Here is a 69,584-nt window from a genome sequence, read left to right as displayed (position 1 = left end):
TAGCCTGGGTTAAAATACTGGGGGACCCAAGTCTGGGGACCTAGGGCCCTCAGCAATGAGACTTTTGTGCAATTCTCTGCTGCCTCAGTTTCCTTATCCAGAGATGCTGTTTTCAGGGAGTCCTGATGCTATAGTCGGAACAAGGCTGTTTAAGTCATTATATCTTCAGTGCTAATACAGTACAGGGTACTTAGTACATGTTCAGTAAATATTTATTCAAAGAATGTGTGGTTTTATGCATTGTCCCCCTCTCTACACAATACCTAGCACCAAGCCCAGCTAACACATAGTAGGTGCTTTAAATGTTGCACCAGTGTTTCTGTATACCCCCCACTGCTATTTCTGACACATAGCAATCACTCAATAAACACAAAGTATTTGTTGAACGAATGGTTTTTTCTTTTTTTTAAATATTTTATTTATTTGACAGACAGAGATCACATGTAGGCAGAGAAGCAGGCAGAGAGAGAGAGAGAGAGGAGGAAGAAGGCTTCCTGCTGAGAAGAGAACCCGATGCGGGGCTCGATCCCAGGACCCTGGGATCATGACCTGAGCTGAAGGCAGAGGCTTTAACCCACTGAGCCACCCAGGCGCCCCTGAATGAATGTTTTTGATCATGCCTCTCTCCTCTCCCTACCCATTACATTATACTCCCTCCTTAGTAGGAGCTGGAAAAGGCTGGCCTATTTTCTAGATGCATATTATGTGCCAGGCCGAGCCTGTGCTAAGACAACCTCCCTCCCTCTCCTGTTTTCCTGTGGGGATTGGGTTCTCTCCAGAGTCCCCTGGGTAGTGGTTGCCATCTCACGCTTGTTTCAGCCGGAGGAGAGGCAGGGTCAGTGAGCTGCCAAGCTGAAGTTGGGTGACAGACAGGAGGCTGCTATCAATCTCTGAGCTGCCCCCAGGCTCCAAGTGAACATTGCAGCGCACGCCTTGTGCTGGAGAATGGCTGACTATTGATAAAAAAAAGTCCCTCTACGCTTTCCAAATTAAGACGACATTTAACTGAGTGCTGGCTGGCTTTGCCTGCTCCCTCAGTCTCCCAGGGGAGAGAGCCCGTCTTGGCGAAAACTGTTCCGAGCATGTCCGAAGTCTCAGCTTTGACATCTGGGCTGATGCAAAGACATTCAGCATGCCCCATTCTCTCAGCATACCCCCTATCACTCTCAGCCTATTCCTGGGAAAGGGCTGAGTGTCCCCAGGCTAGGAGAGGGTTGCATGGGGCCCGCAAGAGCGCTGACCTCATGTACATACGTCCCCATGCTGACTGGACATCAATTGCCCCAGAACAGAAACCACTCTACCCGTAAGTTCTCCAGGGTCTGTGGGTAAGGCAGAACCGAGGACCGACAGAGAGGATCACAGGGGTCCTCCATCTTCTGTAGGTCACAGACCCCTTTGACAATGTGGTGAAAGCACCGACTCCTTCCCATAGAAAAGTGGGCATCCTCCCAACTGTGCACACAATTGAGCTGATTCTGGGATCCTGAAGGCCAACCATGGACCCCAGCTCAGGAACTGTTGATATACTAAAAAGAATATTAAGGGCTCCTGGGTGGCTCAGTTGGTTAAGCGGCTGTCTTTGGCTCAGGTCACGATCCTAGGGTCCTGGGATGGACACCTGAGTTGGGCTTCCTGCTCAGCGGGGAGCCAGCTTCTCCTTCTCTTTCTGCCCCCCACCACCCCGCTCATGCTCTCTCTGTCTCTCAAATAAATAAATACAATCTTTAAAAAAAAAAAAAATCCTATGAATCCCAGATTCAGATCCTGGCCCTGCCACACACCTGCCATGTGGCTTGGCGCAAGGCAGATTTTTGTCTCGCCTTTTCCTTGGCGATAAAATGTTCTAGCTCCTTATGACTAAAATTGCCTCTGTTTGTGGAGGTCGAGGCCTTGCCTTAAACCAGTGCAGCATAACTTTTCGTAGGTCAACATGTGCCTTAGAGAATCTGATAAGGATTTCCTATCCTCTGCCTAGAAAAATCTCTGTACACAAGGATTTGCCTAGTAATCATGAGGTCTAAGGACTACAGATTCAGGACTTCTGACCTTGAGTGAAGCAGTGATCCAGGGTATCCAACGATCCAGCTGACAGCCATGCTTCCAGGTTTCTTTTTAATTAATTAATTCACTAGGTACCAGGTTTTTTAGGTTGCCTCTTCCCTCATCTCTTCTCTCTACCCTCCCAACACCAGCCCTGTGTCAAAAATCCACTAGTAATTGAGGAGGGGAGTGGTGGCAGTCAACATTGTCTACTCCAGTTCTGTGGTTTTTAGACTTTGATTTCACATAATGGAAACTTTTTTTTCTTTATAATGACATCTTAGCTAGAGCTCCAATACAGATAAAAAGGGACTCTGAAACACTGATTTATTCATTTATCCGTCCATTCCTGCCTTCAACAAGTAAGTATGCATCAGGTGTTGCTTTGGGTCGGTCTCCTGGCTGGTCAGGCTGGTCTCAGTGCCTGCTGAGTCTCCCCTGGCCTCTCTCATTGGCTTGGGGAGCCCAACAGCTCGAAAATCACAGATCTTGGAAGGAAGTCACTGGCGCCTGAAGTGACATAATCAGAGCCCCAGAGACTCTGCTCTTTAAGCCCTTAACTTTGGGGAGCCTCATTTTTATCATCTGTAACGTGGAATAACAGGATAATGGTGCCACATTGGATTCCAAGTTTACATGGCTTTCGTTATCTTTGGTGAGGAATATGATTGGCCCATTTCTTTGGACAGTGAACATGAGTATTGGCCTCCAAGAGGGATGGAAGGAAGAGCACAGAGAGGAATTTTTGCCTTCAGTGTCAAGGACAGCCCTATGCTACTGAGAGTCCTGAATGGCTAGCTGAATGACTGCTTGGAAATTTCCAGGAAAATTATAAGGCTGAGCCTTGGGAAAATATGGGCTATTTCTTTGCTCCCATTGCTCCCTCTTGCTCTGGAAGTTTTGCTGCTGTCAGTATCGATTTCATAGACCCCATTTGTACACTGTCCTCTAGGGCCTGAATTCATGGGCCCAAACCTGCTACGACAGAGGAAGGTTTACCCACGAATGCTGGGTCCATGAAGAGGACTACTGTACCTGAGGGGCTAATCGCTGGGAAAGGACAGGAGCCTGCAGAGGCCCAGGCTTACATCAGATCAGATCCAAGTCCCTCTAATTCTATGCTTGGAAATGCAGAGCCATTCCGGCCTGAGCAGCTTTAGAAATGTTCAAGTGTTTCATGAGGGGAACACAGACAAGTTCACTACTGGCAAAAGCTCTCCTGTGGGGTTTTTTCCTTTCTTTTCCTTGGTTGGCAGTCTAGAATCAAGTTCAAGGGCATAGGTTTTGGTGTTAGTCAAGCCTAGTTCCAAATCTTGGCTCTGCCTCTATTCTCTCTCTTTCTCTCTCTTTTTAAGTTGTATTTATTTATTTTAGAGACAGAGAGTGAGAGAATGTGCATGTGTGGGGGGAGGGACAGAGAGAGAGGGAAAGAAGCAGACATCCTGCTGAGCAGGAGTAGCCTGACCTGGGCTTGATCTCATGACCCCGAAATCTTGACCTGAGCCAAAATCAAGAGTTAGACGCTTAACCAACTGACCCACTCAGGTGCCCCTCTGTCTCTACCCTTGATCTTGGGCAAGACCCTCTATTTCTCCAAACCTCCTATCCTTGTCTGTGAAATGGGGATAACACCTCACTCTCAGGGTTGTTGGAAAATTAAATTAAATCCTAGTGTAAAGCCTGGGACCTGCTTCACATAAACATTCTATAAATAGTCATGCTTTTCTTAGCCCTAATTTTGCAGCGGAGAAGCAGATTATTTGATAATGTAGCAATAGAGAAGTGGGGTCAAGGGTCCACGTGTTCATCACTGTGTATTGACCTCTGTGTACCCGCATGCCCTACTCGTGTCCAGGTCCAGCGTACCTTCTTGCCAGGGAACAGGCATCAAGGAACCTTCGTTCTGTTACCCTTCCCTCCCCCTCTTGACAGGTGCACACAGGAGAATAAGCCAGCCCTTTTCCTTTATTAGGAGGTCAGAGAGCTTCACCTGGCACCCCAGGATCCAGCCCCCACCCTCAAGTATGGGATGAGGCCAGCTTTTCTTGCTTAGGACACTCCTTGGCATCTGTCCCACAGGGAGGACTGACCCTCTGTGCTCTACATGTGTTTTGCCTGCAAACACTCATTTCAGCCACAAATGTCTCCATCCTCCAAAAAATTCACAGGCAGAGTCAGCCCCGAACAAGGGGCTGCTCTGATCAGCCATCCATTAGTTGTGGGGCCCCTGCCTCCTCTGTGGGGCACCATCGGTCACCCTAAAGTTCTTGGGCCACCTCTGGACCTCGAGTTCAAAGATTCTAGAAAGCAGCTCATGTCCCTGCATCCTCAGGGCCTGGGCTCCCTGCAGTCCCCCAGGGCCCCCGGTTCCTGGATCCACAGGCCCCTGCTGCTGCTGCTGCTGCCAGTCCTGCCCCTGGCCCCCTTAGTTCCCCCCGAACCCCCCTGTCCTTCCGTGCCCGAGGCCCCGCTGGTGGCCAGGTCCAGACTGAGGGTCCTCCCGCAGACAGACAGCCGCCGCAGCACCTCGGAGGCGGCCTCCATGGGCACGCCAGAGCGCTGCTCCAGCAGCATTTCCAACAGCGAGCTCATCTCCGAGAGGAAGGTGCTGGCCAGCCGCGTGCCCGTCAGGCTCAGCTCCGGCCCCGGCGCCTTGCCGAACGTCTGGAAGGTCCTCGGCTCCTCCTCGGCCGGAGTGTCCGGTGAGAACACGTTGTCGCGGTAGTTCGTGGTGAGGGGCAAAGAGAGCCTCGCCATCCAGGCCGGGTCGGGGGCACTCAGGCGGTCCAGGGCCAGGCCTGCGCGGGGAGGAGGGGAGCCAGTGAGGGCCGGCCGGGGGCAGGGCCAGGCAGCCCAGGGCGGGGCTGTGGGCCGGGGCTCCGGACAAAGGAGGGAAGGGAAATGGCGGGGGACGGACTGGGAGCCCGGTGGGGGACGGGAAGGAAGAGGCCCTGACGGGGAAGCTTGTTGGGCAGGAAGGCTGCCGACTGAAGTACCCACAGGAGCTGAGTGGGGAGGAGGAAGGAGGCCTAGAATTAGAAATTCTAAAGAATTTCCCGATCCTGCTGTATTTCAAGCTAGGTGTCTTCAGCCAGGCTTTTCACTCCCTCAGGCTGTGAGTAGCTGCGGATGGAGGGGACACCCCTTTTCTTAGGCAAGGCTGGAGTTCCTGGCTTTGTGCTGCCCTCTGTTTGTATTCATAGTAATAGTGACCATTTATCAATTTCTTCCCCACCAAGCAATTTACGGAATCCTCTTATTTAACCTCCGCATAAACCTTTGAAGGGAAGAGTGCTATTCCTTTCTATGGATGAGGAAACGAAGTTCCAAGAAGTTGAATCACCCATCCACTAGGCAACCAAACCCAGATTTGACCCCATATCTGATGACTTCGAAGCCCCATATGCCTGTACCATCCTACCCACTCTCTGAGTAGCTTCCCCCCATTTCCCCCAGGGCGCTGAGGGTGCGCCCCTGTGGCCTCTGGGTTCCCCAGGCTTGTGAAGGTCTGTCCAGTCACCATGCCCTAAACTCCCCCCCCTTTGCTTCTCAGGCTGCGGGAAACAGGCTTAGAGGCAGGCTGAGAAGGGGTTGTCTGCCTAAGCACTGTCCCAGGAAAGGGAAGGGGAGCAGTGAGAAACTGTCCCCTAGATCCTTAATACCACCATCACACTTTTCCTTTTCCCATCTCTTTAACAAAAACGCTATCTCAAAAAACTAGCCCTAGACTGGATGGTAGAGGCCAAGACAAAGAAAGACGGTGTGTATTATGGTTAAGAAACTGTGCCTTTAAAAAGAAAAAAGCCCAACATACACTTTAGCATGTGTTTAATGTTTGCTTAAGGTGAGCTACTTTAGAATCTGTGCATATAATAAAAGACTAAAAGGAAGTATGTTAAATGTTACCTGGAATTACCCCTGGACAGAAGTGATTTATTCTCTTTTCATTTACCTACATTTTTCTACCTTAACCAAATGTTACTATTGTAATTTGGGAATGTTATTCCAAAATACAGCTAATGGCGGTTTATATTGATAAATGAGTCTCCATCATGCCTCATGCCTTGTCAGGGCGGAGTCTTGAATGAAGGCTGTGAGGCAGGGCAGGCCTCTTCCCACCTGGTCCAGCCTCGCCTGGGACTTAGTGAGCATTTCTTGAATGACTCAGTGAACATAAATATTAACCCTGGGCATTTGGGGAATGTAAACCTTAGTTCCCTGAGCCTCGGGGGTAATAAGGTTGAAACTCTTTTGGTTACAGAATCAGGCCTTTGTACCAGGGTCAGAGAGCTTATGAAGCTTGGAATTAGAAAATCGCTAGAGTGTGTGAGAATGGCTGAAAAGCAATGGGAAGTCCACCTGGAGGCAGGTGGGTGCTGGGCAGGCCTGGGCTTGATTTCTCATCTCTGCCATTTATGACCAGTGTGACCTTGGGAAAATTGCTTAACCTCTCTGAGCCTCCTTCGTCTCTCATAAAGTGGTGAAATACTCATCTTGTCAGGTTGCCATGAGCATTCACTGAGCTCATACAACCATTAAAATGTCCCCATCACATCATAAGATGGATGCACCCATGACCCCTGGGGTCAGCAAGCTCACCAAAAGCCCCTGGCAGGCCTGTCCTGTGAGCAGCACAGGTTTTTCTATCCCTGCTGCCCTCAGCATCCCCCAGCATCCTCCATGCCCTCTTTGCATGGACAGAGAAGCAGGACCATTTGGCAGCTGAGCCCACAGGTTCCAGCCCAGAGCTGGCTGGAACAGATGTAATGTGAGCCATAGAGGTCTTTTTCAATTTTCTAGGATGCAGGTTAAAAAAGTAAAAAGAAAAGGTAAAATCAAATTGTAAAACATTTTTAAACTTAATATCGTTTTATCATGTCATGAATATTTTTTAAATTAATGAGATTTTTTACATTCTTAAGTCTTCAAAGTCTGAAAGTGTGTTTTATATGTTTATCACATCTTTTTAAAAAATAGTAAGTTATACTTTTTTTATACTTTTTATTTTTATTAAGCAAACTCTATGCCCAACATGGGGCTTGAGGATGGATGATTTTTTAAAAATATATTTTTTTCTTTTTTAAGTAATCTCTATGCCCAATGTGCAGCTTGAACTCACAAACCTGAGATCAGGGGTTGCATGCTTTGCCCACTGAGCTGGGCAGGGCCCCCCATCTATCACATCTTGATTGTGACTGCCATTTTCATATGTGGCTAGTGGCTACTGTATTGGATCTAACAGCTGTAGAGTCTAGACAATGCTGTCCTATAGAACTTTCTATATGTGTGCTGTCCAAAGCAATATCTGCTAACCATATGTGGCTACTGAGTGCTTGAAATGTGACTGGTATGACTGAGGAACTGAATTTTTCATTTAACTTCATTTTAATTAGATTTAATTTAGAGCCATGTAGCCAATGTTAGTAACCATTTTCTGCACAACCTTGGGAAAATTATTAAACAAACTCGCCCCTTGGTTTTGCCTTTATGAAATGGTGATAATGAATAATTCCTATCTCATCAGATTTTCTCATGAGGAACATAGAACAGGGACTAGCGCATAGAAAGCTCTCAATAAATGTTAGCTCTGTTTTTTTAACCAAGGAAAAGGAAGCCCCTGCCATGCTTTCAATGTGTTTGCAGCCAGATGGAGCACATAGGATACGTCCAGTTGAGAAATGGATTATTAAACTAAAGAAACAGAACACCGCAGTGTAGGGATGGACAGAGGTATGGTGTGTAACCCAAAGGAGGCTCACCAGTGTCCAGTTAGCACATTCTTTTTAATTTTTTAAATTTTATTTTAATATTTTATTTTACTTTTAAAAAAGATTTTACTTATTTGAGAGAGAAAAGAGAGAGAGAGAGCATGAGGAGGGGGGAGGGGCAGAGGGACAGGGGGATGGGGGGAAAGGCTTGATCCCAGGATCCTGAGATCATGACCTGAGCCAAAGTCAGATGCTTAACTGACTGAGCCACCCAGGTGCCCCAGCTAGCATATTCTTGAATTAAAGTCCATACTATGGACTTAGCTATCAAAATGAATTGTTTCTCTAGAAAATATTATTTTTATTTCAATTAGAAATGTTAACACATTAAAGAATTGACTCAGTTCTCAGGATGGAAGGATATTTAAACCCACCAAAGAAACACAAATGGGTGGTTTAGGAAGTAGGGAGAGGTCTCCTGATGGCAAGCAGACCCAGACTGGTTCCCCATCAGTTCCTGATGAGCTAAGTGACTCTGGGCAGGCTGTGGTACTTCTCTTAGCCTCAGTTTGCTTATCTCTAAATTGGAGCTCATAACATCTACCTCCAAAGACTCTTTGGAAGCTTAACTGAGCTAATGTGTACAAGATCCTTCCTAGTACCTGGCACACACCAAGAGCTCATTTACTATTCTTAGGATTTTTAAAATGGACAACCAAAGTAATATCTGGTCTTTAAACAAATGAAGACTGTCTGAAGCGTTAGGGAAAGTAAAATTTTGCTGATATTCCTGCCCAGAAAGAGAATGCCTGTGTTCTCCTGTGGAGAAGGCTGACACCTAGACATGCTGGCGGGACCGTGAGTACAGAAGCAGGCTCAGGGCAATCCTGAGGAGTCCCTACCTGTATGTGGGTCCAACAGGCTTGATAGCTCTTCTTCTAGCAGCTGTTTCACAGAAAGGTCCTCTTCAGGATCCAAGCACCCTTCCTCCTGGTCTGGTTCTGCCTGGCCACCAGCCCTGGCACCTGTGCCATCTGGGTCTGGGATTGTGCTCCTGTAAAGGAAGCCAGCCAGTTCACAAAGGAGGAAATTCACACACAGATTCATTCATTCCTGCTCGTGAGCCTTCTTCTACTCATGCCAGCATTCATCCATCCACATAAGGAGGTGGATACACAGCCTGGCCTTCAGAGTCAGATCGACCTGGGTTACTTGGTCCCAGGCCTCCTGCCTACTCGGCCTCTGTTGCCTCATCTGTGAAATGGAGGTAATAAATAACACCCACCTCAAGGGGCAGGCAAAACGAGACAATGTATGTAAAGAAACTGGTACCCGGCCCCTTGTAAGCAGTGAGCAAATAGAAGAAACAATGAATGCATTGATATCATTATTCACCATCATCCCTCCCATTCCTTCACATTGCGCAGCCCAGAGTAGGAGTGTAGTAACTCAGCTTGAGATAACGCAGTCATCTGTCCTTCTACCCATCCGTCCACCTCCATCCATCTGAGTATGAGCTCCAGTGAGAGCAGAAATTTTTGTCTGTCTCATTCCCTGGTCACCAGAGCTCAGAACAGGGCCTGGCACATAGTAGGTGCTTCATAAATACTTTGTGGACAAAGTGACTGAATGTTCCCTCCTCCCTATTTGAGGCCCAATTCCAGACCAGAATAGCAGGGCAGAAGAGGATGCAGCTGGGGTGAGACCACAGAAGGCCACTGAGACTCTCCCTGACCCCTGTGGTCTCCATCCCGGCCCCTCCCTCCCATAGGCCCTGCCTGCCCCCTGGAACAGGCCAGTTCCTGGGACTGCCTCAGTATGGGTAGCCAGGTCTGGCCCCACATTCCGGCACGTGGGAGGGCTCCTTAAAGGGCTTTAAGGTCTGGGGTCCTTTCTGCTTTTTTTTTTCTGTGACTGTTTCTGCTGTCATGAAGGGATCAGTAGGGAGACAGCAAGTTTGCAAGTGATGATGAAAACAACAAATGTTTATAAAGCAATCACTCTGACTCAGGCCTTATGCTTTGCAAGGTATAGGCACCTTATCCTTAAACTTTTCATATCTATAAAGGAGTTCTCTTGTTATCATTCCTATGTTGTGAATAAGAAAACTAAGACTTATGAAAATTATGCACCAAGATCCCGCAAAAATTCAAATCCAGGTTGATGTGGCTATGGAGTGTGTGCACTCACTGCTACTCTACACTACTTTCCACCAGATTTGCAAAAAAGAAGCTACAAGTTGTCAGGGCAAGAGCACCGAACCTGGAGTAAGTGAGGTCCCCTGAGCTGGTCTTAGCTTGGCCACTCACTGGCTATGTGACCATGAACAAAGTCACTTTGGGAGGAAAGGACTTTTAGCATCAGTTGTATACCTTCTATGTGCCAGTCACTGGGCTATGGGCTTAAAATACATTTGCTCATCAAATCCTTACCCCATCTTGGCAAGGATGTGTGATGATCTCCATTTTACAGGTAAGAAACTGAGGCCCCAAGGATTTACCTGGCTTCCTCAAGTTGAGCATAGCTGGGTTGTATCAAACTACTTACAGCCCCAGTTTCTACATCTGTAACAAAAAGGAGTTAGATTAGATGTCCTCTTGAGCTCTCTTTAATTCCAGACTGCCCAAAAGAACACACCCACACACTCATGTCCTTACCCGGGGAAACTTCATATTATGTTTAAGAGTCAAGACAAAAAATGCTGAAACTTACACATTTAAAGCCCATAGCCTAGCACCTCTGCAATCAGGGGACAGATAGAGCCTCAGGGATGAAGTCATTTCCTTAGATACTCTGGGTCCTGTAAAAACTATAAATACAGTTGCTCTGGGACCATGCTGCCTGGGATGGGGGGGAAGGATGCTGTCCGCTGCTCTCCCAGGGGCCTGCTGTCTGGGATGTGCTCACCCTTCCTCAGATCACAGAGGCTCCAGGGGTGAAGGCAAGCCGGTGGGGGGCTTGAGAAGCCTATGGGTCCATGTGTTGCTTACCTGCCGCCGCTGGGCTTGGCCAAGTACTTATTTCCCCGGTGGTTTGGTTTGGGCTGGAATTGGCCCTGATGCAGCAAGGACAGCAGCTGGGAGATTTGCTGCAAGACAGGAAAAATCTGTTGACTCCACACAATTCCGACCCAGCACACTTCCTTGCCGGATGTTTCCCTCAATGCCGGCGCTTTCTTTTTATAGTCTTTCCTCCAGCTTCAGATGTTTGTGTGATCAGATGGGGGGTGGTGAATGGTGACGGAGGCAGGGAACTTTGCAGGCAGGATCCTTGCTTTGTCATGACACCGCAGGACCTGGGTGTCTGAGGGAGAGAAGAGGGACCCCCTGGGCCCACCCCTCGTTCTCATTCTGAGTAACGTGCTCCCGCTGGTATCTGTGGGATGGGGCTGAAAAGAGCATTTCCTGACCATAAAATCATTCTTACTTTGATAAGGATTATCTTAAGGAGTTATTTCCCCCACCTTCAGCGGTACTCAAACACTCAGCCAGTTTTGGTGGGGCCAGATGCAAGGCTCTGCTGTGGAGAAAGCAAAAGTCTATCATTCAATCATTCATTCAACAAGAGTGTGAATGAAAACAGAAGGCACTGCAGACTGAAAGTCTGAAGGAGAGGGTGGAGGTTCAGGGAGGCTGTGGAATGGCTCAGGGCTGGCCGAGATGTCAGGGCCAGACCCTGCAGGGCCTTCTGAAGGTGAAGGCAATACACCAAGTCTCGGGAGGCTAAGTTCTAGTTCAAGGTCATTTCTAGTTTGTGTAATGTCAGGCAGGTTTTTAGACATACTCAGATCTCAGTTTCCTCATCTCTAAGTTGGAGCTGAAAATACCCATCCAGCCTTCTTCACAGGGCAGTCAGGATTAATTCACGCAGTGGTATGAGAATTTAAAACGCTAAGAGAAAATGCTGTTTCTCTTAGAAAGACTGCCTCTGGCTCTTGGACCTACCAGGAGCCAGTCTTCCCTGAATCTTCCCTGTCTTCTCTGAGAAGGCCGGCTCAGCCTCTCTGGGCAGCTCCAGCTAGAAAGTGCCAACCTCAGAGAATAGTTGGAAGAGGGCTGGGGCCCAGTTGCCTGCCTCAAGGCAGATCACATCTCCTGACCCAGGCCCCAAAGCCCTCCTAAGGTACCTGCCACTCTTCCAAGCATTAGCTGGTAGTTCAGGGACATTCCCTGAGTGCCACGGCCTGAGCATAGCGCTGTCATTCAGGGTCTCTTCATAGTTAAGAGTGTAGACTCTGGAATCAGTCAGACTCGGATTCAAATCCTAAATCTGCCCCTGCCCCAATTCCCTCTGGATTTTTTTTTTTTTTGAGAAATTGCTTCAGCATTTTGAGCCTCAGTTTCCTCAGCAGTAAAAAGGGAATAATATCAAGGTCCATGTGGGTTGCAGTTATAAGGATCAAAAGAATGAAAGTATATCTTTCATTTATTTATTTTTTAAAACTTTTTTTTTTTAAGTAATCTCTGTGCTCACTGTGGGGCTCGAACCCATGACCCCAAGATCAAGAGCCAGCCAGGAACACATATGATTCATTTATTAATAGATCTTTTGACAAGCACTTAATAATTCTAGTGTGGTATATAATCTCATTTAATTCTTTTTTTTTTAAGATTTATTTATTTATTTATTTGACAGACAGAGATCACAAGTAGGCAGAGAAGCAGGCAGAGAGAGAGGAGGAAGCAGGTTCCCCGCTGAGCAGAGAGCCCAATGTGGGGCTCGATTCCAGGACTCTGGGATCATGACCTGAGCCGAAGGCAGAGGCTTTAACCCACTTTAACCCAGGTGCCCCTCATTTAATTCTTATAATAACCCTAGGGAAAAGATACCATCATACCCATTTTGCAGATGTGGAATATGAGGCTCAGAGGGGCTACACATTCAGTTAGTGGAAGGGCTAGAATTTAAACCCAGATCTGACTCACTGTGGCACTGTGCTGCTGGAAAGACATGAGCATTAGGCAAGCTGCCTCTTAACCTCACATTGATCTCAGCAGGGCACCCTTCTTTCCATCACCTCAGTGGGTTTACCCCCAGTGCCTGCTCTCTGCTGTCTCTGTTCAACAATAACCAGCACAGTGTTTGATTCAAAAAGCTCACTCAGTATGCATTAAAGAATGAATGAATGAATGAATGAATGAACGGCTCTGGGCAGCGTCTGGAGCTACAGAGGGCTCAAGGTAAGACTTCTAAGAGAGCTGTGGGGCTCTCCAGGTGGCTTCCTGGGGAGGATATGGGGGAAGGAAGCTGTGTCCTTGCTCCACAGGAAACCTGAGTCGATTGCCTGGCCAAACACACATGTGTCTTGAGCGGGCAGCCTGGCACAGGGAAAATGTTTTCTTTTTAAATAAATTGTTTTAAATTTTATGTTTTTTTTGTTTTGTTTTGTTTTGTTTTGTTTTGTTTGTTTGTTTTTTTTTTTGACAGAGAAAGGCATAGCAAGAGAAGGAACACAAACAGGGGAAGTGGGGGAGGGAGAAACAGTCTCTCTGCTGAGCAAGGAGCCCGATGTGTGGCTGGATCCCAGGATCCTGGGATCATGACCTGAGCCAAAGGCAGACACTTAACGACTGAGCCACCCAGGTGTCCTTGGCATGGGGAAAATTATCTTAAGTGCAGAGGAACAGATGTGGGTGTGAGATCGGGTACTGTCCCTGAAAAAGATTTCCCATTTTTGTCTAGTAAATCCCAGGTCACTAGCTATTTTGTCCTTTGTTGTGCCATTTAATCCTCAACCCCTGGAAGGCAGACACAGGGTAAGTTTGGCATCATAACTGCCATTTGAAGAAAATGAGGCTCTAATATTGGAGAGACTTGCCCAAGGTTGACCAGCTACTGAGTGCCTATGCTGAAATGTGAACCCAGATCAGATTTCCAAGTTCTGAGATTTTTTTCCATTACCCATGCCGTAGGCTTCACCATCACACTCTAGTCTCAGGCAAGTCAAATGCAGCCCCTGAGCCCAGAGTCAATGATGCCTGTGCTGGCCAGCTTCATAGAAAAGCTGCCCAGATGAGACGAGGGCAGGAGGAGATGAAGAGCTTTGCGGAAGTCATTGTAACCATTTGCTGAGTGCTGACTGTGTGCCAGACATTATTCCAGGCCTTAAGTGCACTCATTTCATCTTCAAGCAAATTTAAGAGATGGGTGCTATCAACATAGATATCTTCAACAGAGAAGCTGAGTGACATTCCTGTAGTTCACATCGAGGAAGAGGTGGAGTCAGGATTTGAACTCAGGCAGCCTTATCCCAAAGCTTGTATTCTCAAATGTGCCTTTTGCTGTGTGTCTACTTGTGCCAGGCACATTGAGTACTTGCTTTATAGGGATTAACTGATCAAATCCTCAGGACCACTCTGCAAGGCAGATACTCTTACCATCATCTCTGTTTTATAGACAGGGAAACGAAGGCTCAGAGACAATAAGTTGCCCAGGATCACACAGCTAGATTTTGTTAACCCTAGAGCTGTGCCCTCACCCACTGCTGCCAATGTACCATAAAGTCCCTGGAGAGCCTAAGGAACGAGTGTGACAAACATAAGGGTAATGGGGGTGTCTGATGTGGTGGTCCCAGGGTGACCACAGAGAGAGCTGCCCACACCCGGGTACCTGAACAGGAGGAGAATCCATCGTGAGCTCCTCGACGGGGTTCCGCTCTGCAAAAGCAGCCACAGAGAGCCGGACCAGACTCCGCAGGATCTGACGGGGACCTGACTCTTTCTCGGGGGTCACTTTGCCGTGGAGATTCGGCTGCCGCCTCAGGGTTGCAGAGGAGGCCGGTGGACTCAGTGGGGCCTCCTCACTGCCTGGGTCTCCTGGCAGCCTCCCTGTGGGGCTGCCCGTAACCTTCGGGGGCCTTGAGCGTGGCTGTCCCATCACAGACTGGGGCTCAGGAAGGTTCAGGTTCTCCCGGGAGGCGTTCCTCTGCCTGGGATGGTTGAAAAGGAGGTTGACAGTGTCTTGCAGCACCTCTCGGCTCTCAGCCTGTGCTCCCTGGTTGCCTTGGTTACGTAGGGTTCTGTACAGCGTTGGTGTGAGGTGAAAGGGGGCCTGCAGGCAGGGGTCCCAGCCCGCTTCCATCCTCCCTTCCTGACCTGCTTCCTTGTGGGGCTGCCCGACTTCGCCAGGCTCGTCTGGCTGGCCCCGGAGCACAGGCACAAGGTGGATATCTGCCTTCTGAATGTGTTTCTGGGGCCTCTTGGGCTGGTGGCGGTAGGTAGATTCAGCCTCCCGACAGTTGTAGGCCCTATTGTCCTTCTTCTCTGTCCTGCAGATGGACATGATCAGAGCCAAGATCAACCCAAAGATGGCCAACAGCACAACCAGGCAAATCACCGTCAGCACCGATGTGCTCAGGGTCCCAGGCTCCCGGGCCCGGTCCCTCAAGTGATCCACGCTGGTGACAAACAAGACCCTCAACAGGGCTTGGGTCTGCAAGGAGGGACTACCACGGTCTTCCACCACTATCTCCAGCTCCCACTCACTCCCAATGAGGCTGCTGGCGTTGGTGATGTTGATGAACAGCTGGCCCAGGTGGGGGCTGAGGACAAAGAGACAGGCTTCATTCCCACGCCTAATGCTATAGAGGAGCTCTCCATTTGCCCCCGAGTCTGCATCTCTTGCTACAATGGCAACCAAAAGGAATGGCCTGGAACTGGGGGTTGCCAGTGGCAGTGTGTCAGCCCCTGCTGGTCCCAAGCCATTAGGAGTTTCGATGGGCACCAGAAGGTGGCCTGTGGAGGCATTGACGAGCACTGAGAGGCTAGCTTTTCCATCACTGAGTATAGGGTGGATCACCTCTGGGGTATTATCGTTGACATCCAAGAGGCTGACCCACACAGAGACGCTGGATGCAAGCTGGGGCTGGCCCTTGTCCTCTGCGATCACGCGGAACTCAAAACTGGTCATCTGTTCATAGTCTAGTGACCTTTGGGCAGTGACATCTCCCGTGTCTGAGTCAATAGCTACTAAGTGAGAAACTGGGGAGTCCTGGATATGGTATGAGATTTGTCCATTTAGGCCCAAGTCTGCATCATGAGCCTTAACGGTAATGAGGTGAAGAGAAGGTAGGTTGTTCTCCCTAGTAGAGACCTCGTACCTGCTCCTCTCAAACACAGGTGCGTTGTCATTGGCATCGCTGATCTGAATGCTGAGTTGTTTCTTGGCTGATAATGGCTGGAGTCCTTGGTCTTGAGCCAGCAGAGTGAGGGTGTATTTAGGCCACTGCTCTCTGTCCAGTGTGGTGTTGGTTAGCAGCATGTATGTATTGCCATTAGTCCTTTTCAGCCTGAAATGGCCCAGTTCTTGGCTCAGCCAACAGTGGACCAGACCATTATTTCCTGAGTCCAAGTCATCTGCCATGACGAGAGCAATGAAACTATCCTTTGGAAGAGCCTCTGACACCAGAGATGGTTCAGATGCCCACGTGATGTGGATGCTTGGGGCATTGTCATTGACGTCCAGGACCTTGATGAGGACTTTGCAGTGGGCTGGGATGGGATTGGGACCTAGGTCCTTTGCCTGGATGTCCACCTCATAGGCAGGATTCTTTTCATAGTCGAGGCGTTGACGCAGAATCACCTGGCCCGTCTTTGCATCGATACTGAAGGTGTCCAAAACCTCTGGAGGCACATGTTTACTGAGGAAGAATTCCACCTCCCCATTGGGACCTTGGTCAGGGTCTGTGGCAGTCAAGTTTATGAGGAGAGTACCAGGAGCAGCATCTTCTTGGATTTCTAGTGCCAGAGAGCTCTCTGCAAACATAGGACTATTGTCATTGGAATCCAGGACATTGACCTTGACCAAGCTGGTGCCTGACTTTGGGGGGCTCCCGCTGTCATAGGCAGTTAGCACCAGATCAAAAAATGAGTGGATTTCCCGGTCTAGCTCTTTCACCACTATAAGTTCTGCATGTTTGGTTTCATCTGGCCCCACGATGACATCCAGAGCAAAGTGCTCACTGGGAGATAGTGTGTATGAGTGCAAGGTGTTGGAGCCAGTATCTGGGTCCAGGGCTCTGTCCAGGGGGATCCGGGTGCGCAGAGAGGCACTCTCAGAGATTTCTAGCTCCTGCTCACCTTTGGGGAACTGTGGCTCATGGTCATTGATGTCCAGCACCTGGATCTCCACATGGATCAGAGCCAAGTCCCCTGTGGCAAGCACGTCAAAGGAAACCAGGCAAGGATCCTGCTGCCGGCAGAGCTGTTCTCGGTCCAGCCGGCTCCCCGTGCTAAGCAGGCCGTCCTCAGGGTCCACCTGGATGGGGAGTGCCTGAGACAGCTGCAGGACCTGGAAGGCAGCCTTTGTCTGCCCGCGACCCTCCTCCCAGCCCAGTTCCTGGGACAGCTTCCCTATCACCGTCCCAGACGGCACCTCTTCTGCCACTTGGTATTTCACAGTGAGAGTGGCCACTTCCTGACCATGCCCTGGAAGGAAAAAGTAGCCACCTGGCCCCAAAAGCCCCAGCAGAAGTGGCAGAAGTCGCATCATGCTTACCGCCAGAATGGGCTAGACTCAGAAACCACTACAGTTCTTCAAAGGCTAGGCAAGTCCTCCACGCTTTCCCGAGGGGCCTGATTAGCCCCTTTCTCCTGTCCCCAGACCTGCTGTCACAGCCTCGTCCCATAATTAGATGATGACGGAAGTAGCTGGATTCCCAGGCAAGGCCATTTTCATCTGAAGAGATATCAGAGGTCCAAGCACTGACGAAGTGAAAATGCCAAGGGACACCCCGCACAGGGGCACCCGCAGGTCCCCTTCAGTAAATGATGGGCAAGAGCCGGTCCAAGAGGGACTTGACCCAGTAAAGCAGGATGTGGGGATCCGACTTTCAAACAGTTGCTGGGCTTGGGAAATGGAGAAGCAGCTTTTTCCTATGGAAACCCCACCTACAGGAAAAGGGAGGGCTGTAAGTTTCAATGCCAATTAGAGAAAGAGGGCTTCCTGTGAAGCCTGAGGGGCCTGCGGTGGAGGAGGATGGGCTGGGGCTCCGGGACAGGGCAACAAGGTGCTATCCATGCAAGGCAGCCCCTGAGGGAAAGGGAGCCACTGTGTAGGCAAGTGGACAGAGAGCCTGAGACGCTGCCTACTCCAGTACCTCTCCCGTGTGTGTCATGCTCTTTTCCGCTTCTCTCTTTGTTTCCTTCATATCCCCATGATTCCTCTCCCGTTCCAGTCTTCTCCCCACATTCATCTATCTCTAAGTCCTGACTCTTCCCTGATCACCCATTTTTGTCTCTCGGGAAGCAGCTATGATTAAGAGTGTAGCCATCGGAGCCAAACCGCTTAGGTTCAGATTCTGACTCTGCAATTTACCAGCTGGGTCATGTGGGACAAGTCACTTACCCTCTCTGGGCGTCCACCACTTCATCCTTAGAGTGTGGACGGGAATAAGCATAGTAGCCCTCACAGCAGGAAATTGTGAGGACAAATGAAATGATGCATGAAGGGCTGGGTCCTGGCCCAGAGGACAGGCAATGATGTTTTGCGAGTAGTAGGTGTTTAGAATGGAATAGCTAGTCTCACCTTGTAGCTCTGGCCCTTGCCCTGGCCCCGGGGCTGTCCCTGCTCACACGAACCCACGAGGGTGCCTATGGCCTTGGCTCCTGAAGCCCTGGGATCTCTCTGACCTGACCGTGTGGCTTCCCTCCTCCTTCCCTTCCTGCTTTCCAGCCTGGAGGCCCATTGTTCTCTGCATCTGGTCCAGCCTGAGTCCCTATCTGGGGGAATCCCCGGCCTCCAGCTCCCCTGCCTTGGGAGGTTTTTTATACTTGTCCTTCTCCCACGCCTTCCTCTCCTTAACCCTCCCTTCCCCTGATTCTTCTCTCCCTCCTGCTGTTTATGACTGAGTCCCACCAACAGTACTCCAACCCCATCCCCACCACTCCTAGGGAGGTGGATGTTTTCAGATGTGCCCTCCCCTCATTTACCTCCCCACAGAGGTAAGGCCCAGGATCACCTGGGTGGCATTTGTGGCGGCTTGTGGCTTCTCATTTCCCTCCTCACTTCCTGCACCCAGCACCCTCCTGGTCTTCTACCCTGCCTCCAGCTGAGTCTAGAGGTTTGTAAAACATTAGAAGTGTTGGGAATTTAAGGACTGCTTCCTTTAGGTGGCTGTTTGCAACTGAGTCTTTGAGGCTGGAGGTGCCAGCAGGGGACACAGGGGACTTCCATCAGGGCCTGTTGGCTTGTAGGCCTGGGGCCACTAGGACAGGGGCCGCTGAGGGAGCTCCCAGGCCTCAGAGCCATCTTTGCCCATCCCTGCCCCCATCTTTTCTTTCCCATGCTCTGTCCTTTACTCCATGTTCCACTCCTCGAGGTTCCCTGTCCTTGTCACTTGTTGAACCACAGCAAGGGCCTGAATCCATGGAGCCATCTCCTATAGTGTGGCCCTACAGACAGAACACCCACAAGCTTGGAGACATTGCACAAGTCACTTAACTTCTCTGCGCCTCGGTTTCCTTCTCTGTAGAGTGTGGCTATCACCCACCTCAGGAGATTGTGGTAAGGATTCAGTGAGATGATACATATAAGGGCCCAGCAGAGGGCCTGGTCCACACAAAGTATCCATTCCATATTACTGTAGCTTGTATTATTTTCCAGGTCTGATGCAAATGGTGAGGATGACCTTGCATTTGTCCCTTCACTGCTTTTTTTTTTTAATTTAAAATTGTATTTATTTATGTGACAGAGAGAACAAGCAAGGGGGGACAGCAGGCAGAGGGAGAGGGAGAAACAGAGCCCCCTGCTGAGCAAATAGTGGGGCTCAAACCCAGGACCCTGGGATCATGACCTGAGTCAAAGGCAGACATTTAATCGACTGAACCATCCAGGTGCCCCTGCCCCTTTGCTGTTTTCTCTGCCTGCATGGCCAAGGAAGCTCAATTTCCAGGGCTTCCTCAGCCCAGGCTGGGGCCAGGTGCTGCCTGTGTTTCAAAGGGAGCAAGCACAGGCCCCAGGCCCCTATTGCTCAGAGATGGGCCCTGGGTTTACTGCCCTTGGATGACAGCCTGCACGGCAGCCTCACTCTCTGGCCCTCACTTGTCCTATCGTGTGCAGTGCACCTAGCAAGACAAGGTGCCCCACAAGTGGCTTGCAGTCTAAGGAGGGAGTGGGGAAAAGGAGGAAAGGGGACCAGTAGCTCTGTGTTTGGGCTTGGTGGTCATGGGCAGCTCCTCACGGAGGGCATTGGGCCAAATCCTGAAGACAGGGAGGAGTTAGCCAGAGGAAGGTGAGTAAGCAAGGGAGAGGCAAAACAGGCAGAGGGAGCAGAGTGGACAAAGGCTGGAGGTGAGTGAGCTGGCTCCTTACAGTATCTCCAGAGGTCTGTGTGGAGAGTGGGGAGGAAGAAGGTAGGCAGGGGAGGTCAGAAGGGGCTGCCAGACCCTCCTGGAAGGCCTGGAGTCCCATGTTTAGGATTTGGACCTTGCCCTACGGACCATGGGGAGCTTTTAAATGGCCCCAAGAAGGAAGATGAGGACAATAGCTCTATGCCAGGCCTTGTCTCAAGTGCTTTACCTATACCCTCCTGTTCCTCCCTCCTACCCAGGCCATCAGGATAAAGGGTTAGCTAACTTGCCCAAGATCACGCAGACTGGACCTCCAGAAAGCCCCTTGGGCTGCACTCTGGAAAATGGATTGGAGGAAAACAGAGGAGGGAGTGGGGAGGGCCATTGAGAGTAATGCAGGGGAGCTTTGGTGCAGAAAACTCTGGTGCTGAGAATGTTTCCAGAATGCCATCTGGTGGCCAAAGGCAGAGAAAAAGGCCCAAAGGCGGAGAGGTGGGTACCTGGAGCTCACACATAGGCACAGATCTAGACCTGTCCTGCATGGAACACAGTGGAAGGAGCTTACATACGATGACAGTCACTTATCATGAGAAACCTAATGTGACCCACTGCCCACTGAAGGATTTATGGAACTCACGATTCTACCAGTGTTAACATTTATATTCTCGAAAGGACATTGTCCTATTTATGCTCTGTGTGTATGTGTTGCCTTAACTGTACCATGTTTGCAAAAAATGTACTCCCAGGTCACAAAATAAGAAAGTTTTTGTGGTTTTTTTTTTTAAGATTTTATTTATTTCTTTGAGAGAGAGAAAGCACACAGGAGTGATGGGAAGGGGCAGAGGGAGAGGGAGAAGCCTACTTCCCACCTAGCAGGGAGCCTGACACGGGGCTCAATCCTAGGACCTTGGGATCATGACCTGAGCCAAAGGCAGATGCTTAACCAACTGAGCCACCCAGGTGCCCCGCAACAAAGTTTGATTCTGCAGACAGTTTTTATGGCTATGGTTTGTTTGTTTTATTCACATTGGGGGCAGAATCCCAAGCCAGCAAATAAGACTTTTTTTAAGGTGATAATCTCTGGGAATGAGGTCCCGCTTAGTAATTTTCTCTCCTCCTTTCTGGCTTCAGGGATCAGCCACATGTCAAGGGGCAAATGGAGCTGTCACTGGAGTTTGCCTGGAGAGCCTTTATCCCTCTGAGTTTTGAAAATATATCTGAAGTTGCACAGGTCCCCTGAAATTGGTTTGGAAAAGCTAAGGGTGCCTCCCTCAAGCCTGAAATATATTTTTAAAAGAGGGCAGGAATCAGGGCTGGTGTTTGGAAGTCTGGCTCGCCCCAACCTTGAGGTCATTCACACTTGGGCTCTTGGCTATGGGACAGTGTTGGGGGATGAAGTGGGAGGTGTGGGGGTGGGTCAGGATTTTTTTCAAAATGCCTGATGTCCTGAGGATCCTTGAGGGGTCAGACCAGCAAGGTGGGACTCTGACCCTTGGGGGACTCCCAGGTCCACTGGGTGAAGGCTGGGATTGTGCCCCACCCTATGAACATGTTGAACGGCTGGCGGCCCACCCTCGGGGCTCCTTGCGAATATGCCGAGCAGCTGTCACAGTCACTGTCACCAAGGCCGCTTGGTGAGGCTCAGACGCTTCCTCCTCCTTAGGATCGTTCCCATTGGGAGGGTGACAGAAACACCCAAGGTCAGCCTCTTTCTTTGAGTGAGACCTTGTTGAACCTGGAGCCAGTGTGGCCAGAAATCTTGACTGGGAGACTCAAGTAGATGGGTCACCTGCTCTTGATGTGACACTTTGTGCTCTTTGTTGGGACAGATGACAGTTGTCTACTCCCACACCATAACACCTCTTTCTGGGCCCAGTGTAGGGAAAAAAAAAAGTACTTTGTAGGTAGAAATCTGCCAAATAATAGAAGCTTTCAAGAAATGAAAAGGCTGGGGTGCCTGGGTGGCTCAGTGGGTTGGGCCTCTGCCTTCAGCTTGGATCGGGGTCTCAGGGTCCTGGGATTGAGCCCCACCAGCGGCGGGCTCTCTGCTCGGTGGGGAGCCCGTTTCCTCCTCTCTCTCTGTCTGCCTCTCTGCCTACTTGTGATCGCTCTCTGCCAAGTGAATGAATAGAATCTTTAAAAAAAAAAAAAAGAAAAGAAATGAAAAGACTTTGTGTCTTGGTTGTCTTGCATTAGAGTGGTAGCTCTCAAAAGGGGACAAATATCAGAATCACTTATCTGAATACCAAGGAAAGAGCGAGAAAATTCATACTCTTCCCCTTTCCACCCTGCCAAAGAGAATTTCATAACTGCCAGCTCCCTTCGAAAAGGCTTCCCTTTTCATTTGGGACAGAGTTGGGGAAGTTGGTTTGAAGTTTTTTTCTGGAAAGAGAGGCTTAATTGATCTACATAATAAAAGGAAAATAGGAGAAGGGGATTGATGAAAGCTGAGGGGACCATGGAGGGGGTTCATGAGAGAACAGGGTGGGGGGCTGTGAAAGGAAGTAGTGTGAACATGAGGACTTGCCAGTGAATCATTGTGGACTCTGGATCTCCTTCATGATTTTCAAGAAAAATGCAAGAGGAGACTCAGAATTTATTTTGTGCCTTAGTAACCATAACCGGCTCCCATAAATTCTGAGTTAATAAAGGTTACCCATATGTTTTGTCTTTCTCTCCAACCTTGGAGGGAAAGTGGGCCACTTCTAGCATGTAGATTTTAATTCTGTATGCAGTCTGACACATGCCCCGTCTCCACCTCAATGTCATTGAGAACCACTGATTTAGAACTTCTTAGAACTACTAGCAACTTTGTAAGGGCCAAAACTCTACAGCCATCAGGATTTCTTACTGAGCACCCTTCTGGTCGCCCCCTCTCCCTCATGCCTGTATCACTGTTCAGCGAAGGTCTGTCCATAGCCGGTTCTCCCCCCGTGTTTCTATAGACTCTTCCTTTAGTTTTCCTTCCTTCTGACTCCCAGGGATGGGCATGTCCCCAGACACTGTCCTTAATCTTCTCTTCTCCATATGGTTATTAGCCCAGAAACTGTTTGTTAGATTTAGCAAATAAAAATACAAGTGCTGGGCGCCTGGGTGGCTCAGTGGGTTAAGCCTCTGCCTTCAGCTCAGGTCATGATCTCAGGGTCCTGGGATCGAGTCCCGCATCCGGCTCTCTGCTCTGCGGAGAGCCTGCTTCCCCCTCTCTCTCTGCCTGCCTCTCTGACTACTTGTGATTTCTCTCTCTGTGTGTCAAATAAATAAATAAAATCTTAAAAAAAAATACAAGTGCCAGTTAAATTTGAATTTTAGGTAAACAATGACAATTTTTTTAGTATATTTTTTACCAGGCCATCCTACTCAGAAGTAATATATACTCTCAACACGAGTTTCTCTTCTGTTTTTCTGTTTTCTTTCCTCCTCTTTCTCCTTCCACTCCTTCTCCTTCTCTTCCTCCTCCTCCTTTTCCTTCTTCTTTAGAATTTTGATTTACACTGTGAATTTGAAAATCTATCAGCGAACACAAAAATCAAACACATTGACTGGAAGCATCATCTGTACATGAATATTCAGAAGCTGACTGTGTTGATTGGCCTTGTTATGTATTCAGCATTTCTGGTTGACTCCAGGATCGAACTGTTCTCACACTGACAGAACCACCCTTGGGGAAACCTGACTCACACTCATTCATTAACTTATTTGGTCATCCAATAATTTATCTGGCGGAATTTAGCATGTTCTTCTTTATTTACAAGGTCATTTTTTTTTTTTCAAGGGAAGTAGCTGAAGTTGACCCACATTTTCCTTTCCTCTCAACCATTGGTTTGGTTCTCTTTCTTCACATAGAATCTAATCAACCTAATTCTTGCCTTGCTTCAGAAAGGTTCTTGCAGGAAGGAAAATGAGTCTTCCCATCATTACATAAATTCTCATGGGGCTTCCCTTTATAAGTTTATGACAGCCAGGAGTTGAGCCTGGAGCTCTGAGAGAAACAACCGTACACTGATTTATGATGGCAGCTGCTGCTAAATCTTACCCCTTTTCCTTCTTACAGAGCCCTGTTACCTTGGGCTTACAAAACTCTTTTCCCTGTTATTCAGGGGAATAATAATAAAATGCCAGGTTGCAAGTATAAACATGATCATTCTGTGCCTATTATTGTAAATCACATTTTACCTTGCATCAGAAGCACAGAAAACATTTTACGCTGTCAGCCACCTCAAGCCTCTTTAGGAATCTGTTTTTATATAACCCTGGGATGACCTGAGGTATTGTTGGAGCTGCCTTGACCAGGGAAGCTAGCTGGTCACACAGGTGATCCGTTTCTCCTTACACACCCAATTAAATCATTTTCCTTAAGCAAAGCATTAACTTGATCTGAGCATAGCAATGGGGTTAAGGATGTGGGCTCAGGGCTGCAGTTGCTTGGGTCCAAAGCATTTGTGTGACAGTAAAAAGTCACTTCACTTCTCTGTCATCAGTTTCCTTAGTTTTATTTTTTAATTTTTTTGAAAAGATTATATTTATTTGACAGAGAGAGACACAGCGAGGGCAGGAACACAAGCAGAGGGAAGGGGAGAAGGGGAAGCAGGCTTCCTGCCAAGCAGGGTGACTGTTGCAGGGCTCAATCCCAGAACCCTGGGATCATGATCTGAGCTAAAGGCAGCCACCCAGGTGCCCCAGTTTCCTTAGTTTTAAAACAGGAATGATAATGATGCTGGTAATTATGTTTTCAGGTTCTGTAAAGTTTGACGTAGTCAATACACAGCATTTAGAGCAAGGCCTGGTATGTGGGTAGCCCTTTAAGGTTTAGTTATTTATAATTGTGCTTTTAAGGTAGTGGTTCCTCATTTGCTTTTTACCCTGAAGCCCCCATTTGAAAGAAACACCAATGTTTCAGATTCCCATGTGATGATTGGAAACCTTTTAGGAGGGGCATCTGGGTGGCTCAGTGGGCTAAGCCTCTGCTTTCGGCTCAGGTCATGGTCTCAGGGTCCTGAGATCAAGCCCCACATTGGGCTCTCTGCTCAGCAGGGAGCCTGCTTCTCCCTCTCTCTCTGCCTGCATCTCTGTCTACTTGTGATCTCTCTCTCTCTCTGTCAAATAAAAAAATCTTAAAAAAAAAAAAAGAAACCATTTAAGATCTACACGGTGAGGGAACTCACAATGACAAGATGCTAGTAGGAATCCAGTGATACCCCTGTCTTAGAGTGGAGCTCACCACCATCCAGACCTATCCCAGAGTTGGGGCAGGGCCTTTCCTTCTACACTGCTACCCATCTGTTGTTAAGGCTTGTTTCAGGGCTGCTCAGGAATGGTAGCCATTGGAGAGGTGACTGTTAACACCAGGCAGGTGGGATGAGCTCAGCAAAGTCTCTGGAGCAACCACTGGATGCCCCAGTGATGGATGGGGACAGGTACAGGCACTGATCGAAGCCTTCTGGTCCCTCCAGTCACCAGCATATTCGGACTCACTCCTGCTTCTCTACTCGATGGTCCAGCCATGCATGAGTTCTGACCTCTGTTCTAGGTCACACATCCCATCCTCTTCTAGCCCGTGGCCCCATCATCTGCTGTGCCTGGGGACAGGCAACGGAGGTGAGTCTCTTTCTTTCTCTCTCTATTCTCATTCTCACCTAATCTAAAGTCATAAAATCTAATGCTGACTTCCTTAAGGTTTTCCCCCTTAATTCTTTTTTTTTTTTTTTTTTTTAAATTTGAGAGAGAGAGAGCATGAGTGGTGGGAGGATCAGAAGAAGAAGGGGAGGGGTGCCTGGGTGGTTCAGTGGGTTAAGCATCTGCCTTAGGCTCAGGTCATGATCTCAGAGTCCTGGGATGGAGCCCCGCATTGGGCTTTCTGCTCAGAGGGGAGCCTGCTTCCCCCCCTCTCTCTCTGCCTACTTGTGATCTCTCTCTGTCTGTCAAATAAATAAATAAAATCTTAAAAAAAAAAAAAAAGGAGAGGGCGAAGCAGACTCCCTGCCGCATGGAGCCCAACAAGGGACTCGATTCCAGGACTCCAGGATCATGACCTGGGCCGAAGGCAGCCGGGCAGATGCTTAACACACTGAACCACCCAGGCACACCTCCCCTTTAATTCTTAAGGCAAGAACGATTTTGTTCTCTGTATTTCTGCTACAACAAACCCAATTCTTTTAGAGTCTACAGGAGAATGTCGAATTTTGGAGGAGCAGGTCCTAATCCTGTATTTCCCCACCGTAACGTATGACATCGGTCAGATCACTTCACCCATTAGTGCCCCAATTTCCTTAACTATAAAATGGGGAAACAAAATTGCCTCTGTTCTGAGATCCTGGGTATTTAAATGCAATAATGCATGGAGTGCCTGGGTGGCTCAGTCAGTTGAGCATCTGACTCTTGGTTTCAGCTCAGGTCATGATCTCAAGGTTGTGAGTTCGAGCCCCATGTTGGGCTCTGCTCTCAGTGGGGAGTCTGCTTGAAGAATCTCTCCATCTGCCCCTCCCCGCACTCACACGTGCGCGTCCGCGCTCTCTCTCTCAAATAAAGAAATAAATCTTAAAAAAAAAAACAACAACCCTAAAGGAAGTAAATAAATGAGATAATGCATGATGATGCTTAGCACAGTGGAAGGCTGGGCACACGGGGAAAGCTCAATCTAAAAAACTCTACGGGCACATAAAATTAAAGACACAAAAGTCTCTTATTTTTATGGAGTCTAAAACCAAAATTGATTGGAAAACTCTCTTTATCCATTCCTGACCTCAACACTGGACTCTAAATATTTAGTCCACATTATTAACACTGCTTTGACATTCTCTTTTCTAGTCCCTCCATCCTGTGACCTCTGGCATGATGTCATGATGTGATGTCATAATTCACCTCCTGCTCCGATTTGTGAGAATTTCCCAAGCTGGTTCTTAGGCTCCCTCACTTCTTGCATCTGGGAGGTTGCTGGCAGGATTCATGGTCTCACAAGTGAGAGGTAGGTTTGCCATATATTTTGCTCTTGGTTTTACATCCTTGGCCTAACATGAATAATGATATTAGTGAATGGCTTCAGAGACTCTTCCTCCATCTTTGTGTCTTTAAGGACTATGTTTCTGGTTTGGGTATGATCTGTGACAGTATAGAAAATTAGGAGTGATTATTTACATCTCAAAAGTTTTCCCTCTGTGGAAGTCAGGTAAGCACCTTCAATGCCCTGATTCACCCACTTGGTTTTCTTCTCTCCTGGGTGCAGGACGAGCTACATAATTTGTGGAACCCAGTGCAAAATGAAAATGGAGAGCTTCCTGTTGGAAAATTAAGAATTTCAAGATGGCTATAGGAGAGCATTAGACCAAGAGCAGTTTTCAGCTCTCTTGGGTATACACCTAGGAGTAGAATTGCTGTGTCTTACTGCAACTCTATGTTTAACCTTTTGAGGAACTGTCAAACTGTGTTCCAGAGCAGCTACACCATTTTATGTTCCCAGAAATGTATGAGTGTTCCAATTTCTCCCAGTCTCATCAATACTTGTTATTATGTGTCTTTTTATTATAGCCATCCTAGTGAGTGTGGTTTCTCCTTGTGGTTTTGATGTGCTTTTCCCTGATGGCTAATGATGTTGAGTGTCTTTTCATGTGCTTCTGGACCATTTGTATATCTTCTTTGGAGAAATGTCTATTCAGAGCCTTTGCCCATGCTGCAACATGGCTAAAACTTTAAAACATTTAAAGTTGGGTTTTTTTGGTCTTTTTTATTGTTGAATTACAGGAGTTCTTTATATATCCTAAATATTAGATAGATGATTTGCAAATATTCCTATTCTGTAGGTTGTCTTTTCACTTTCTTGATAGTGCATTTGAAGCACAAACGTTTTGAATTGTGTTGAGTTCAATTTATCTATTTCTTTTTATTTTGCTTGTGCTTTTGGTTTCTTATCTAAGAAACTGTTGCCTAATCCAAATTCATGAAGATTTACTCCCACATTTTCTTCTAAGAGTTTAACAGTTTTAGCTCTTACATTTAGGTCTTTGATCCATTTTGAGTTAATTTATACATACAATGTAGGGTAGAGGGCATGCAATTTTAACTCCCGCTCTGCCTCAATATGCTCAATATGCCTCAATATGCTCAATAATCATTTACCCTTTGGTAAGTTCCTGAACATCCCTACGTTTCAATTTCCTCACTAATAAAGTGGAAATAACAAATAGTACCTAAAATCTTAAGGTTACGGTGAAGATAAAGAGAAAATGTACATAAAGCACTTAGCAAAGTCCTTGAAGCATCCTAACCGCTCCATAAACGTGGTAGTTATTACTGTTATAATATGAACAATGGGTAAATGCTTTCATAGAGGAGGTACAATAAAGATGGGCAGCATCTCTGAGAAAGAAATTGGGATGCGGGAGGCTTGCTTAGTCTACCTGAAGGAGCAGGTGTGGGATTGTTACCGGAGTGTCTGTTTTGGATAGACCACTGCCTTTCGTTCACCTCTTGGGACTGGCAAAAATTTTAATACCCGGGCCCATTCCAGAACTACGGCAAGGAGCCCCCGGGGCACAAAATCTGCATATATGTCAACTTGTCCAGAAGCACACTTAATTTCCAGGCGGGGGTGCGGAGGTGGTGACGCAGATCGCGCCGGCAGCGCCGCCTTTAGCCTTCAGGGGGCGGACGAGGGCCCGGGGCGGTCATGGCGGCTGCGCAAAGCCCTCCCTTCGCCGGGCCTCCCCAGCCGGATCCGCCGGGCTCAGCTGACAGCTCCAAACACGGAAGAGGCGGTACCGAGCGCTGGTTGAGCCGGGCGTCCGTAGGCCGGCGCGGCGGTGGTGGTGAGGAGACCAGGGCTAGGGCGGAGGGCGGAACTTTCGGGCCCGGAACAGCGGGGTGGCCGGAAGGTACGGTGTGGACCGCGCTCCGGGCGCGTGAGGCCGAGAAGAGCGGCCGGGCCGGGACTGCACAGTGGGCCCGAGCCCCCGAAATCCCGGACGGGGCGTCCCCAGCCGGGGCCGGCTGACATCCCACCCACCCCCGGGCGCTCCGAGGAGGTAGGGGAAGGTCCAGGCCCTGCTGGTTGGGGACACCTGCGGCCGGCTCCCACCTCCCACGTTCGTACAGCGCCCTCTGTGTCCAAGGGCTAGGGCCGGTGGCGAGGCTGGGGCTTGCTCCCTGGTTGTAGGTGAGTCGTACAGACAACGACTCAGCACGCCTGGTGGTGCCTTGGCGGCGTGGTGATTCCGGAGCCAGGGCTGACCCCAGCTCTGCAGTTTGCACGGTGTGGCCTGGGAGAATGAGTAGGATTTTCCCCAGGCCGAAGGGAAACCCGGCGGAGGAGGGCTTCCCTCCATGGTGTAGCGGCCTCCCGTTTGCCAAGGCTAATATTAAACTTGCTGTTCATCTCTCATCTGATGGCGCTGGGGTTTATTCTAGTTCCTGGGTTCCAGATGAAGAAACAGAGTGGTCTGAACCCAGATTTAGTTATCTACTAGCGGTGTAACCTTGGGCCCTTAAGGGACTTAAACGGTCATTTTTCTCATTTGTGTAAAGGAAGCAGTAAGAGGACTTGCTTCATGGAGTTGTGGGAATCTAACAGGAGGTAATGCATTTAAAGGGCTTAGCACAATGCCTGATAAACGCTTAAGAGCCCAATAAGTGTTACTTTTCTTGGTGTTATTGTGAATCCTGCTACTAGTGGGATGTGACAGAGCGGTCACTCAACCTTAAGGTTCTGGTCCCCAGTTTCACCACACTGCATCTCACACCCGTTCAGTTACACTTTTTTCCCCAGTGCCAGACACAGGGCACTACTAGATGGCGAGGACAACACACAGATGGAAAAGATCTGATATTTGCCCTTAAGGAGCTAATGCAGTCTGTTGATACAAGTTCAGAAACTACGATAGTGCCAAGGGTTGATGTGGTAATGTGGGAAAGTTATAGTAAAAAAATGTTGGCTGGATCTTTAGAGACTTGACATGTAATTGGAACATTTTTACATAGAATAGGGGCTTGGATGTGGCTCTTGAGAGCTGAGTGGATAAAATGAAACTGTGGGTCTGCCTTGTGAGTTAAGGGACTGGGACCAGGTGGCAGCTTTAGATGGTGGGGTCTGGTGGGATAGGTTATGAGGAGCTGTTTATGGGAGCCACTGTTTGGAGTAGAGCTTCTCAATCCTAGCTGCACTTAATCACCTGGAAAGGTTAGATAACTACTAATGCTGATTTAATTGCTGTAGAATATGGCCTGGGTATTGAAAGAACACAGTTCTCCAGGTGATTCTAATGTGCAGACAAGATGGAGAACACTAACCTAAAACCAGAATCATTATAAATTCATCTTTCACCTTATTTATAAATGTTCAAACAGAAACGTAATTATGTTATCACCACACACTATGTCTGGTAAAATTGTTTAAGATTAAATAAGATAATGTGAAAGGACCTAATACAACATACAGAAGGTGCTCAGTAAATGTAAATTGATTCTGAATTTCATTCTTATTTGGGAGTCACATCCTGAGAATCTGGTTTAAAAATTACTGCTTCATATAATATTTTTGCACATAACTTCATGGTGTTCTTAGGTTTCTCTGTAACCACCCTCTCCTTCCCTCTTACTCCTAGTTAAGAAGTCTGGCTCTAAAACTTCCAGAATTGAACTTAAAAGTGTGTGTGTGTGTGCATGCATGTGCACGCTTTTGTTGTTTTGTTTTAAATATCTTGCTGTCATGGTTAAATTGACCTAATGTTGAGTGTCCCTAGCAGGAGTAATTCATTAGTAGGTGAGAGGAAAAACTGGAGGGGGATAGAAATGAAGAAAGAGGAGAAGCTGAAGAGGAAAGAAGAAACAAAAACAAAAACAAACCCAAGAAGATGTTTAGATGCTTTTTATGGGACTTAGTGCGCTCATGTCACATATGACCTTGGTATTCCACCTTGACTCCTCCCAGGGCTGAAGGCAGTCAGATAAGGCTTGTCTCCTCGCTGGGGACGTGCAAATACCCCTTTAACCACATGGCTCAGTTAGGCTCTCCTAGAGAAAGTAATATGCAGCTGTAGATTGGCATCGACTATGTTAGGATGTGTTTGACTTAAATGGTAATAACAGAAATTCAGAATTTAAATTTGGAGAGTGTCTTAACACCATCTTTTGTATTTTTTTTTCTGCAGATGGCAGGATTTCTATGGTATATCTAGTATGAGTTCCAGATCTTGGCCTTTTATCCAACTTCAACAGTCTCATCTCCACCTTCTGGAGGATAAATGGGATTTGCATAAATTCCAAATTCTGAACTGAAAAACAGACTGCATTGCTAATATCCTTTTCTTCTGGTTGTTATCAACAGGTACCAACTCACCTCAACTGGAACATGTCACTGTATTCTGTTTGGGGTAGGAATGCTGCTTAAGTAGAACCAAGATCATCTTCTGGCAAAAAAATATTTTTTGAAAACAGAGTCATTTTAAATGAACTTGTTCAGGTTTTGTAGTGTTACTTTTTATAATATCCTAATTTTTTGGTTGTGTACATTTCAATTAAAAAATTTTTTTAGTTGAGAGGGCACATATTTGCAAATCCAGTTATAGTCCAACATTTTAATTGACGGAATGGTAATTTTTTATTGTTGCCTTAATAAAGTAATTTCCTTAGATTCTCATTACACATTTTTCCACATATACATTACCTGAAATTGTGCATCTTTCAATTGATGCACTTAAAAAGCCTCGATTTTACATTGTAATTGTAGTATATTTTCATTCTTAGTTTTGCCTAAAATAATGGTGAATCTTATACTTGTTGTGACAGAGGGTTGTACTTGAAAAATTTAGTGTTCCTTTGCTGGCCTCTAAGTTATCTAACCTCTCCTATAGTATCTGTCTCTGTAACGTTCTTTACAACAGGGTGTTCTCAACTGGGAGCAGTCCCTCTGCTGCACCCCTGGGGGGGGCACGCTGTTGGCATCTAGTAGGTTGAAGCCAGGGATGTTGGTACATCCTGTAGGGCACAGGACAGCTTCCCACCACAAAGAATTACTTGTTCCAAAGTGTTAGTAGTACTGAGGTTGAGAAAACCTGCTGTAGAGATTTCTGTGCATTTAAAAAATCTGTTGATTTTTAGGAAGTGTATCACATATACTTTAATCTTTCTGTGAGCAAGGCACTTTGCTTGTTTTGGGTGGCAAGTCAAAATAATTTGTGATTTGTTCTTTTTTTTTAAGATTTATTTTAGAGAGAGAGAGAGCTTGAGCAGGAGGGGCAGAGGGTGAGGGAGGGAGAAACTCAAGCTGACTCCATGCTGACATTGGACCTGATGCGGGGCTCAGTCCCACAATCCTGGGATCACCTCCTGACCTAAAACGAAGAATCAGAAGCTTAACCAACTGTGCCACCCAGGTGCCCTAATGATTTGTCCTTTTAAAAATTTTTTTTTTAATTCATGCTTTCCCCCCCCAAATCAGTGATACCTATAACTGATGAAGTCGGCAATTAGAAGCACCACAACTGGGGCACCTGGGTGCTTCAGTGGGTTAAGCCTCTGCCTTCGTCTCAGGTCATGATCCCAGGGTCCTGGGGTCAAGCTCCACATCAGGCTCTCTGCTCAGCAGGGAGCCTGCTTCTCCCTCTCTATCTACCTGCCTCTCTGCCTACTTGTGATTTCCCTCTCTGTCAAATAAATAAATAAATCTTTAAAAAAAAAAAAAAGCACCACAACCATCATTTTTGAAAAAGCTGTTACTATTGAGGCATCTGGTGGCTCAGTCGTTAAGCGGCTACCCTCAGCTCTTGTCATGATCCCAGGGTCCTGGGATCCAGCCCCGCATTGGGCTACCTGCTCAGCAGGGAGCGTGCTTCTCCCTCTCCCACTCCCCCTGCTTGTGTTCCCTCTCTCTCTGTGTCTCTCTCTGTCAAATAAATAAATAAAATCTCAGAAAAAAAATATACTGTTTAAAAAAGAAAAGCTGTTATTATTGCAAAGTTACTAGAATATTAGATATCTCTTATCATTTCTAGTTGAGCAGAAAAGTGAGAATATTGATTCTTTGCAGTTGTTGGTGAGGAACTTTACTTTTTTTTTTTTCTTTGGTGCCAAACTCTATGCCTTTTCTGTTCTTAACTAATTGGAATAATTGTCTTCAGCTTCTCAGAAAATTAAATGTCGTCAGAAGATCGAGAAGCTCAGGAGGATGAATTGCTGGCCCTGGCGAGTATTTATGATGGAGATGAATTTAGAAAAGCAGAGTCTGTCCAAGGTGGAGAAACCAGGATCTATTTGGACTTGCCACAAAATTTCAAGATATTTGTGAGCGGTTAGTTAATAATATTCTCTTAAACAGATTTTTCTAAATAAAGGTTATTCTCAATTTCTTAGTGTACCCTAAATTATTTGCCATCTTGTGTTTATAGGCATTAGTAGTAAATGATAGTATTACAGATTGAACGCTTAATTCTCTTTTAGTTGGAAATTGGACAGAGGGTAAATAGTTCTCAAGTTGATTCACCTTTTGACCACTGAATTGGGATATTATCCTACATATTTCGTGTGTTCTAATCTTCTAGCTAGCAGTTTATCAGCTATGAGTCATTGGCTGTTAAATAGGGATAATAAAAGAGAAAATGACATAATGTATGTGAAAATGCGTGGAAAGCTTTAAAGTACGGTGGTGGTTGTTAATATTATTTGGTTTCCAGAATCATTTCAACTACCATAAACCTGTGACATATGCTGTTACTCTGTGACCTTTTGCTTCAGAAAAAAAAAAACAAAAAAACTGCTGCTTTTGATAGAAACGTTCACAGAAGACTTTGGTGCACACTTTCTCAAAAAGTTTCTACTATAAAGGCATTGAGTAAAGAAAGTAAGTGTGATAATTTAAAATGAAACTTTGATTGTGAGAGTGTTGTGTGCTGTATCTTGCCCTCGAGCCTGAGATCATTGTATTGGCACAAATTCTCCCAGCTATGATTCATGGATAGTTGGCACGTGCTGCTCTAAGTAGGTCATGGCTCTTAATAGAAATAAACATCCTTTTCTCTAGAATGTCTGTAATCATCTATTGTAAAACAACAACAAAAGAAAACATTATATATTACTTGCTTTCAGTTAGTGTTAGGAATTTGTACTCAAGTATATGAGATAATAAGTTATGTGCCTTCATTAGAAATTTCATGGTGCTTACTAGATTTCTCAAGAGCTTACAAGATTTTTTTTTTTTAAGGTGGTGGCTACGATAGAAAATGCTTTGGGGGAGGGTCTTTATCCCCTCAACTAAAGCATTAGTCTTGAGCACCGCTCAACAGTGATGGACACTCAAGTGTTGACCAACTGATTCTTTCTAATCTTTGTTTTTGGTTCAGGCAATTCAAATGAGTGTCTCCAGAATGGTGGCTTTGAATACACCATTTGCTTTCTGCCTCCACTTGTGCTGAACTTTGAACTGCCACCAGATTATCCATCCTCCTCCCCACCTTCATTCACACTTAGTGGCAAATGGCTGTCACCAACTCAGGTTAGACCCGAAACTTAATTTCTCCTATCCATTTTTAGAAACTTAAAAAACCATCTTTAATTGAAGACTACCTTGATGATCTTGATTCAGTGCATGAAGAACAAATGGCTTTGATTTTGTAATTTTTTCCCCTTGGCTTCATGAATCCTAATGTTAATGAATTGAAAATGTTGGGTATTTTAGAAAGGAATGGCAATGATTAGAATGACTAATCATTTTGAATTGCAGTAAGAATAATTTTTAATCAAGTATATATATATTTTTTCTGTATCTTGCTATTTACCCATTTAATCTGCATTGTAATAGAGACAATAAGGTCCTCCTCGTTTTCCTTAGATGTTGGTATTACTTTTTTTCCTAGTTTCTTATCTAGTCCTTAAATAAAAGATTTAACTGTAATTAGGAGGACTAAAATTGAGCTGATGTACTTAGAATAAACACATTTCCTAAGTAAACATAGTAAGTGCTTTTATTTTTAGAGATCTGTGTAGTAATGACAAATAATTGTTGACTGGTCTGCCATGGATATAAATGCACACAAATAGAAATGTGTATGATTCCTACATCTCCTCTCTCATGAACCTCGTATTGTGAAATCTTCATTTCCTCCAGCTTACATATCCTTTTCTAGTAACAACCTTGGCTCTTGATTGAGATGTAAATATGACTTGAAGCTAATATAAAGTACTCTGGATAGATAATGGATCAATAGCAGCTACTTTTCTAGAAGTCGTGATGAAGATTGATAGGCTGATGTATATTGAGACAAAAGCTGTCAGAATTACTTGACCTCAAGGAACAGCTTGTCAGTTTCTCCCTTTTGATCCATGAGTTTTCATTCCACCCCACGGACCAGTCTAATCTTTCAGATGAGAATGCTTTTGTAAAATTGAGCTTATGATTTAAAAGCAATTTTAAAAAAGGGTAATACATTTCGAATAAAAAAGGAATATTACCTAACGTCCTGATATCTGTGCCAGAGGCAATATATGCAAGACAGTGGATAATTTGCCCAAGAATATCAAGGCTGTTTGACATTTAGATCACAGAGAGTTGACTGAATAGATACCGATAATCTCATTCCTCCAGAGAGCTCAGGATAACTTCATATCCATGCATATGTGCACATGCGTACACACAGGTAGGAAACAAGGACGGATTCAGTGAGTGTGTGGTTGCAGTTTCAGATTCCAGCCAAGTAGCATCTACTTTTTCTGCTGGCTTTTGGAAGTGTGGGGAGAGGAGAGTTGTTCAGTATTTAATGTGTTACAGCTGAAATTACAACAGGATTCTCTATCAAATAAATTCTTGTGCATCTGATTGATGTTTTAATTGGTCTCATATCCCTTCTTGGTTCAATTCTTGTTGTTTGCTGGGCCCTGATTCCTTGTGATTGTGAATCTCACCTGTTGATAGAGAATTTGACACATGGTCCTGGCTTTCCCTGGATTGGTTGGTACAGAGAAGGGAAGTGAGTTTAGCCTCATAGTATTTTCCATTATGTTTCTCCCACTATATGTACAAAAACACAGTCTCTCTTACTCTTTTCCTCTCTCAGTTCCCCCCACCTCACATTTATGTGCATCCCAGCTGCCTCTTTTGAGAAGGAACTGGAAAAGAAAAGAGGATGAAGGAGAATGTCTTCTTCATTGGATTTGGTGGCTCAAATAGCACTCAGAGCTCCCCTTTTAGTATTTATTACATTTTACACATTTCAGCAGGTTTCTCAGAAGTATGATTGATCTTAGAAGCATATTCATGTAAATGTGAAAAAGCATTTTGCATGGTATTTAACATAATAAGTTTTCAAGTTCAGGAAGTGTTTATGTTTGTGCCTATGGAGGGTTTAGTGAATGGCATCACGTAGAACAAGGAATAGAAAATGTGGTCCTTTTTCACTTGTTATTTAAATTTACACAATTTGTCTGCATCTGGAAGGCTTATTTTTTGTGTTTGGCTAAAAAGAAAAGCTGCTTATAATTCCTGAGCTCTACTTACTAATATTCTACATTTCTAATGGAAAATCCTCTTACATTTCCCTTTCAGATTGAACAAACCACCTTTAAAGAGGAAGAGTCAAAGTAGTTTAAACTTTGGTTGCTTAGCTTAGGAAGTGTGAAACCACGTTGAGGGCTTATAATCATGTCCAGGTTCCATATCAGTCTGTCTCCCTCCATTAATCAGGATCTCGTGTAAGCCCAGATTGCTTAGTTAAAACCGGCTTATAAACCTAACGAGGCTTCTGAGGTTGGATTCTGTTAGTGATTCTTTCCCATGAGTTGACTTTTTGATGGGACTGAAAAAGTTAGAATTAATAACTTGGATGATATTTTTACACTGCTCTCCTTCTAACCATTATGCAGGGTACCTACAGGATAAGGACCCCAGAGGAATAGAAGTAGTGCATTTTAGAGTTCCATCTCGTTCTCTTACATGAGATATGTAGCAATACTAAAACAAATACAGACAAGATCCTCCATTTCAGTGGCTCATACGTAAACCTGTAGTCTTGCCATTTCTCTCGTTTTCAGCTTCTTTTAGCTTCTGACTATGTGTTCTGCTGTGACTCACGTTGTTGAATAGTGTAAGTGCTCCACTAAGATCGTGTTAGGAATTGTAAGGGCTTAACTCAGAAGTTAAAAAGATTTCAAGAGAAATGAGGAGTTGACAGTATCCTCATCTTCCCACACTCACCAGCACCCTCCTGTGCTCTCTCCTAGCTCTCTGCTCTCTGCAAGCACTTAGACAACCTGTGGGAAGAACACCGTGGCAGCGTGGTCCTGTTTGCTTGGATGCAGTTTCTTAAGGAAGAGACACTAGCATACCTGAATATTGTCTCTCCTTTTGAGCTCAAGATGGGTTCTCAGAAAAAGGTGCAGAGAAGGACGGCTCAGGCCTCTCCCAGCACGGAGCTAGAGTTTGGAGGAGCTGCTGGATCAGATGCAGAGCAAGAGGAGGCTGTGGATGAGAGAGCCGTGCAGGATGTGGAATCCTTGTCGAGTCTCATCCAGGAAATCTTGGACTTTGATCAAGCTCAGCAGATAAAATGCTTTAACAGTAAATTGTTCCTGTGCAATATCTGTTTCTGTGAGAAGCTGGGGAGTGAATGCATGTACTTCTTGGAATGTAGGCATGTGTACTGCAAAGCCTGTCTAAAGGACTACTTTGAAATACAGATCAGAGATGGCCAAGTTCAGTGCCTCAACTGCCCAGAACCCAAGTGCCCTTCCGTGGCCACTCCTGGTCAGGTAATCCTCTACTCTGCTGAGAGCTGCCTCCTGATTCTCTTTTCACCAAGGGGGGCATCTTCTCAGGAACTTCCTTGATGGGGCTCCTCTGGGCAGGCTGCGGCCTTGGAGCCAGGTGCAAGTTGTTTCAATGTATCCGTCAAGAATGCCTTGATCTTACTCAACTTACTCAGCTGTTGAAGTGAATGCTAAATGCTTCCTCTGCTGGCCTGGGCTAGTTCTTGGCAATTCTTGGCAGGGATGAGTGTCAGAAAAGTAATTATAAAGCATTTTGGTGATTTACTTTATCTGCTGGGATCCCATCAACCTTGCATAATCACTAGCCTCCCTCTGTGTGAGGCTGAGATCCGAAGGGCACATTCCTTGGCATGGTTAACAGAAACAGGGACAGCATCCTTGCTTTGACTTTTTTTTTTTTTTAAATCAACTTTATTAACCCATAAATGTACCCATTTAAAGTGTATGGTTTACTTAGCTTTGACACGTGTAAACCCATGTAGCCCGCATCTCAGTCAGGGTATAGACTTGGCCACATTCGGTTTGATTTTGAAGTAAGAGTTTGAGTTTGTGTGCGTCTAGTTAGCACCAGCATTTTAAGGATCGCCTCAGAATCAGAACTGGTTGGGAAATCCTCACATGTATGTACTTTCTATTTCCCTTCAGGTCAAAGAGCTAGTGGACACAGAGTTATTTGCCCGTTACGACCGTCTTCTCCTCCAGTCCACCTTGGACCTGATGGCAGATGTGGTGTACTGCCCCCGCCCGTGCTGCCAGCTGCCTGTGATGCAGGAGCCTGGCTGCACCATGGGCATCTGCTCCAGTTGCAATTTTGCCTTCTGTACCTTGTGCAGATTGACTTACCACGGGGTCTCTCCATGTAAGGTGACTGCAGGTGAGTTGTAACTATGTGAACGCGATACTCCTGTCCTCTGCACGCACGCACACACACACACATACCCCACCCCAAGAAAAAGCTTAAACACTTACACACACACACACACACACACACACACACACTGCCCCAAGAAAAAGCTTAAACACTTGAATCGTGCGATTTGGAAGTGTTTGTCTAACAGATACTTTTTTGTTTCAGTTACTATCCTAGGCTCTGGAGATACGGGAGTGACCAAATACCCTCATGGAACTTAAATTTTAATGGCGGAGACAGGCAAACAAAATAACAAGATTAGATGGTCATAAGAGCTATGGAGGAAAAAAAAATGGGGACAGGATATGAAATGTTGTGATGGGGAAGTGGCTTAGGATTTTACTTAGGGAAGTAAAGGGGGAAGACCTCAGTGGTAAAGTGGTTTCAATAAAGACGTGGAGGAACTAAGGAAACAAGCCATGGAGATAGCTTGGGGGAGGGGGTGACATGACAAAGAAGGAATGGCAAGGTAATTTCTATCTAGGAACCTGGGATAATGCTGCTCCTACTTGGCCAGTGCAGACCATCTTAGCTGTCACTCTTGTTTCCATGGCATGTATGCCTGATTAGTCATCAAGTTCTTTATCATTGGGTCAAGAAAAGCCTCAGAATCTTCCTTCACCCTCAGGGCTTCAGAAAGCCACCATTTATTGAAGCAGGCACAGGAGGTGAAATCCGTTCATAACTCTGATCTAAATAAGGATTGAGAAATCAGGCCTCTGACCTCAGTTTTACTGCACTTTGATAGCTTAGTCTTCTTACACTAACGGGGTAATGATAATAGCTATTTCATAGGGTTGTTTTAAGGTTCAAATAAACTATCTAGTGCTTACTCAGAGCTCATATCCTTGTTACACTGATTTGTGACAAGAGAAATAAAGAAATGGAGAGACAGGGCTAGAAAGTTGCAGCGATTTCACAGTAATTTTATGTGTGAACTAATAAAAATTAAGCTTATGTTTCTTGTCTTTTTAGAATTTTTCTAATAATTCATTTGATTGTATTTTGCAGAAGTTTTGGTCTTTGACAGAGTGGTGGGGGAAAAACTGGTCCTTCACCATGGATAGTTTGAGAACAAAGGGCTTATCTGTGGAAAATGCAAAATGGTAACCATTAATGCCATTATTACGATGGTTGCTAATTGTTCCCATTAGCAGAGTGTTATTACCTCCAACAAAGTGACCCTAAGAGGAGAACAACTAGATTATTCCAGTTGCCTAGAGCAGAGTTTTGTAGTGGGTATGGTCAAATGGGGTGGAGAATTCACCAGAGTAAAATAGAAGTTTTTGCTTTAGACTTATATAACCTTACCCTTGAGAAGCTGAAGTACGTCTCACGTGTTTCATAGCATTTATGGAAGAAATCAAAGAAGCTTGGGGGCTTCAGCAAGATTCAGACTTGCTTTCTATATCTATATCTGTATATATATATGTACATATTAGATACTATATAAAGTATATGAAATACTAACAATATTTTGAGAACGCTAGAGCAGTAATCTTTGTCCTTAAGAAGTCTGGAGACACAAACATGCTTTGAATTTTTAGAGCGATAAAAATGACAGGATAAAAAGGTACATGTCTGCTCCATCTAAGTAGAGGTGATGGAACCATGGGAGTGCACCGTGCAAAGAAATCTTCCGCAGAAGATCCACAGCGTAAAAAGGGAGTCAGACATCTAAGTAATACAAGGAGAGTAAACTAATAAAATAACTAGGACAGTGTTGAGAGAGGTCTTCAATTAATGGTGTTGAAAAATTAAGTTGACAGAATGTGAACAAAAGCCTCTGTCCACAAGTAAAGCCCTTGAGAATGGCTGCCCATTCCGTCTGAGTTAAGCGGTGGAACAGTGCCGTGAGATTGAAGAATATCAGGGTAAAGGTTTACAGGAGGAACTTGGCAGTACCTGTGGGTGGCAAATTTTAGTCACTGATTTTTTTTTTTTTTTTATCTACAGAACTGAACAGTCTTTGCTCTTGAGCCAAAGATGCTTTTGTTTATTTGGTAGGGCTTGTTATTGTCATATGATGAATGATGCGGACTTTGTGGAGAATCAGTGTCTCTTTCCACCTTTGTGTCTTTTAGCTAAGTCAGTTTTAAACTGTGTGCTACTAGTTGCACAAACGTGCCAGTATTAATAAGTCAGAACCAACAAAAAAGATGACCTCTTATTTTGATACCTTGCCCAAGTCCAACTTCTCTAGCTGGAGCATTCTTTTATGTTCTTTGTCATTCGTACATGTGTCATTTTTACCTACTTACAACCTAAATATCCCTTCTGGATTCTGTAATGAGTGTTTTAATTGAGTTGTATCCATCTCATAAGTTTTTAATAACTAAATATTATGCCATTAAGTGGCTCTTTCCCATGTGGTTATTCCTTTGGACATTTAATTTGTTTGCCTTTGTTATATGCATCTCCATGCATGTAACTGTACTTTGGATTATTTTCTCATGATTAAAGTTCCAGTAATAGCATTACTGAATAATCAAGGGTTATGACCACTTTTTAATGGTTTTTAGTCAGCTTTGCATAGTTGTAGAAAAGTTAATTTTCCATTTCACTTTCCAGAGAAATTAATGGACTTGCGAAATGAGTACCTGCAAGCAGATGAGGCCAATAAAAGATTTTTGGAACAGAGGTATGGTAAGAGGGTGATTCAGAAGGCACTGGAAGAGATGGAAAGTAAGGAATGGCTAGAAAAGAACTCAAAGAGCTGCCCATGCTGTGGGACTCCCATAGAGGTAAAGCTTTGGGCCCGACTTGGCAGACACACTTAACGAGCTTGTTATGATTGCCTTAAGAAGCCTATTAATTTTATGACTAAGAAAACCCATTTATTAAACCTACTTACTTGTACAATGCAAATTCACTACCAAATATTGTTATTGATCTTAAATGCAGGTAGACTTACCTTTTTAAAATGCTTTCATAGAGTGAAAATTGTTCTCACATTGTATCCATAACAAAATTGAGTGGGTTATGAGGAAGGCCTAGTAGAGCTACAATTAACTCTTAATTCATTTACATGATTTAAAAAAAAAATCAAGCCTGACTTCTTAGAACTGTTCATCCTGGAATTTAACACACCTACTTAAGTATAAATTTAGGAAATGCAGACATTTTCCTATTAATCTGAGCCAAAATAGACATTTTAAATCTATTGATTCTTGACAAAATCGTAATATGTTTGAAAGTCGGAATTTATCTTTGGTTTTGATTTTCCTATTCTAGTCTGTTGTATCTGAACTGGACCTGATGGTGATTCCCCATTTACTCTATTAAGGAAACTGGCATTTAACTACATCAGACGTGTTTCAACCCCATGTTACAGTGGAGTACTTGATACTAAGTGTTCACCTAGATTTGTGTAAAAAGTTTAAAGTCACACATACTAAATCCAAATATTTTAATAGTAGTTTACACGTTCAGCTTATACATGTTTGGTTTGTGTCTACTGTTTATCAGAAAAGATTTGGGGGAAATATCTAGTTGTAATTTGCTAAATATTTATAAATATGTAATAGCTAAATATGCTAAATATTTTCTGTATTTTACTTGTAAAGCAACAGAGAAAGGCATTTAATAGTTACAGTGTGTTCCTGGATAGCTCAAGCCTGCATGGGGATAAAGGAGATGACTTAGAGAAAGTATGTACTCAGTCTTATTGGCTTGTGCTTTTCTCTTTTGCTTTTATAGCCTTGATACTATTCTCTTTCTGTCTTTTCCATCAGAAACTAGATGGATGTAACAAGATGACATGTACTGGCTGTATGCAGTATTTCTGCTGGATTTGCATGGGTTCTCTCTCTAGAGCAAACCCTTATAAACATTTCACCGATCCTGCTTCCCCGTGTTTTAACCGGTATGTATACACCATCCCCTGCTCTCAGCAGCAGTTTTTGGTACTTCATTTGTAGGCCACTTTGCTTAAAGAGTTCTCTTACATATTTTCTCACAATATAGTCTTTTACATTTTCTTGAAAGTGAATTTATGACCAAAAATACGCTGTCCGGAAATTTTCTTTTTTATCCTCCTCAAGTTTTTATAGTGAAAATTTTCAAACATACAGAAGAGGTGAAAGTTGAAAGAGTATGATTAGTAGGATACTGTCTAGCAAAATGAACAAGTGATAATATTTTGCCATATTTGTTTTCTAATACATGATCCTAAGTTGGAGATAGGGTGCTTTCTCTCTAAATACTCTACATTGTCTCCTAAGATAAGAATAATTCTTCTATAGAACAATACTTACATTTAACAACGATGGCATACTGTCATTTAATAAACATGTTTTAAAACTTCTTAGTTATCCCTAAAAAAATCTTTTGAAGCTGTTTTACTGAGCCAGGATATAATCAAGTTCAAACATATTACTTGGTTCTATCTCTTCAGTCTCTTAATATAGAAGAGTTTTGCCTGCCTTTTTTTTGTATGTGTTGAGGGGAATGTTGACATTTGAGAGAGTCCAGACCACTTGTCCTGTGGAGAACATCTTACTTTCTAGAGTTTTGCCTGTCACTGTTGTCTTTTAGTTTCTCTGTCCTATTTCCTGTAAATTGGAAGTCAGATCTGCACTGAGTTTGAATAGATTTTGAGTAACATTTTTGATAAGACTACTTCCTGAGGGATGATGTGTACTTCATATCAAGTCACATTAGGTCCATAATGTCAGGCTGTCCTGCATTATTAGTATGCTGCTCAGTTCTATTGTTGGCTCCATTGTAAATTTAAGTTTTCTTTTCTGTTGTCAATAAGTAATCTCTGGGGTGATTTCTTGGCACAGTGTGAATATCCTGTTTTTCAGAGGCTCTGATTTCAGCATCCGTTGATGACCTTTGTGAAGAGGCATCTCTCTAGTATCTACAGTCATTGGTGTTACTAAATTATAAGAGAAGTTGAAGAAACAAGCTCTGTCCATGAACCATTGTAAATCTAGTGTTGAAAATTGCATACATTTTAGGTAACATAGGGAAGGAAAACAAGTTGGCAGCTATAAAACGTTATACCAGTGGAGCGTTCAAGGACAATGAAGCAGAGAGTAGAGTGATTCACATGTAATAGAATTATGGTGGTTTGGAAGAGTCCCCCTTCTAGATTGCCTGACTTCCCCAATCCTGGCTTAATTCCATTTACTCTGTACGTTGAGTATCAGTTTTTTGATTCCCATTTCCAATTATTGTTAATCCTTGGCGCTAGAGAGTTGGTCTGGATCTGAAAAGGGCTATTCCTGTAAGCTTCAAGACAGCTTGTTCAGAGGGAGGCGTATTTCAGCCTTCCCTAGTGTAGTGATTAAAGGAAGGAAAAAATACACAAAGATGTTTTCAGAAGAGTACAGAAAGTAATTTTGAGAGAAGGAAAGAGATGATAATGAGTTTTTCCCATGTACCTACAAATATGCCTTATTTTATGGTTCCAGGTTGTTCCATGCTGTGGATGTTAATGGAGATATTTGGGAAGATGAGATTGAAGACTAGTTAACTCCTACCCAAGATAAGGAAGTGGAATGGTTTGCCCTAATCTTTTGTCGAGTACACAAAATAACTTTGCAGGATATTTAGGGTACCGTTAATTCACTCTTCCTTTATAGAAGATGTGGAAGAACAAGGTTTCTATTTTCGTGTGGTACTACTGACTAAGGCACATTCTTCTGTTTTTCAGTGTAACATAAAGAAAATTATAAGCCAAAGGTTCAGAAAATGAAAACTAGAGAATATTAAATACTACAGTGTGCCCGAAGCTCTGAATAGTTAAAAAGTAAATATTTATTTTCATCCCCAAGCTTTAGGTGAGGAGAGGAGTAAAGGGTTAAACTTATAGACCTTTTTATCTGAAAGCATCCCTCTGAGGCATTATGTGCAAGTCCCCTCAGTACTATGCCTCAGAACTGGGGTGGGTAGAAAGAAGCCTTATTAAAATTGTACTGAGAGCCTGATCTCATTAACTCCGTGTTACATTCCTTTGAACCTATGTTCTGCCAAGTTAGTTTTCTTCGGAGGAAGCCCTTTACTCTGTAACTGATTGGATGGCTCAGCGTCATTTTGATCTACTGCTTCTCAGAAATTTATAGATAATTTTAAAAATATTTTTTATGCCATGAACACTGTGGGTCACCTGGTATTTATTAGTGGTGTGCAGTCTACTGGTTTTGAGCCAAGTCTAGAATTTAATGATCCTGGCCCAGAAGAATGTCAGTCCCATTCAACTCTTCTGGACCATAGAGCCCAGATTCAAAATGACTTGTCTTTGCTACCTTTTGTTTATCCTTCTCTTCCTTCACTTTGACCCTACCTTCCATCAGTAAGGACGATTTTAATATTAACTCCAGCGTCTCATATTTTTATTTCTGCTGGTGTAAGAGAAAGCCTAATATATTCCCAAGCTGAACAAGCTGTACTTTCCTTAATTACCTCCATTTTGAACTCCATACTATTGTAGTTCCAGTCCTCATTTTCTGGATTCTTTTTAAAGGTCTTCTCTAATGAGCTACGGAAATTTGGCTTCCTATCCTTTTTTGTAACAACACTGTTTGGGGCGATAATTTTAATTCCTAGATCCCTGTTTCTGGGTTCTGATGGCTTTTTGAAAAATTGTCTTTCCTTATGGTTTGGTGAATGGCTTGGTAGCAAAATAAGATTTTTTTGAAAAAGAGGACAGAGGGATCCAGCTGCAGCTGTGAACATGTTCTTTTTCCCCAAATTGTCATTGAAAACTGGGGAGTCACTTTCAACCATTTGTGTGTGTGTATATCCAGAGTCAGCAAGGACTGTTTCTGGATTGTCAGTGAGGCTGCTTAATCTTAAAATAAAAGTAATTTAAAAATTGTCTTATAATTAGAGCAGAGTTCCTGCTATTCTGTCTCCAAGGCAACTGATCACATTTAAAAAAAACTGTATAGCATGTAACACATGTTCTTAAAGTGAGCAGAAAAAATTCATGGAATAGCACCTCCTCTCTTAACCAGACTCGTGACAGAACTTAGGTTTTAGTGCCCATATTTTGTTTGAACCCTATGGTTCATGAGCTTTCATTTTGCACATTTTATATAAGAACTAAAGTTAAATAATAGAAATGGAAATTAAAATAATTATACAGTATACACCTAAGAAGAGTGGCTTCATGATTGAATAGGAATTCAGGGGAGGTTTTTTTAGTAGGAGCCACTCAGAAGCTCCTCGGTTCACGGACTGGTCGGTATTTGCTAGAGGTTATTTTATTTTAGTCTTTTGCACATTGTGTTGATGATATAGTGGAAGTAGGACAGGAAGCTTCATCGTGAAGTTTTGCAAAAGAAATGGGAGGTTCCTCTTTCTTCATGATTTTAAAAAACAGAGCAAGTGGTCAGTCTCAGACTTGTTTGTTCATCTGAATGTTTCATCCTTTTTTCCTTAGATACAAACCCGGCAATTTTAACAAGGACAGTAGGGTTTGTAAGGTCTTAATTTTGAGGTATGAGTTATGGGGTAGTTTTAAGGTGGTGTAGGTTGGGGTAGAATATTTTTTGTCTCTGAGTAAAATGAAAAATTGGGATAACCCCCTGAATGCCCTATGAAATAGCTGGAAGGTTGGCAGATCAAGAAACTATATGATAGAACAAAACAAATTACACCTTGTTTAATTTCATGAAGGCCTGTTTTGTTGTGTTTTGTTTTTTTTTTAAAACAAGTGGGCCAAGATTTGTCCTACATTAACAACAAACCTTCATGTGTGCTTTTGGTGAGAGCGAGAGCCAAGGATCCCTGTCCGGACTGCCAGTTCATCATGCTCAAAGTTATAGTTTGAAGAGGTCCCATCTCTTGATTTAAATAAAAGTTTTGAGTCTAGAACAGATAGATGAAAATAAGCTACTAAATAACTTTTAAAGCCAAAAAAGAAGTTTTGTGACTTTTTAAGCTTGTGATTGAACTGACTTAAGGGCCCGCTTTTGTCAGTTGAATTGCATCTTTTCCCATTCATTTTTTTAAGTTAACATTTTTAGAAGTTTCGGATTGACAGAAAAATTGCAGAGGTAGTACACTGTTCCCATATATTCCATGTTCCTATTACTGGCATCTTCTGTTGGTATAGTACATTTGTCACAGTAATGAACAAATATTGGTACATTGTTCGTAATAAGTCCATACTTGATTCAGATTTCCCTAGCTTTTTCCTGTTGATCTTGAGCTGTTCTCAGGTTCCATCCAGAATGCCGCATATTAGGTTTTGTCATGGTGTCTTCTTAGACTCCTCTTAGCTAGCACATTATACCATCTATTTTTATTATTAGTACAACTTAAATATCCCTTAGATCTTAATGTACCTTGATTGGTCAGACCCTGAAAACCTTTTCTTGGAGACTGATGACCTAATCCTAGCAGGGTCAGCAAATCACTGAATTTTTTTTTCTTTATGTCTTTTGGTGGCTTTAAATCAGTTATTTCTGCAGACACTTCACTTAAGTCTTTGTATGGAGTTTTAGTGCATGTACCTGTTATGGTCATTTTCCTACTCAGCTTCACGAGGAAATCATCAAACTGGATTCCAGGTTTTTTGTTGTTGTTTTTTAAAAGATTGTATTTTTAAGTAATCTCTGCACCCAGCATGGAGTTCAAACTCAGAACCCTGAGATCAAGAGTTGCATGTTCCACTGACTGAGCCAGCCAGGCGCCCCTCACCTGGATAAGTTGATTAGACTTGCGGGTCATCTGGACCCACAGGTCTCTGCCCTGGCGTGAGAGGATAAGCTTGCAATCTCAGCTATGTACTGAATCCAGTGAGTGAGCATCGAGTGGACATCTCTTGCTAAAGGAGATGTATAATGGAGAAAACACTTGGCAGCCCTTGGCTAGACTGATAGCAATCTCAGTGAGGCCTTTTTTTTTCTTTTTTTTTTTTAGTTTATTTACTTAAGTAATCTCTGCACCCGGTGTGGGGCTCAGACTCGTGACCCCTAAGACCAAGAGCCACCCGCTCTTCCAGCTGAGCCAACGAGGCACCACAGCAAGGTCATTTTTTAGTAGCAGAGGTTCTAGTTTACATTAGAAATCCCTTAATATACTTAATTTTTATTTTATTTACTTATTTGTTTAGATGAAGAAAAAAGTAGAGTTAATTAGTTGGGATAATCATTACACCATTCATTCACCAACAATTTGGAAGGAATTTTTAGAGATCCCAGGGAGTATTAACTTTGTCATAAGCATGACCTGCAGGTGGCAGCAGTTCCCATGTTATAAAAATGCAGTAACTAAGACCATAGTACTTTATTAAAGAAACAGGTTTCTTTAGGGGATTTTAGTTTTCCTCCTTGTGTTCCATTATAGTCCTCTATACATACTAGTAGCTAGAATGGCATCTAGTGAGACCATCGAGGGAGAAATAGCAGTATTAACAAAAAAATATAAGACCAGTTAAAACTACATTTGAACCATATAGTTGGCATTGTGTTGTTACATAGAAAGTGTCAGTCCTGATAGTAGCACTTGTCTCCATCCACTGAAGGAAGCAAATTAAGTTCTCTCTGACGCCCCTAAGTATGACGGATGTGGTACCCGCTGATCCTGGTAAAAATAGCCAGATAGTCTGCTCCCTGAACTTGGGCTCAATAAAAAAATTGGCCAGCAAACCAGGCTGAGGCTTTGTGGTCAGAGAGCTGGCTTCAAGATGTTCTCACCAATGTTAGTGATAATTATCAACTTGCAGCATTCATGGATAATTACCCAGGTCAGCTAAAGGTTTACCACTCTCAAGAATTCGCATAACTTTTCTGAGCCAGAGGGCACTTTGGAGAGGATAGTGCATGTTGAGAACATAGTGAAATTCTGATGTAAATACAAAGTCAGCATAGTTACTTCTTTTCTTTGCTTGGCTCTTTTTTCCCCCTCCTTCATTGAATCAACAAACTAAATTAAACTAGTATTAATGCAACGTCAGTGCATAGGAATTTGAAAGATGATGGAGTGTCATACTTTCATTCCCGTTCCATTTCTTGCAGCCTTTAGCGTTTCCAAGTATTCATTCACTTCCTTAACAAATATTAATTGCACACCTCATGACGGGCCTTACTGTTTTTCCGGGTGCTGAGAATGTAGCAGTGAGTAATATAAACATGAATCTCTCCCCTTATACAACTTAAATTCTGGTGGAAAGAGACAGACACTAAGGAGATGACAGGGATTATCACCAGTGAAGTGCTATGGAGAGAAGTTGGGAGACGCCATAGGGAGTTAGGCAAGACAGAGTGATGTTGGAATTTTCAAGAAGGTAGAAGACTTCTTCAAGATAGCACTTGGACAAAGGCTTGGCAGTACCAGGCGGGCACCTGGAGAAGACAGTCTGGATAGAGAGTGTGGCAAGGGCCCTTGGAGTGACAGCATGTTGGAGGGCTCTGGGCACAGCACGGGAGCCAGTGAAGAGCTGAAGTGGACCGAGGAAGAGAGAGTAGTAAGAGGTGGGGTAGGAGAGAAGAGCGAGAAGTGAGATGGCGGAGGTCGACTGCTTGACTTGAGCTTCTACTCTGAGATGGGAGCTTTTCGAGGGCTTTGAGCCAGAAGTGTGATAGGGTGTTAGGTTTTAGGAGAGTGTGTGAGCAAGGGTAGGAACAACCAGTTAAGAGACTTCTGCAGTAACTCAGGTGATAAGTACATGTGGCTTGGAGCCAGCACTTGGAATCCTGATAAGTGGTCAGATTCTGTACTTACCTTGAAGATGAAACTTCAAGGATTCACTAATAGATTGCATGTAGCAAGGAGAAAGTAGGCATCAGAGTTGATTTCTAGCTCCTTTTGTCTCAGTAGTTGAGACAGGAAAAGCTATAGGTGGCAGAGATTTGCTGGTTAAGATCAGGAATTTATTTGTGGATAGATGAGTTTGAGATGCCTGGTAAGGATCTCAGTGGAGATGTTGTGTAGGCAGTTGGGTATTATAGTCTGGAATTGAAGAGAGTCTCAGCCTGAAGATGGAAATACGGGAGTCAGTGTATAGATGGTATGTGAAATCATGAGACTGGATGAAATTACCAAGAGAGTGAGTAGTATGGGAGGAAGAGGTCCAAAGCCTGAGTCTTGGAGCCCCTTTCTCAAATGCCACGAGTTCAGGGTGATGTGAAGGACCCAACAGAGAAGACAGCGACTGGCCAATAAGGTTAGAAAATTGGAGTGTGATGTCCTGGAAGCCAGGTCAAGTGGGAAGGAAGGAGTGGTCAGCTGTCAAGTAATAGGAGCTCTAAGTGTTGACTTAGTGATGCGTGTGATCATTGGTGACTTTGACAAGTGTCAAAGTGACAAGGGAGGTGAAAACCTGGAGTATGTTTGGGAAAGAATGAGGTATGCTCACAATAAGATAAAATGCTAACCAAACTGAAAATCAACTTTTCTTTGATCCATCAAAGAATGGAGATCACAGGGCAAACCACCACAAAAACTAAAGAAAAAAGAAAATGCAGAAAATACAGATCAGTTCACCTAAAGGAGAAGCTGCTGGAGCCAGTTATCAGGATTGAAGCAAATTACTGGGGGCTGAATGTGGACTCACTTGAGAGTTTAAAACTCCTGGGAGTTATGGTAAGCAGTCCCCCACACTTTGGTGGGTTTTACCTCCAGAAGTTTCCCCAGGCTCTCAATGTGAAGATGGCAGAAAAATCCCCTCCTGCAAGGTGGAGGGCGAGAGGAGCCATTTCAAAATAAACCCATGGCTTTGTTTCCATGGCAGAAGGCTGCATTCAAGGAAAACTGCTTTGCAAGAGTCTTCTCTGACCTTGGAGAAAGGCAGTTGGATGTCTTAAGCCCCCTCTAGCCTTTGTGTCTCACGTTAAAAAAAAAAAAGGCTAAGACAGTTCTGAAGGTCTTGGCCGAGGGACTTCAGCTCACTAAAAAAAGACAAAACAGATTTAATCATAAGATACAGAATAATTCTCCTTAATACCACACCATCAGTAGGGCTCCAGTATTATAACAATGGATTACAGCTTTTGAGAAAGCTGCAAGATGCATACTCTATTTCAAGGAGTTTCTGGGGAAACCCAAACACAGAAAGGGAAGACAAAAACAAGGACACCAAAGGAAATCGAAACCTCTGACATAGGAGACATTTAACACAGCCTAGCTGCTAGTCGTGTAAACATAAAACCTCACACTCAAGGCCCATTGACCTCAGTTCCTGTTACCCAAGATATATCACGTCCAGCCACCAATAGAAAGTATACAAGGATGCTAAGACGCAGGGGAAAAAAGGCTGCTGAAACAAAGCAGACATCAGAACCAGACTCAGATATGGCAGAGGTTTTAGTTCAGGCTGGGAATTGAAAGTAACCATGATCAACATGCTGAGGTCTCTTGATGGAAAAAGCGGACAACGTTTAGGAACCGAAGGGTACTGTACACAAAAGAGAGAAACTCCAACAATAAAAAAAAATGCTAAAAACAAAAACAAGAGAAACAAATGCCTTTGAGGGGCTCATCTGTCGTCTCAAAACACCTAAGGAAAGACCCAGCGAGCTTGAAAATATGTCAAGAAAAATGTTGCGAACTGAAATCTGAAGAGAAAAAAAAATAGTTTTTTAAAACATATGGAATATCCAAGAACTGTGAGACCATTACAGAGGTATGACATAGGCATAATGGGAATACCAGAAGAGAGTGGGGGAGGGAGAAGAGAGCCCCAGTAGAGGTAACTCCAGAGGCTTTGCAATAAATGGGATCAGAGAATAAGGCTATGATAGGAGGGGGCAAATGGGGTGAAGAATTGTGTTTTTAGGGGCTCCTGGGTGGCTCCATCTGTTAAGCACCCAACTCGATTTAGGCTCAGGTCATGATCTCAGGGTCATGAGATCGAGCCGTGTTGGGCTCTGTGCTGGGTATGGAGCTGCCTTAAGATTCTCTCCCCCTCCATGCCCAACCCCCAGTCTTGTGCATGCTTAATCTCTCAAAAAAAAAAAAAAAAGTTTTGTTTTTAAGGCTGGCTTTGGTTGCTGCAGGTTGGCAAGCATCTTGCTGGAACAATGCCCTCAGGGAGGCAAGAGAAGGTGGGGTCTAGCGCACAAGTGGAGGGACTAGACAAAGAACAAATCATAGGAAGAAGGCAAAGCCTGAACGCAGGGCTCGTAGGTGAGTGTGTGTGATGGTGAAGCTTGTGGAAGTTTTTTTCCTGATTGCTTCCATTTTCAAGGTCGTAGCTGAGAGAAAAGCTGGGAGAAGAGCGGGTGGAGGTTTGAGGCCTTATGAATTAGTCTTAGAAGAGACTGAACAAACGAGGTGGGGGGAGTATAATGTGGTTGCCAGCTGGTGTTGAGGCCTCCTTTAAAGCCCAAATGATTACGTTCTGTTTATTATTATTATATAACTCAGTGTTCTGTCACAGTAAAATTTGTTGGGAATGTATCCCTGCTTCACTAGCATCTCCTCACAGTAAGGACTGGGGTTCCCAGGAGTAAGGCATCAAATTGCACAGTTAGATCTCCTTAGTAGGCCGGCTGACTAATCTGTTATCATACAGTATGCTGTTATTTCCCCTGGTTATTGCGTATGGTCATTTCTCTTGGCATATAGTTGAACAAATCGAACAGGTGCCTTCTAGACATCAAGGCACTGAGAGGGATAGGATACAGCGGTAGTTAAAGTCCGCCCTCCTGACCCTTTCATTTTGTGGGGAACAAAATACACATCAGGTAGAAAAAGAGCAGGATGAGGGGTAGGGACTCCGGATTGCTGCTTGATATTGAAGAGTCAGGGAAGATCTCTGATAAATTACATTGAAGCGAAGACCTGAAGGAAGGAGGGGAGTAAGCCTTTGATATATCTGGGGGGAAACTGTGGGCCAGGCCCTTGCATCTATGTCGACTTTCTAAGCAGATTAAATAGAAGAGATGACACCCATTTATGTCAACATACTGCTGGCTTTTCCAAACTGCAAGAAAACGTTAAACACGTTCACTCCTATCTTCCTGAAATATAATACCATTTATACTCAATGGTACCTTTTTCCTCTTTGGGTATCAGATTTGGGGTTTTATAGATTCAACTTGTTCCACTTAGCTGTATTTAATATTTCCTTACCGACTACATTGTCGCAACCTGGACAGGGGGAGCCCCATTAAACTGGCTGCTTTGTCCTTTCAGTACTGCCTCAAGCCTTTTTAAAAGCATCTTTATTTTTTGGCAACAAGGTATTCTAGGTCTGCTGTAATCCCTCCCACCCACCAAAATACAATTAGCTGTTTTCCAGAGTCCCGGTCAGCTGGGGAGTGTACATCCCACTTGACTGGCCTAAGAACTGGTTGTAGCCCGATTACACTGCTGTTGGGCCACCAGGGAAACACAGGCCTGGGAAAGAGATCTTTCTTAAAGTCCCGAGTTCACACAGGCATCTCCAATGTAGCCATCCTGACTGAATTTTTTCATTTCATTCTAATATAATTTTCTAGAACATACCTACTTAAAATGTAATCCCTTCTTTACCAGATTAACAAAATATGGTATTTCTGTACCACAGAGTACTGTTTAGCAATAAAAAGGGAATACTCATATATGTTAAGTAGATTTGCATTATGCATCAAAAACATTATGCTTAGTGACAGAAGCCAGACCCACAAGATGCCATGAAGTAGAATTCCACCGATACGAAACATCCAGAAAAGGTAAATTGTAGAGACAAAGCAGATCTGTGGTCACCTAAGGCTGGGGTAGGAATAGGGAGCTCTTGGGAGGATGGAAAAGGACGTGCTAGGAAATTGCACAGCTCCATAGACTAACTAAATATCACTGAGTTTATATTCAAAATAGGTGACTTTTATGGGCATGTAAATTATTTCTTAATACAACTAATACAAAATTGAACCCTTCTGCCAATTTCTACCTGTACCTCAGTTGGTTATACTGACCCAAGATGTTCCATCATATTTACTTTTCTAACCAAAAAATCCCATCTAAACCTATTTTCCTACCCTGTGGTTTTTATATCCCTCCTGATCACAAGTCTCCTTATTCTTTTTAGAAGCCATGTCCTTGTTTGGATCCAAGGTACAGCCAGAACATCATAATTTATTGCTCATGTGTTCATGCCCTCATCCCACCCATTTTACATGGGTGCCTCATTTTTATGAACTATTTTATTCCCCTCCGATAACTGAAGAGGTCAGCAGTTGCCAGTGATTGTGCCTTCCTTTAGAGCTGCTGTGAGGAGTCAATGTGAAGCTTTGCTCACCAGCTGTTCCCAAAATATGTAAATATCAACCCAAACCACCCTCTGACCTCCAGGGGTGCAACTCCACAAAGACACATTTTATTTGAAAATACTGGATTTAATAGAAAATATCACATTATAAACAAGTCCATTGATCCATTAGCCTAAGACAGAATCACAGCACAATCAGGTATAAAAGCTCAAGACCAAACACTGGTACCAAACACAGCACTTGAAGAGAGACCTGAGCTGGTCTCTGAAAGATCTTTCCAGAGAGGAAGCAGCAGCTTCAAACAGGCACAGAAACAGGGAGGGGAAGGCAGCATCCACTCCACGAAGGTTTAAGAGTCAAAAGGCAGAGCAGTAAACTCATGTTGTGAACAAGGGGTGAAGGATAAAGGGTCAAAAGGGCTGTATTTCCCGATGTTCTGAGAACAGCAGAGCATGCCACAGGAACCTGAGCGGGTTGGAAGGACAGGCTATTTTAAGTGGGGAAAGGCTATTATTAGGCAACTTTAGAAGCATTTGGTATGCTGTCTTGGCACTCACCTCTCAGGGAAGCAGGAGAACATGTCACTCATGTTGTGACTAAACTTCGGCCTAACTGAGCTGTTGCCCTGGCCCCTATCTCCTTAGCTGAACACACTGACACTGTGGCAGGATCTGTCGCCCCAGTGAGACTTTGGAACAAAAACATGGGGCTCTGGTGGGAAGAGGATTTCCACCTTCCTCCAGGTGCCAGAGGGTCCCGGAGGGAGGGGAGTTTGATGTGGTTAGGCCCCTTGAGGCTCTGAGTTTATCAGCAAAACCTTTCTCTTTGGCCCTAGCCACCCAGGTCCTCCTCCCCAAGGAGTCCTCCGAGTTCATGGAAAGGCCAACTGTGAGAGCAGGAAAAAAAAAAACAACAACTATGGAAAGAAAGTAAGGAATCATTTTCTTTTCATGGCACTTACAACTGAACAGAAGGTTGAGAGTTTATTCCTTAATCTGGAACAGTGATTCTCAAATGAGAGGCTGGCCTACTACCCAAAGGGCTTTCAAAGGCTCTACTACCCCTCATTGAGAATCAGTGTACGTAATGATAGAAAATTCCTGATGGGAGTGTGGTTGTACAGGACAACAGTGCCAAAGGCAGAACAAAAGCTAAAAAACCGTAATCTCTGTAGGGCAGACATCAAAATTATGGAGTACATTTTTCTAAGACTTTTTTTTCTAATTAAAGTAAGTTAGCAGAACAAGTCCTTCTCCCTGTAGCTATACTCATGACTGGGCTCTGTGCTACATAGCCAAGAACAATAAGTGTACCCATTGATCTGGAGTAACCATACTGGATTAAAGAAATACAATTCTGTCCTCCTAAAGGCCATTTCCAGAATTGCTCTGTCCTAAAGAGGTACTCAATGCTAGGATGAACACAGGCTAATCACCGTATGGTTTCTCGGAAGACTGGTTTTTCTCTGTTTCTTTCTCTTTGATACTGTACAAGGGGTCCACCAACTTGTTATGAACAAGCATTAAACCTGTGAAAAATTAAAAACAAAAGTAGTTAATGCAGGTAGAGGCAGAGTTCCATGATTATGAACAGTAATCTCAGAGCTCTCAAATTTTGTCCTAGTACTAAAAATCATCTTTTCTCTGTGGCTCCAAATGATAAAAATACTAAGAGTAGGAAGAGAATTTATTATTCCCAATGAATGCTAGAATCCACAGCCTTCTGTAAATTCATTCTTTAGAGGTGTTGGCTACTGAAAGGTTAATCTTTTCACCAAAGCATAAATTCCTAATTTGCCTGCTTCGTTATTGATGGTTTTCCCCTAAGTTGGCTTAAAGCAGTGTGTCCTTTTTCTTTTACTTATTTACTTTTAAGATTTAAGTATTTTATTTTTAAGATTTTAAGATTTTATTTATTTAGCAGTGAGAGCACAAGCAGGGGGAGTAGCAGAGGGAAAGGGAGAAGCAGGCTCCCCACCAAGCAGGGAGCCTGACTTGGGGCTCGAGCCCAGCACCCTGGGATCATGACCTGAGCCAAAGGCAGACACTTAACTGACTGAGCCACCCAGGTGCCCTGCAGTGTGTCCTTTTTAAAATAGAAGAGAAAGAGATCCTCATGAGAGTTCAGTGCCCTACCTAGAGGGAAAAGGCCTGTATGAGACCTTGAAAGATAAAAAAAAAAAAAAAAAAAAAAACCAGAGCTTCAATAACCCTGTCAAGAGATCACCACATACCCCACGGACTACTTTTCATTTCATTGTCTTTTTGCCTCCTTAGAACGAACAGGCCTCCAGAAATAGACCTTTGCAGTCATGGATGGAAGAGCAATGACTGTATTCTGGGATCGTTAAGGTTCGGTTTTTATTAAAATCAGAATTGTCTCTGAAAATGGCCAGAGCAAGAAAATGAGGTCCACTTCTCACGCCCGGCATACCCCGAATTTGGCTGCCCGCTGCCATACCTACCTTTTGCCTTCCCTCACCTTTGAAATACTTGACCGTTTTCACTTTCAGCTCCAGGGTGGCGTCCTCATCACACACAAACACTGTGCGGGGATGCTGCTGGAAGGCGGATACGGTCCACATGTGGCTCACTCCCTCCTCGATGGCCTTGTATAGGGCAAAGGCCTTGTGAGCACCTGTGATGAGGATCATCACCTGGGGGTCAGAAAACAAGCCTGTGACAGAGGAGAATAAGCACTGGGACCCAGAGTCCAGAAACCTGAGTTTTGGTCCTGTCACCACAACTGGCTGTAAGCACTGTTGTTTTTAATAGACTATTTTACGTTGTTTGCCTGCAGCACGCTGTGCTCACTGCTGTCCGCCTTCCCACACAGATCCCCGGAGGCTGGGAGCATCACAATCCCCATGTTCTAAGATGAGGAGATGCGCTCCAGGGGATTAAGTCAGTTCTGATCTGGAGTCAGCGCTCTAGGCCACCCTGTGGTGGTGTCTCTTGGTACCTTTGATGATGGCTACGAACACGTATGCCAGGCAAAGGCCCACGCCTCTTATCCCAGCAGTTGGGACACTGAGTCCCAAGGGGTCCTAGGCTGGGTGAGTTTTCACAAGTGCAGTCTGAACAATAGGGGTTCCAACCTGCACCACCTGCTGGGGGCTACAGAAGTGACAGTAATGGTTATCTGTGTGGCCCCTGGCATTTGATCCCACAAAGGCTGCCCCTTAATCTGGTCACTTCCAATGTCAAGTATTTGACTGATAGGAGTTGGGGTGATGTTTTATGTTCAAATAAATTGAGACTCCCTCAACAGTTAAAATATCAAGAACATAAGTGCTGGAAAGTGATTGTAAAGGAACTTTGCTCTCTCAATCTCCTCTCACTGTAATTCGATTATACCACGGAGTTGTGAATGGGATTTACTGTTTCTCTCTTAAAAGATGAGAAACCAGAGGCATAGAGAGAATGCAACTCTTTTAGTTCAGGATTCCAGAAGTCCTGATTTCCAGACCCAGGTCCTTTCCCCAGATCCTAATAACCTCCCATGACAGGGAAGAGCCCTCACACCCTAGTGTTTCTAAGCTGTAAGGCCAAACACAGCAGAGTGACCGCCAGAGATACTGGGTCAAGGTCACCCAAGAGAAAGCTGGTAATGTCATTCTTCTCACAAAAGTTCTCTTGAAATAGGGAGCTTTTTTTCATATATGGAGATGCTTGTTTACAGATCTGGGCAAAGAAACAAGCTACAATGTTAGTAGCTGCTTCCCACTGAATATACCCCAGAAAGGAAGAGCAAATGCTTTTAAAATTCTAGTGAAAGACAATAAAGAAACTGGAACCACAGAAAATTGATACCCAACTTTCTAGGGAATAACACACTAAAGTGCATTTAGACACTTAGGTTTAAATCACAATTCTCCGTATTTATGACTCCTCGAGCACAAGGCCATGACCAAAAATATCCTGGAGTAGCAGAGGGAGCCCCCTTCAAACAGTGACCTCCACCACCTGCAGAGAACCAGCAGTCCCTCTCGTACCTGGGCAAAGGCAAATTCCTATTCAGACATTTGAGTAGTGCTGGGCTCCTCTTTGCCTTGAGAAGCTCCAAAGGGGCGCATAAGCAGAGGCCAGGGAGCCTGCAGCCTCCCATGCAGCCAGTGTGGAAAGGGTTCTGCTGAGAACAGACTAACAGTTGCCTCCAAAGAGGAGGGAGGACCAGTGAGGATCAGCTGGGATTTTAGCCATATTTTTAGTAACAGTGTAGTCAGGTGGTACCTGTATAGTTGGCAACAAAAAGTCAAGTCCGACCCCCCAAGGAAGGCCTGGGCTTCCAGGTGCGCTTACCTCTCTAGCATCCATGAGAGTGCCCACACCCACTGTCAGGGCCATGGTGGGCACCTTTGTGAGATCACCATCAAAGAACCTAGCATTGGCCAGGATGGTGTCCATGGCCAGAGTCTTCACACGGGTTCTGGACACCAGACTGGAGCCCGGTTCATTGAAGGCAATGTGTCCATCAGGGCCGATGCCTGCCAGGGAGAAAAGGCCAGGGCAGCTCTGTCAGTCCCAGGGAGCCAAGAGTTCAAGAACAATTTACCCTGCCCCACCTCGGGCGTATAATACCCTTGAAATCCTAGCTCTTTTCTCACTCACCCCGGGCAGGTACATTTAAGCATAAGATCCTCCCCTTTCTCCACCTCCTGCCCGTTTCTGTTTGAGGTACACACACGTCCTGGTCACCTTGTGATACCCCTCAGAAAACTAGGTAATAGGTACTCCAAATAGCTTCCGCTTCCCTAGGTTACTGAAGGGTAACTTCTCTCTCCTGCCAGTAGTCAGGGGGCCTGCTGCTGGGATAGAGCAAATAACAAAACTGACTCGACAAGGAGTTGCAAAGTTTATAAAGGCTTAGAACATGAGTGCTCTTAGCCTCTTCCTCCTACCTTGAATTAAAGAATTAAGTCTAGAGCAGTAAAAGGCAGCCATACTCCTGTGGGTGGCTCCAGAGGTGGCAAAAGATGGACACGTAAGGGAGCACCCAGGGAAGGAACAAAGCACAAACTGACAAGGGGACACCTTGGGTGTCCTGCTTTCTTGCCACTGCTCCAGCTGACCTGGGGCAAGTCACAAAACTTCTCTGGGGTTCAATGGCTATCTATAGTGTGCGGGGTCTGAGTGAGGAATCTTCTCCAACTATAGGAATCTGATTTTAACAGTTTAGGTGAGTCCCATGGACTGATCCATATGAAACCTTAGGACTAGGGAATAGACTCTTGAGAGTCCCAATCCAAGCATCTCACTTTACCACCAAGGCACAGAAGTGCAGAAAGAGATGTCCAAGATCACATGGTCACTAAACAGCACAGCCAAGGCAGGGAGAGAGGGCACCTATCTATGTCTTCCCTGCCTCCTCAGGGGAATAAATGATTTCCGCTCTTACTAGGGCAGTGAGAAAGCTGGTGGGAGACAGGCCTGGGTCCTGTCCTGTCCTTCCACGTGTTCTCAGCACCCTGCACCTGCCCTGGACACATGCTGCCAAGTGTCAAGCTCACCTCCAACGAACAGCTCAATTCCCCCTGCAGCTCTGATCTTCTCTTCAAAGGTGTCACACTCAGCCTGCAGGTCAGGTGCATTCCCATCCAGAATGTGGGTGTTTTCTGGGAGGATGTCAATGTGCTTGAAGAAGTTGTTCCACATGAAGGAGTGGTAACTCTCCGGGTGGTCTCGAGGAAGGCCTGTGGGACCATGGCGACACTTAGTCACGCCCCAGCTAAGGCAGAGCCACCCTCCCAAGGTGGACGCCAGGATGCCCTCAGACCTCCCCAGACACTTTGAGAGGAATGCCCATCAGGGGCCCTGGGGCATCAGTCCGCAATCAGCCATGATTGGCTGAGATCCCTGTGTCCACCCACCACCACCACCTGTGATGGCAGGACTTGGCCACAGTGACTGTACACTGGGAGCCTAAGAAATCCCCTAATTTTCATCTCCTTTTCACAAGGGAGTAACTGTAGACAGGAGGCCAGGGCCACTCTGGGTTTCTGGAGGAGGCCTACAACCTGGGGTTAGAGCTTGGCCCATCTGGGAAAGTAAGTAAGCATACCCCTTGCCCTGTGCCTCCCATCCCACCATTCATCCCCAGATACACCCCTCAGCCTGAACCCCAACTTGAATACCAGCTGGTTGGAGACAATTATCTCAAGGCTTCCCCAAAACTATTTTTAGCCAAGAAGAAAAAGTTTCAAGTGAGTGAGTGTTTCATTAAACATGAAGAATGTTTAATGTCAGCTGTAAAAAGGAATGAAATTCTGACACACACTACAAGGACAAACCTTGAGGACATTTCGTTGAGTGAAATAAGACAGGAAAAGACAAATACTCTGTGATTCCACTTAAATGAAGTATCTGGAGCAGTGAAATTCACAGAAGCACTGAAACGGTGGTTTCTAGGGGCTGGGAACACGGGCCATGGGCAGTTGGTGTCAAATCTGTAGAAAGTTTCAGTTTTGTAAGATGAAGACTTCTGGACATTATTAAAAAAAATTATAGTTTTGAAAGAAAAAGTTCTGGAGATTGGTTACACAACACTGTGAATATACTTAACACTGCTGAACTCTACATATGAAACAGGCTGGATGGTAAATTTACCACAATTGAAAACAAAAACATTCAAAGTGAAGCCTTACAAAATGATGGCAGGTGGGAGGAGCGGGTAGGTAGAAGTGACAGAAGACCAAGGTATAGCTTTCCAGCACTGGAAGGGACACCAGTCTCTGCTCCTCTCCCAGTGCCTGGCATAAAAGGGAGCAGGAGGATGAACACTGGAGACAGCAACCACACAGACACTGCGGGACGATCCCATCTGTAATCACTGGTTACAGAAAGAAATGGCAAGGAGTTGGGGAGGAGGTCTAATATTTACAACGCTTGCTCTGTACAAGAGGCTTCCGTATCTGTTAGATCACGTAATGCTTACGACCTGAGGTCAGCCTTCAGAGCATTGTATAGCTGAGTACACCAAGGCCTGGAAGAGAGAGCTTTCGCTAACTGAACTTATCGCCAAACATCAGTGGTTCCCGGAGACCTCCCTATTCCCCTCCTGGAATCAGGGAAGACCTGGAAAGAGACAGACTCACCCACATACTCGTCCATGTTGAAGGTCTTCACATATCTGAAGGACAGGTCTCCATTCTTATAATACTCAATGAGCTTCTTGTAGCAGCCAATTGGGGTGCTCCCTGTGAGAAAGGCCACAGCCATGAACACCCTTCGGCTCCCAGCTCCCGAGGACTCCCAGGAAAGAGGGCTACTCAACAGGGAGAACCTGGCAGATCTCAAGTCCTCCCCCGGTGCCCCAATCCTAATGGCCATCCCATCAGTGCTTCTGAAGGCCAGCTCCCCACTAGACTGGAAGCTCCGGGAGGCCAGGGCTGTGTCTGGTCTGCTGCTGAATCCCAGCACTCAGCACACTGCTGACTGGAACGACTGGAATTAGTAACCCGATTAAACGTCACACTGACCTCTTCCGTGAGCACCTCGTATGGGAGGCAGTGGGCCACATGACAGGAACACAGAGGGCAGAGAGACACAGCAGCCATTTGAAATGAGCTCACTGGCTAGGACTGGGACATGAAGCAGTAATGTCAGCTGTGACCAGGCTAAGTCTGTGGGTTCAGGGAAGATTTCCCTGAGGAGCAGCATACTCCAGTGAGTTGAGTCTCAAAAAAGTCAAGGTCATAAAGCACACGAAAAAAGCAGGAGGACCTCTGTAGATTAAAGAACTAAATATGCATGAAGTCTGGACACTGGATTATTGGGGGGGGGAACTATAAAAGATAAATATGGACAATGAGGAAAAAAATGTTACTAGCATCTGTATATCAGATGATATTATGGAATTACTTTTTTAAGATTTTATTTATTTATTAGAGAGAGATCACAAGTAGGCAGAGAGGCAGGCAGAGAGAGGAGGAAGCAGGCTCACTGCTGAGCAGAGAGCCCGATGCAGGGCTCGATCCCAGGACCCTGAGATCATGACCTGAGCCGAAGGCTTTTTTAATAGGTGTAACTATTGTAGTTAGGTAAAAGAATGTCCATGTTCTGAAGAGACAGATGCCAAAAAATTTAGAGATCAAGTGTCAGGTTTAGGACTTACTTTCCACTGGCTCATAAAAAAAAATGTGTGTATGTAAATGTGACAAATATTAGCAATGGGTGAGCCCAGGAAAATGGCACTGTGCTATTCTTTTAGCTTTTGTGAATATTTAAAATTTTTTAAAGAAGATGGAGAGAAAAAAGCCGCACCCAAATCAGATCTCTCTTCTCAAAACCTACTAATGACTTCTCATTTCACTGGGTAATAACTGGTCCTAACAGTCTCTGTAAGGTGGCCCTGGGTCACCACCCTCACCCGTCCTCATCCCGCTCCAGGCAATTCCACCTCAGTCCTCAACAGCTGTTCCTTCAGGTCCCTGCATGACTCTCACCTCTTCTGGCTTTTACTCAGATGCTGCCTTCTCAGGGGCCTTCCCTGCCATCCTATGTAACACTGCCAAGCCCCACCCCTGCCTCGACACTCCCTGTCCTCCCCCTCCCCCCGCCCCCAGCCCACCGCACTCCCTGCTTCATTTTCTTCCTTTACTCATCGCCATCTAATATACTCTGTATTTTGTCAAGTAACTTGCTTATTAACTCTCCCTCCTACTATCATTTAAGCTTCAGGAAGGCGGGAGTTTATGTCTTTTTTGTTTGTCGTATCCCCAGCACCTAGAAGAGCTAGGCATAGGGTGGGCATTCACCCGTGGGTCAAAGTTCCCTCCCTGCCCCTATCACCAGTCTGCCCCTGTGCCCGGACCTCAGCCACGCCTGAGCCACACAGCCTCCCTGGACTTCCAGCTTTCCCCTCCATTCTGTGAGCTCCCCATTATCTAGCCAATAAATTCCTCTTCTGCGTATGTCAGCCAGAGCTGCTTTCTTTACTTTCCACCAGGAGCCCCCGACTGGTGTTTCCCCTAATGGAAGCCATGTTCCAGGGAACCCAGATGGACATGCCCTACTGGTTCAAGGACAGTCAGGAAGGGGCCAGGTCTCAGAGGGCCCCGAAGGCCAGACTGAGGAGCAAGGATCTGACTGTGCAGGTGACGGGGAATTGGGGATTTGGGAGGGATCTCAGCAGAAGCAGAGACTCTGACCCAGAGAAGCTCCACAGTTAGAAAACAGGATGTTAGTGCAGCCCCTCCTGGGCCTGAGCTGTTAGTGGTTTTGCAGATACGTGCAGATACTGTTCCCACAAACCTCTAGTGCAGAGGCCCGCAAACTTCATCCCGCAGGCCACATCGGACAGCCTGCCTGTTTTTATACAGCCCATCAGGTAAGAATGGTTTTTACACTTCTTAAGTTTATAAAGAGTGTGACTTTGTGACATGCGAGAATTATATGAACTCAGACTTCAGCGCCCATCAGGTTTCATGGGTAGATGGCCAGGCACATTGTTTTATGTGTTGTCTGCAGCTGCTTCTGAGCCACAAGGACAGTTACGTAGTTGTGACAAAGGTTGTATGGCCACAGAAGCATCAAATTTTAACGATGTGACCATTCACAGAAAAACTTGGAAAAGTTCAATTAAAACTTGGAAGGCCCCTGCTCTAGTGAATGGGACACTGGGGCAAATCCCCCCAAACTCGGAGAGAAAGAATCAGGACATAAGCCTTGAGGAGCTGGGGTAAAAGAAATATCCTCCCATGAAGGCAACAAGCTGATTTTTTCATAAGAGACTGAGACTGGGGTGTTGAGCGTCTGCCTTCAGCTCAAGTCATGATCCCAGGATCAGCCCTGCACTGGGATCCCTGTTCGGGGCAAAACCTGCTTCTCCCTCTCCCACTCCCCCTGCTTAGGTTCCCTCTCTCGCTGTCTCTCTCTGTGTCAAATAAATAAATTAAAACTTTAGGAAAAAAAAAACTTTTTCACATAGGTCCTGTATCTAGTTATACCTTACAGAAAATGCTTTGAGTGGATGATCTTCTCAATTCTCCCAAGGATGGTACTCAGCTCACAGCACTCTAGACGCACAGAAGTTCATTCATTACATAAAATGTATGCCTGAAGGCATTAGGATTTAATTCTGTTAAGAACTCCTAGACTCCCGAGACAGCCTGTTGAGGACAGGGCTGACTTAGAATGGAGCCTAAAAATCTTCCTGCCTAACCAAGATCCCTTCTACTCCAGAACTCTTCAGGAGCAGGCAGCATCTAAACCAAACTATAAAGGAAGCCGTGTCCTCTTGTTTTGCATTTTCAGGAAGCAGGGCTGTTCACTCATTGCACCAGGACCTCAGAGCCCTCCATGTAAATCCTTTGGCTCAGTGAGCCCACATACCCAGACCCCTAAAAGCCCTAATGCCCACTCACTCCCCGACAATCCACAGCACCCTCTCCATCCCCCAACGCACCAGTGGGAAGTCCCAGGGTGAAATACTTGTCTGGCCCTGGGTTAAACTGGATGATGCGATTCCTGATGTATTTGGCTGCCCACTCGCTGGCCTGAGAATAATGGTCCAGGATGATGAGCTTCATCTTGTCCTGTAGGGGGCAGGTGACAAAAGGAATCAGTGGAAAGGGAGAGGGAGAAAGGGATGCAGGTGGCTGGGGAGAGGGGAGAAGCCCTTCTCACCCAGCAACAACCTGTCCCCTGGGTGTCTGAGCAAGGAAGAGGAAGAACCCAACTTTCCTTTAATAGAGGAATTAATAAACTGGGCCAAGTGCCTTCACCACCCACCAGGAGGCGCTGCTGTGAGACAGACCGGGGTTCTAATCTCAGTTCCCCCATTTACCAACCACAGGACCTTGGTCAAAGGACTCAAGTTCTCCTAGCCTGTTTCTTCGTACGTGAAAATGGGGACAAGAGGACCTACCCGACAAATTTCACGATGGTGAATATTAAATAAGGATGCATGTAAACCACACAATATTCAATATGTTGGCTACAGTAGTTCGACCCAGACCTCTTTCCCCACTTCACCACTACACTCTGGATATTCTGTACCCACGGCCTCTTCCTCAGTAGAGGATTCATGGGATCATACTGGGCCACTCTAGCAGGTGAGACCCATGGGGTTTGCCTGGAGAGGTGTATTTCCCTGCAGCCCTGGAGAGGGGTGCTCCCGCCGGCCGGCCTTGCTCTGTGGACCCTCAGTTTTCCCCAGTGCACACGGGGCCAATGAAATCGCCCCTCACTGCGATCAGTCAGAGTGGGAGGCGGAGGTGGCCGTCTGGGCCCCCCGAAGGATACAGGAGTATTTTCCCGACAACGATGGCGATCCCATCGTCCCTCCGGCGCTGCACCGGGAAAGGGGGTCCTGGCAGCTCGCTGGGCTCCCGGCTCCTGGGGACCGGAAGCTGGGGCAGGGCCTCGACCCCCCGCCCGCGCCCACCTGCTACGAGGGTCCCCGCCAGCCCTGCTCCCCACTTACTCGGACACCTCCCGCCGCGGCTGCAGCAACTGTACCGGCGGCCCCGCCCCGCGCGGGTCACGTGGCCCCGGGTCACGCGGAGCCGCTCTCCAGCGGAGGGGCTGACTGCGGGGCGGACCGCTGGGCGCTGGCCGCAGGCGGACTCTGCCCTGCGTGGGGTTAGCCGTCGTCTCCTCTCCACTCCAGGAGCGCGCAGGCCTGGGAGCAGCTGTGGGAGGCGAGGCTTGTAGACCGGTTTTGTGCAGCCCGGAGACTTGGGGACCCCAGGTGGCCCCAAGGAATGAAGTGCCCCGGCCTGGGGGCTGGAGCCAGGTCTTTAGTGCTGGGCGGAGGGAGGGGGAAGGAAAAGCAAAATCGCTTACTTAGAGTCTCCAGGGTTGGGCCAGGCTCTGCCTTCAATTTAACTTTTTTAGATGTCATTTTTTTAACCTAAATATTACAACTTTTTTGCTTTAAAAATAATTGGATTTTTCTTGCTTTAATCTTAATCTTCACAGCAGCCTAGATTAGAGAAAGAGGGAGGTCCCTCTCCTCAGCTCCCCACCCAAAATAACATTGCTAAGAGTTTAGGCCACATTTCCACATTGTTTTTCCCTGAAGATACCTAACATTTTACAGAACTGGGAACACACCACACATAACGTTTTCAGGGAGCTAGGTGGCCTTATTCCACAGGTCCTGATGTTGGTCTCACCCCTCCCCTGGCCCCCCCCCGGGGGGGGGTCAGCTCCAGCCCAGCTTGATAGAGGGGGCTGTTACTCTGGTGAGGCCCTGATGAGATGAGGGGATGGAGCTAATCCCTCCACAGTTCTAAGACTTGTTCTTTGGCTTCAGGTTTGGTTTAGTTGTTTAAAAAAAAAACCAATGCAGCCAGAAACCTCATCCCAGCTTGGGCACTCTAGATGTTTCACAACCCCAATCTCCAAACGCAGCAGATAAGGGGGCCTGGTATGCAGCCACTGCATTCAGATCGTTCCAGAAAGAGTGACTTCATGCGACTTTAATTGGGCCTGGGGCCCTCACCCCTATCCCTATTGCCCTTCCTGGAGGGAACCAGTTCCAGGTCTCTCTTAACCCTGGCAAGTCCGGAGTCAGCTAGGGGACAAATCACGAAGATCTGGTCTAGTCAAGCCCTGGTTCTTGAGTGAGTGACTCAAGCAAATGACTCAACTTCTCCAGCTCGGTATTTTCTCCTCTAGAACACAGGAACTAAATGGGCATAAGTAATCCTGACCTCAGGTATCTGTTGTGAGTACTGGATGGAACAGTAGCATAGCTTGGCATTCATGGCCAGCCGTGGTTACCCCGCATGTCCTCGTGGCCGCCTTACAACCTGCTCTCTGCCCTAACCTCCTGCCTCGTCGTGGTCCTCCCACTACATGCCTGCAATTGAGCTTACCTATGCCCATTCTTCCATCCTCTTATTTTAGAACTGAAATGGACTTATTCAAAGAATTGTGGGTTTATCCTTACAGTGGAACACTCTGCAGTTGTTTTGTGGATGGATGTTTTCGTACTCTTTCGTTATCCTTGTTGTGAGTAAACACGTTGCCCCAGAAAATCCTGCTTGGGCCCTGGGGTTCACGTGGGTTTTGTGAGGCTGGTCCTAGCCTCTGGCCTAATCAATTAGAGAGCTCCATGGCCCTGGCCGTGATTGATTCAGGGCTAGGCAGACACGGAAGATACGAACCCAATAGCCACTCACAGCCTCCCTTCTCCTTTGCTGCTTCCCACTGTAGCCTCTGGAAAGTTAGCTACTCTCCCAGCTTCTCAGCCAGGAAGTGGCCAGGTAACCTAGTTCTGGCCAACGAAGTCAAAAGACGGCTCTGGGAAGATACTCTACTTTCTGAGAAAAGTGGCGTGCTTGCAAAACAAACTATCTGTGTTCCTTCCCTTTTCTTCCTGCCTCGAAGGCAGATGTGATGCCTGGAGCTGGGAAAGCCATTTTATGACCATGAGGCAACTAGCCTAAGAATAGAGTGGAGAATATAAAGAACATAAGTCCTTGATATTTGACCAGTGCTGGGACTCCTGCTTCTGGACTTCTTCTAAATAAGTCTTAAATATCCTATGGTTTAAATGTTAAGCCACTGTTAGTAGAGTTTTCTGTAACTGAAATTGAAAACGTGACTCATCATTACAGTGGATGACTCAGGTCTTCCTCAGGGTTTATGATGGTATTTTGGGAAGATACATTGTGGGGAGCTGTAAAATCCAGGAAAGCTTAGAGCTACCAGTGAGAAAAGTAGAACCAAGAGAAAAGAGACACAGAACCCTGATGACGTCACTTGAACCACTTAGATCTAGCCATGTCTGAAGCCAAATATACCCCATTAAGTTTAATGATTGGGTGAATGAATTAGTGAAAACATAAATAATTTTTTTTTTTTTACCCTGAAGCTAGTTAGAGGAAATTCTGGAAGGATACTTGATTATCTATATTGCTGCATACTAGATGATCCCAAAACTCAGTGGCTGAAAACAGTAAGTCCAATAAGAGCCAAAGAGAAATGTGCTGTGAAGCCACGAAAGGACTAGGAAGGAAACTCAAAGATGTGTCACAGAGAGAAATTGATCTGAATAGGCTATGTCTGCTATAATATTCCAACGATATAATGTTCTGGAAAAGGCAAAACTAGAGAATAGAAAGATCAGTAGTTGGGGAGGAGGCCGTTAGGGAGGAAGAAGGCATGAACAAGCGGAGCCCAGAGAATTTTTAGGGCAGTAAAACTGTTCTGTATGATGCTGTCAGGATGAATACGTGTCTCTCTACCTTTGTCTAAACCCAGGGAATGTACGAGAATGAATCCTGATGAAAATAGTGGGCTTTGGCTGATTACAACATGTCAGTGTGGGTTCATCATACAAATAACAAGTGTTTATTATATTTATAGTAACACACATGTCCCCCTCTGGTGGGAGATGGTAACAGTGCGGGAGGCTGTGCATCTGTGGGGACAGGAGGCATTGAGGCATTCTCTGAACCTTCCTCTCAATTTTGCTGTGAACCTTAAACTGCTCTAAAAAAATCCTTTAGGGCGCCTAGGTGGCTAGGTCAGTTAAGCATCTGCCTTCGGCTCAGGTCCTGATCTCAGGGTCCTGGGATTGAGTCCTGCATGGGGCTCCTTGCTCAGTGGGGAGCCTGCTTCTCTCTTTGCCCCTCCTCCCACTCATTCTCTCAATCTCTCTCTCACTCTCTCAAATAAAATCTTTAAAAAATAAAAAAATAAAAAATCCTTTGAAAGCCATTTATTTTTATGATCTCTCCTGGTTTCTGTATGCTAGATATTCAGGCAGGGTACAGTAGAGATGGTGAATAGAGCCTTGAATGTAAGACTCGAAGCCTGAAGCTGGAATCCTGAGGCTCGTTTACCCACGTCTGGTGGTTGATGCTGGCTGTCAGCGGAGACACTCGCCTAAGGGCCTCTCCTTGTGGCCTGGGCTTCCTCACAACATGGCGGCTGGGTTCCGAGGGCAAGCGTATGGGACAGACCTGGGTACCATAGTGTGGAATGGACTCCAGACCCACACTGTCTGGATTTGAATCCCAGCTCTACTGCTTGCTGATTGGGTAGTTTCTGGTAAGTTACTTAATTCCTCCATGCCCTTATTGCTTCATCCATAAAAAAGGAAAAATATCTTCCTTATAGTATTGACTATTATAATGAAGAATGATTACCTCAGGGAGGAATACATGATTTAATAGATGTAAGGTGCTTAGAATAATGCCTGGCACAGAGTTAGCCCTCGCTAAAGGGATCATTTTGAGATGGGTCTTGAAATAGAATTAGGATTTGGTGAGTGAAGAAGGGGAGGATGTCACTACAGGCGGGGGTGGGGAGCAAAAGCATGGAGGCACAGAGGCTGCGGCTGAGGTGTTCACCAATGCAAAAAATAAAAACATGGAACACCCAGTTAAATTTGAATTATTCCTAATTGCCTACAAGTATGTACTTGGAGATTTAAAAAATTACAAAAAATACACTTGTTCTTTTTTTCTTTTCTTTCTTTTTTTTTTTTTTTAGGATATACTTATTTATTTGAGAGAAAGAATGCAGGATGGGGAGAGGAGTAGAGGGAGAGAGAAAATCTTAAACAGACTCCCTGGTAAGTGTGGAGCCTGACTTGGGGCTGGATTCCATGACCCATGAGATCATGACCAAGACCAAAATCAAGAGTTAGATCCTTAACCCACAGAGCCATCCGGGTGCCCCAAGACATAGTTATTCTAAAAACAGATTTGTTATTTATCTGAAATAAATTAGAAGTATCTGAATTATGTACCTATTTATTTCATTTTATTTCCCTAGTGATTTGGCTCTCC

General features: G+C 45.2%; 3 protein-coding genes across 6 annotated transcripts; 1 reads left to right on the top strand and 2 right to left on the bottom strand.

The window, feature by feature from the left end:
• Positions 1-3,987: 3,987 nt before the first annotated feature.
• On the bottom strand, positions 3,988-18,167 carry PCDH12 (protocadherin 12). The gene is made up of 5 exons (XM_032844245.1): positions 18,096-18,167; positions 14,361-17,638; positions 10,742-10,839; positions 8,654-8,805; positions 3,988-4,841 (listed from the first exon to the last, which is right to left on the bottom strand). Exons 2-5 carry the CDS (start codon positions 17,238-17,240, stop codon positions 4,372-4,374), a joined length of 3,600 nt encoding a protein of 1,199 aa, XP_032700136.1. The 5' UTR covers positions 17,241-17,638; positions 18,096-18,167; the 3' UTR covers positions 3,988-4,371.
• A 10,675-nt stretch (positions 18,168-28,842) lies between these two features.
• RNF14 (ring finger protein 14) lies at positions 28,843-45,708 on the top strand. 4 transcript variants are annotated; one of them, XM_032844230.1, is made up of 9 exons: positions 28,843-29,183; positions 31,174-31,349; positions 33,142-33,311; positions 34,360-34,511; positions 37,232-37,759; positions 38,423-38,651; positions 41,259-41,431; positions 42,422-42,552; positions 44,108-45,708. In XM_032844230.1, exons 3-9 carry the CDS (start codon positions 33,158-33,160, stop codon positions 44,163-44,165), a joined length of 1,425 nt encoding a protein of 474 aa, XP_032700121.1. In that variant the 5' UTR covers positions 28,843-29,183; positions 31,174-31,349; positions 33,142-33,157; the 3' UTR covers positions 44,166-45,708. The 4 variants fall into 4 exon arrangements, with proteins under 4 accessions (XP_032700121.1, XP_032700122.1, XP_032700124.1 ...); XM_032844231.1 differs by lacking the exons at positions 28,843-29,183; positions 31,174-31,349 and adding an exon at positions 33,694-33,860 and having other exon boundaries at positions 33,197-33,311; XM_032844233.1 differs by lacking the exons at positions 28,843-29,183; positions 31,174-31,349; positions 34,360-34,511 and adding an exon at positions 33,694-33,860 and having other exon boundaries at positions 33,197-33,311.
• Positions 45,709-53,921: 8,213 nt separating this feature from the next.
• GNPDA1 (glucosamine-6-phosphate deaminase 1) lies at positions 53,922-65,326 on the bottom strand. The gene is made up of 7 exons (XM_032844237.1): positions 65,261-65,326; positions 64,241-64,370; positions 60,930-61,031; positions 59,346-59,528; positions 58,138-58,322; positions 56,318-56,492; positions 53,922-55,364 (listed from the first exon to the last, which is right to left on the bottom strand). Exons 2-7 carry the CDS (start codon positions 64,362-64,364, stop codon positions 55,264-55,266), a joined length of 870 nt encoding a protein of 289 aa, XP_032700128.1. The 5' UTR covers positions 64,365-64,370; positions 65,261-65,326; the 3' UTR covers positions 53,922-55,263.
• Positions 65,327-69,584: the final 4,258 nt, after the last annotated feature.

The sequence above is a fragment of the Lontra canadensis genome, unplaced genomic scaffold, assembly GCF_010015895.1.
Source record: "Lontra canadensis isolate GAN:19392208 unplaced genomic scaffold, GSC_riverotter_1.0 scaffold149, whole genome shotgun sequence".
In the NCBI taxonomy this organism is placed as follows: Eukaryota; Metazoa; Chordata; class Mammalia; order Carnivora; family Mustelidae; genus Lontra; species Lontra canadensis.
The sequence above is the reverse complement of the archived record's forward strand: the minus strand, read 5'-3'. Positions and strand labels throughout refer to the sequence as shown.

What these genes read in the sequence shown, in the direction of transcription:
- PCDH12 (XM_032844245.1), bottom strand. Translation starts at nt 17,240, where the DNA reads ATGATGCGACTTCTGCCACTTCTGCTGGGGCTTTTGGGGCCAGGTGGC. An exon ending in TGGATTCTCCTCCTGTTCAG is followed by an intron (nt 10,840 to 14,360) that starts GTACCCGGGTGT and finishes CCTGTCTTGCAG; the next exon opens with CAAATCTCCCAGCTGCTGTC. An exon ending in CCTGTTGGACCCACATACAG is followed by an intron (nt 4,842 to 8,653) that starts GTAGGGACTCCT and finishes CTCCCCGCGCAG; the next exon opens with GCCTGGCCCTGGACCGCCTG.
- RNF14 (XM_032844230.1), top strand. Translation starts at nt 33,158, where the DNA reads ATGTCGTCAGAAGATCGAGAAGCTCAGGAGGATGAATTGCTGGCCCTG. An exon ending in GCTGTGGGACTCCCATAGAG is followed by an intron (nt 41,432 to 42,421) that starts GTAAAGCTTTGG and finishes CTTTTCCATCAG; the next exon opens with AAACTAGATGGATGTAACAA. An exon ending in GCTTCCCCGTGTTTTAACCG is followed by an intron (nt 42,553 to 44,107) that starts GTATGTATACAC and finishes TTATGGTTCCAG; the next exon opens with GTTGTTCCATGCTGTGGATG.
- GNPDA1 (XM_032844237.1), bottom strand. Translation starts at nt 64,364, where the DNA reads ATGAAGCTCATCATCCTGGACCATTATTCTCAGGCCAGCGAGTGGGCA. An exon ending in CAACATGGACGAGTATGTGG is followed by an intron (nt 59,529 to 60,929) that starts GTGAGTCTGTCT and finishes ATGGTCCCACAG; the next exon opens with GCCTTCCTCGAGACCACCCG. An exon ending in AATTGAGCTGTTCGTTGGAG is followed by an intron (nt 58,323 to 59,345) that starts GTGAGCTTGACA and finishes TCTCCCTGGCAG; the next exon opens with GCATCGGCCCTGATGGACAC.